The sequence below is a fragment of the Diadema antillarum genome, unplaced genomic scaffold, assembly GCF_040938485.1.
Source record: "Diadema antillarum isolate AM-2024a unplaced genomic scaffold, OU_Dant_1.0 scf00000199, whole genome shotgun sequence".
Taxonomy (NCBI): domain Eukaryota; kingdom Metazoa; phylum Echinodermata; class Echinoidea; order Diadematoida; family Diadematidae; genus Diadema; species Diadema antillarum.
In genome coordinates, this window is record NW_027271088.1 from 1,378,580 (window position 1) to 1,447,509 (window position 68,930).

General features: G+C 38.3%; 1 protein-coding gene across 1 annotated transcript; it reads left to right on the forward strand.

Annotated features, from left to right (window-relative positions):
* The first annotated feature begins 33,068 nt into the window (after positions 1-33,068).
* On the forward strand, positions 33,069-57,539 carry LOC139723769 (protein SAND-like). Its single transcript, XM_071634979.1, has 13 exons — positions 33,069-33,138; positions 38,262-38,457; positions 40,143-40,365; positions 42,258-42,336; positions 43,015-43,101; positions 44,562-44,655; positions 46,429-46,546; positions 48,065-48,286; positions 50,635-50,846; positions 52,761-52,939; positions 54,311-54,413; positions 56,760-56,855; positions 57,078-57,539. Exons 1-13 carry the CDS (start codon positions 33,077-33,079, stop codon positions 57,120-57,122), a joined length of 1,716 nt encoding a protein of 571 aa, XP_071491080.1. The 5' UTR covers positions 33,069-33,076; the 3' UTR covers positions 57,123-57,539.
* Positions 57,540-68,930: the final 11,391 nt, after the last annotated feature.

Consider the following 68,930-nt stretch of genomic DNA (forward strand, 5'->3'; position numbering starts at 1 on the left):
CTATTTCGGTCAAATAAATTGTGAAATATTTAGGGGAAATTATTGCAGGTATCATTGACTATAAACTGGCTAAATCTTTAATCGTGAGCAAGTGCACTGAAGCGTGCCCTTATCGGTAAAGTTCGACTACAGTCGAAATTCTTCGGCTGTGTAAAGCGGGTGCTACATATCCAGCTGCACACAGGTCGTCTGAGATTCTCGAATGCGTCCGAATCGGACCAACCTTTGCAATACACTGTCGCCACATGCTACCGGCTCTTTACTCAATGACGATTTATTGAGAAATAAGCAGCCTTCCGTCGTGCGGCGCGGACAAACTGTTGTTACGGTTTACAGGCATTATTTACCATTTGCAGTTGAAACAAAAACCCATCTTTAGTGCTTCAAAATAGTTGTAAAAGCTGAGTTAGGGATAGAAACAACCAATGTAAAAATTTGAATAAGGATAATTAATGTTAAGTATCGTTAGATATTCAAAATGTGAACAATAGTTATAATAAGAATGATTCTAGACTAAACCGTCTATACACTTATGGTTAAGTGGGAAATATAGTGATATCTCCTTATATTTCAGGCTTTATTACGATTTTTTTTTATATAAGCCATGACAGGATGTTTTGTGATACAACTGACATACCCATATGTATCAAATATGATATCTCGAACATTTTTTTATCACTGCTCCCAATGGTAAACAGTACCTTTAACCGCGCACGAAGCACGATTTTATGCCCATTTCGCAGTGCTGAATATGTGCAAATGCCTGTATGATTTCACCCAAGGCAATATACAAAATTGTACACTTACTTCTTTGCGTAGTTCAAGCAGATTTGAAAATATGGCTGTTTCACCAATTGGACTGCATGATTGTTAAGCTTACGTATTAAAGCTTACAAATGGTTTCAACACTCTACAATTTCTTGTCCTTTGATCGGCAAAAAACATAGGTCCTACATTTATTCTTTCACTTCATTGGTGTGCCACACAGCAGAATGGAGGTTGGGTTTCCTACATGGTGATACGCGGTGAGAATGAACAAGTAGATTTGGGCATTCTAATACATTAAGATTGCACAGCCACTCTTACGTTAGCTGCCCTTGCGAATGGGACTCATCTTGCTTGTATTGCGATTAGCAAAAAACAAACAAACAAACAAACAAAACAACCCCCCCAAAAAAAAAAAAAAAAACACCCCTGTATTTTATTGAAAAGAATACGATTTTGTATAACTGAAAAAAAAACCTGCTCTTGTATTTTACAAGTCCATTATTCAGAGTAAATTCGATTATTGCAGCGTTGTATGGGGTAATCTGCGAAAAACGGATTCTGAAAAGTTGCAAATTGTTAAAAATAGAATTTTGAAAACTGTCCTTTTGGTTAAACCAAGGTACTCGACCTCAGCAATCTACAATCGTTTGTCATTAAATACTTTGGAAGAACGAAGATATAAACAATTACTACATGTTATGTATGAAATTTCTAATGGAATGCTTCTAGAATATAGTATTGCAATATTTTGAAGAACATACATTGTATAACAAATTATTTTTTGACAAACAGTATGACGAAATTTTTATTGTGTAAGGTAAAAACGGAAGTTGGAAAAAGAACTCTATCCTTTAGAGGAGTCCAGAGTTGAAATCAGTTAGCTTATGACTTGAAAAGTAAGCTCTCTCTGTCCAGTTTCAAACGAGCTCTTGATATATCTCTGCTGCAGCCTAAGCAACTGCCCAGGATTATTTCTCTCTCCTTTTTTTTTTTCTCTGTTTCTATTTGATATTGTTGAAATAACATGTTACCGTAGGCTTTTGCTCTGTTTTCCTTTTTTGTACCTATTTTAATCATTGTTAATGTTTCGTTGTTTTTGTTGTTACTTGACACTTGTTCCTTTATGCAGTTTGTATGTATTTCTGCTATTTTTATGTTGCTCACGGATTTGCAGAACAGCTTTGTTGAAGCAAATTGCGGTGACTGAATAAAGTAAACTAAAATTGAAACTGAAAAACTATACAACCCATTTCAGATCATTGTGAAATACCCAAAGAAATGGATAAACATAACTTCGAACATTCGCTTGAAAAAAAAAATATGCAGCCTTCCATGCGCGTTTAGCACTGAGGAATTGCAACACAATGTTACGTTCATCGTGAGTATTTCAAAACGTACTACAATTGGTCTATGCCGCACGGAGGAGTGGCTTTACAGTTCCTCGATTCGTGATTGGTTAAAACTTGACAACCATTAGCCCATGCTGCGCAAAACAATGAGTGTATGGTTTCTCGCATCCTGATGGTTAATCACCTACACCTGATCGATCACGCATGAATGGATTTATGGTTATTGACATTAAATGGCACTTCCGCTCGCACAAGACATAGTGACAACCATTCTTGGACTGTACAGTTGCACAGCTTTTCATAGTTACCTAGTGGTATATGCTGTACATGTTTCCCGCGTTCTGGTTGGTTGAAACTTTACATGCATTCCATTTCTGCATATTCTAGAATTGTGGCATAGTTGCATGATTATGTTGATAGCATCAATGGCCCTCCATAATATTCTCACACTCTCCGACAACACGTCAACCAAATTCCCTTCAGCTCATCAGATTGAGAGGAGTGGTGTCGGATCATTTCCATACTGTTTAAAATACATGCAAATGTTAAGTTATTGATGTGTGCCTTCGTACTTATTGTGACAGTCATTGAGTATTATGATAAAAGCGTATGTCCCATTCAAGTAAAGTTTGAGAGTAGTGACAATTCTATCAATAACCCCATATTCATTATAGCGCATAGTACTACATGTATTACACAGTTCACAAGTAAGCATAGATTTTCATGTTTCAATGCCACATTGTGAATCAGAATATATATAATGTACTGTCGAACCTTAACTCTCCTGTTTGCTGATGTCATAAGACCCATGAATACGACAGAGTAAAGAAAGGGATGACGTTTCACTGATGATGAAAGAAATGCATAGCCACATGATGTTTCAAATTCCTATTTCTGTTTATGTAACAGTACTGATACCATAAGATTGCCATGTTTCGTTCATATCACTTTCTTTCTTTGTGCATACATTTTTATCCCTTTTTCTCTCTTCAGTTAGATGTCCTTTCATTGAACCATAACTGAAACGTTGCTGTTCATGTAAATTACTGCCTGGAGTACCATTCATGACACGGTTTCTGAAGCTTCGATGTCGCTTGGGACTTTCCAGTACAGGAGTTAATCGTTCCCGAGAGACCCATCCAGGAAGCCATGATGAAAGACTGAAATCGCCAATCTTAGATCCAGTCATCTGCTTTGGATTTGTTTGTCTTTGTTTTCTTGCTACGTTTCCTCTCTATTTTTCAATGGGGGCGGGGTCCGTATACATACGTTTCTAAAAGTTAATTACAAATCCGTACGTTGGTGGTATTACTTTAGGTTCAACCTTTTTTTTAAATATCTCCTATTTCCCCCTTTTTTCTCAGCCAAAGTTTATAATCTAATTATTTCCTCTTGTCCTACTCCCGTGGTACATCTCCAGGATCATGCGAAGTGTCTTCCATTTCACATGGCATTGGGAATTACCTTGATGTATATGTTCCCCTTTTCTGTCACTTTCAAAATCCTCGTGTCTCTGTCTGGTAGAGAGTACATCCATCCTAGTGGGTTTATTGTTACCTTCCGCTTCTAATGCACTCGGATTATTAGTGTATTTTTTGCATCTGAAGTGTGTCGCATTAGATTAGAAAATAACAGTGGCAAATGTTTCAAAAAGCGCATGAATATGATAATCAAAGGAAACTTGTTTTGACATTAAGACAGAAAAGGATTATGAGGCAATTGTTATTACCTCTCGTTTTTAAATATTTTATAGTAATTCACACATTATCTTAACAAGTCACTTCGCCTATTGAAAAAGAAAAGATGAATGGGCGGAGCTTAGTTTTGACGGTGGCACCAAAGCAAATCATGGATGTACGAAAAAAAAATCTTACTGTAAGAGAAAGAGAGAAAAAAGAAAGAAAAGAGCAATTGTCTCTGTTTCGTACGGGTGAGTGTGCAAGTGAGTTTGTAACTAGCTTGCAAGAAATGAGAATAATTATGTGACATGAAACAAAGTGAGGGTGTCTACGGCCCTTTTCATAGATGAAATGGGTGTTGTTGTTTTATTTTGATTTGTAGAGTGGATGGACATTGATAAAGAGATGATAAGTGTGATAAAAAAAGAAAGAGAAGAGTCCTAAGGTTTTCACCTATCAGATGTAACTATCTGTCGGTAGGACCTACCTTGTATACGACGTTTTTTCTTCATTGTTTCCTTGAACGAAATGAGTAAAGCATACGATTTGATTATTTCAGTAAGGAATTCCAAAATATTGTGGTTTTCGAGAGTGTAGTCATTCTAGTATAACAGGTAAAATGAGAGTGTGTACATTTGTATTTTACTAATTCAAGATGAAATATCTTACAAACTAACACGAGAAGTTGACTGTCAAAGTACATTTTCACAACAGTGTGAAGAATATGAAAAACTTCTACGGTCGTTTTTTGAAGGGGGAGAACAGGGGATAAATAATATACAGTGTATAACGAAACTAACGAAACATGGGAAAGAATGACAGAATAGATGGTGACCTTTCTTCAAGCACAAAAATTTGGTATGTATCTGAATATGAATTTATGAGTATGAATATGAATATGAATATGAATGTGAATATGAATATGACTATGAATATGAATATGTACCCCAAATAATTATGTCCAATCCAGCTAAGATTTTATAGAATCCATTTACACAGAGGTCAATAAGATACTGGCCACAGTTACTATAATTCAAGTTATATCAAAAACACAACTGACCATGAATATATTTAACAAACATACCATTAGATAGAACTGTTAAACACCAGTTATCTATATACCACTACAAATATATAATTATCATTTTTGTAAGCTATCATCAAATTACAATACCCCTCCCATGTTTTCTTTATTATATCAAATTTATTGTCATTGTTGAAGGGGATGGCGATAATACTCAATCTTTGATAAGTGGTCTGTCCTGATTGTCATTGATTGACTGTTCTGATTATTCCATTTCTAATGGCAAACTACAATTTCGCGAAACAGAACAAAAGGGTGTCAAACTCTGTCCAGTTTTCACATTAGATAGTAGAGCGTTCTATAGTGATGCCCAATTTAAGTTTAAAGAAAGGTTCTTGATTTCTTGAGTCATAAACTACACACACTGTGTAATAGCCAGTATCTGCTGTAGCCATAGGGGTATGTCCGAGTTTCCTTGCTACCGCAACAATAAGAACAACAACAACAACAACAACAACAACAACAACAAATTTCTATGGTTTCAGCATGTCGGTGCCTCAACTTTATAGGAAAGTGTATAACATTAAAAAGAAACATCATTGTGTATCTCCCAGTAATAATTCATGTGAGAGCAACTAATCAGCTTTTCCTTGATTTTTTTTTCTTTCTTTAATAAAATCATACGTATGTATGCTATTTGAATATGTGTGTCTTGGTCATTGTATCATGTGAAGGGCAAAGTAAGCTTGAGTCGCATCCTTGTAATCAATATATTATAAAAGTCATCAATGTATGATAGACATAAATAGGAGTGAATAACTGGCATTCTTATACAGTCGATGAATGTGTTCCATGTGTGCAGTTATGGAGTGTTTCATCGTGTCAGGGATGATTATTCAGGTAAATCCCTGAAATGCATATGTGATTACACATACCTGGCGAATATACAGCCAGTGATTGCATGATTCACTTCCCCAAGTTTTAATACAACTATTCCCACTTACTCCACTTGAGATCACGGGCGAATTCAAATCAGGTTACTATAGCTCCCCGCCCGCTAGCTCTAAGTGTCTGCTGTTTTAACTACCTCCTTCACTAAGCCCAATATATGGTAACGCCATGACGTCAATGCCGTGAAAATTAATTAAACCACCATTATCGAGGTAGGCTAATAGTGGAGAAAATTACTGCTGTGGTTTCTTCATTCAGGCAGCCACATTATATTGAACTCACACTGAACAAAAACACTCCCAATGTCCGGTCAGTTTGAAGTGACTGACATAATGAAATCAGCATAGTGTCTAGTCACTACTTTAACATGAGTTTTACAGGAGTCACATTCTGATGAAGTCAATGGTCTCCATCCTCCTCTCACCCCCCCCCCCCCCCCATCAACAATGAATTTTAATTGTGGCATTATACACACGTGATATGGGCGTATAATGTGCATGTGAATCTAGCTCACATGAAGAGCATGTCTGTATGATTACTTTGTTGACTTTCCAAAATGAGGGTTAAATTCACAGTCGGAACAGTCAACATGCGTGATATATAATGAACAAAACTTCAATTTTCTTAGTGGACCGTGATCCTGGTGTGGGTTAAACTATAAAGGTGCACGATAAATCTTAAATATAAATAAAGCAAAGAGGAAAAAAATGTCCTGTGTCCTGAAGAGCTTTGATAAGAAAAAAGAAGATAATAAAATCTCTCCAGGCTAGTCAATTTATTTACGTATGTCTATGTCGAGATAATAATCTAGGCCTACTTATTCGCCCGAAGAAACGCCAAAGCAATCTAGATTCATTGGAGAACATGAGACTTTGCGACTCCTTTTTTCCATCTTAGCTGGATTCGTGAGAAGATGATGTCCTTGATCAGTCATATTACAGCAACTCCATTTGGTATGTATTTATCTATTTAGCCCACATTTATTCATTATGTGGGTCGAAGTTATTGTAAAATGAATGATCACATGCACTGAGTGCAACATAATCTCTAAAACTAGGTGTATAATATATAGCGCCACTGTCGTGATTGCAAGATTAGCGAGAAATGACATCTGTACTATGAATTATACATGAATATACAAGCCAGATTATTCCAGGAGTATTTATCCATGTAAAAGAAGTTGGCTATTTTCAGGAAAACTTTAAACTTCGCACTTCATTCAAGTTCTAACTTGTATGATTTGGTTCATAGGTAAGATTTGTTTGTGTGTGTGTGTGTGTGTGTGTGTGTGTCCGTGGTTTCAGTTTATTGCTGCTGAGTTTTGATAACTAAGCAGGCAATTCAAAGAAGGATTATAGGATGCAAAGTTAATTTATCTTTGTAACAGGGACATAGAAAAAAAAACCACACATATATTTTTCAAAGTAAGTTGATCTGAGATTACGAACGAATGATACCAAAACTGTATTGATTGAGGTATGCTGAGAGTTAGTTTTCTTGCTTCTAGTCCAGTCTGTTTATCTTCTAAGTCTTCGTCTCCGTCACCATCATCTTGTACTGATTTGGGGGTAAAAGTATCAAAACGCTACTTGGTTTGTTCAAGCTCTTCCCTTCTGAAGTATAACAAAATGAATTATGTGATTTTGACAATCATGAGCCCCGAGGCTGTACCGATTTGGAATATCAAGGAGTGTCAGAATACATGCAGCATAAAAAATAGGAAGAAGAGAGAGAGGGGGGGGGGGAGAACCCTTGTTACTGTTTGCCACGAGTATATGGTAACAATATTTACTATTGATTTTCTAATGGTTGCCAACATCCGTGTGCAAATAGTGCAACGATCGTGCATTCCTTATTGCTGCATGCATTGCGACACATCCTCTGGCAATCCAAAGGGGGTCACTATACCTGTATATTTAAGCATCGACGCACACAAATGGACATGAATTTATTCGGGAGAAAAAAAAGGGGAAACATACGAAAAATGCGTGTATTATGCAACGCTTTCATGCACATGAGTTGGAGATGTATGAGACCTCACTCAAGCTCGGACCCACAGTTTTCAGCTCCTACTTCAGCTTATGTCAACACAACCTGTCATAGCTGATGTAAGATCCTGATGTAAGTCGTGTCGACGTGGTCAGTCTGACTGAGCTTGGTAGAGAGAGCCACGATGAAATCAGCCAAAGAAGGAATGATTAAGCAAATGACAATTACCAAGCATTTGTAATAAATACAAACATGTTTGAAGGCCTGTATAGATGAGGAAGTGATTAAGTTGAGACGAGCTATCAATAACGTATAATGAAAATTATCCCTGTAGTTTGCCATCAAGTTGCCCTTGATGTAGCAAATGGATTTTGCTAATTTTACTGACTACAAAGGATAGAAGCCAGGATAAAAGAAGAACACTCAACGTACCTATGGGGAAATTGTTTAGTCTCATTAGGACAGCTTCATTTGCATGCGTGGCACCTTCCATTCGTTTTCAGTTGACAAACAGAGTAACAAAATAGCCGCAACATATATGTTTTTTTTATTATTATTATCACTGTCCGGCAGTTTGCCATTCACACAGATTAACTGAAGAAGTCTGGTTGACCTCATCAGCATTAAAGGAAATACACCAGTAAGAGAAAACATTGAAAGACGGAGAAAAAAATGCAATTTATCTGGATTAACTTATTGGAGGTTTTTGGTCATCGTGTCATTAACATGCAGTATCAAAAAAAAAAAATACGTGTAAGTATATCATCTGTCTCTGCCTCTGCAAATACGAAACTGATACCTTATATATCAGAAAATAGAAGTCTTCCATATGGAAAGTATGAGTAAATTACTATTTCGGAGCCGCAAGATTAGTATCCAATATAGCGACCAGAGAGATTGACATTTGCCCAGCAAAATTAACAACAATGAAAAGAAAACCGTTCATAGGTTTTGCAATATGATTGCTTTCCGTGTCTCTTACAACTGCTACGCAAACGCGAGCATTGTCCTCTTTTATAACATACGATGCCTTGATTACGAGAGGGCATAACATACATGATTTAAATCGAGTATTGCATAGATCATCAATGATAAACACGATAAATAATGGGAAATGTGATAAACACATGTTTTAAAGAAGACAACTTCACTTTCAGTTTGTTTTGTGTCTTCACTCGTACACATTACATCATTATGGCAAAATCAATTATTTTTCACATCAAAATACATACGAGAGTACTCCACAGATGTAAATAATTACGTGTACGTACATAATTCATCGTATATAAAGGTACAGACTACAGGTGGAGGAGACAGTTTTCGACAACCAATTCGATTTACAATTGGATTACGGTCTATGGGCAATATGATTTGTCACAGTTTATCCTTGTTTCTGCCTGAAGGAACAAAATATCACATACACACAGATATAGATTACGTGAATTCCTGGTATTTCAATACCATTTTGATTGAGGAGGACAACGCAAGGGAAATATAACAAGACAGAAACGAAGCTAAAGGGGCAAATAAGTGGATATAACCTGAATAGGAAAAAGTTGAGAGAAGAGAATGATATTATCTAGTGTTAAGGAGTTTGGAGCTACATTAAAAAAAAAAAAAAACTATACCTAAGAATTTGTATCTAAAAATGACAATTTTACGCACTCTCAAGACATTTTGTACTTGCTTCTTTGTGTCGACTTTCATTTTCATACTGTTGTTTCATTTCGTTCATTAACGCGACCAAAGCAAAATACACTCAATATTAAAGTTATCATCGTTTTAAGATACATCATCAAGCAGAGGCTACATTACGGTCTTCCTCTGCCATAGATGCTCTTGAAAACAATAGCAGTTAATCTTCGACACTGTATTTCATCGTAGTGTATGTCCGTCAGCATTATCATTACACCCCCTCTACCCCTCTCATGGGTATCCATGGTAATGAATATGGGTAAATCATTGTTGATAGTTGTCGTGGTAAATCGCATTCTTACACCGTGGGGATTATTGATAGGACTTTTCCAGGACCGGCAAACTTTAACTGTCTGCAATATGTTTTTATTCATTTGTTTGTGCAAGTTGTCTGAGTTTTGGGGTTTTCCCTTCTGCTGTAAAAACCGTTGCATGAATATTCGTCCTGGAAATAGTTACGACTTCGTTGAAAATCAGGATTCACTTTTAGAAACCTAATAGTGTATAGATAATTTTCAACTTCAAATCTTTTAACGAATGTGTTTATAATTTTGTACACAGGTGCGCTTAAAGGAGAACCTGAAAGCTTTTTGATTAGTATCTCCATGAAAATTTATAACGAAAGTGTACTCTCAGCAAATCATTTAATATTGAATCAATCGACATGAATAATGAATAAGTGCGTCATTAACCGCATACTTTATCTTACAATATGCTTTACAATTCGTTGATGTTATCGAACATCTCATATTGTAACATTGTTTGGGCAACTGCAAAAAGTCACATTGACAGTATATTGCTTCTACAAAAGAAAGCTATACGTATATGCACCAATTATTCAGGTTATCGGGACCATTCAGTTCCTTTGTTCGCAGAATTAAAAACACTAAAGGTAAATGATATATATATATTTTTTTTTTCAAAATTCACTCTTTATGTTTCGTTGGTATAACGATCAGTTGCCATCTTCTTTTTTTTTGTCATTATTTCAGTTAAACAAGGACATACATTCTTATCCCACCAGGCAATCTGATAAATTTCATTTAGATTTCATTTACAAAATCCTAAAATGGTGATGGCTCTGAAATCTGTCAGACACACTGGACCCAATGATTTGCAACTACCTTCCTTCTGAAATTCGAACTTTAAAGTCTATGTACTCTTTTAAGAAAGATGTAAAGACAATGCTGCTCTCTGGATATATGATCTTATAATAGCTGCGTTCAGACGGGGGCAGTTTTGGTCGGAGTAACTTCGGAGGAAGGGTCGGAGGAAGTTTGGTCGGAGGAAGGTCGGAGGAAAGGTCGGAGTAGTGCCCGTCTGGACAAGGTCGTGGTAACTTCCTCCGGTCGGAGGAACTTACCACGACCCCTTCCTCCGACCAAGATACTCCTGAGTTGTTGTTTTTTTGTTGTTTTTTTTCATGAGTATCTCGCTACCACAACTATCCGGTAAGAGTAAATTGCCCGTGCGGACAAGCCCTCGGAGTATCTGTGACCTTACAAACCTTACAGGACCTAGGTAAAACTTCCGGAGTCAAATGCGAGTACACGTGCGCGTGCAGTACAATTCCAGCCTAGTCGATCGCGACGGAGAAGCTAGCGCTCAGAAATCTTCATCAACAAGAATGGAGAAGATAAATGCCGCTGGTAAAAAAACAAAACAAAACAAAACAAAAGCCAATGGTGTGGCGTGACGTGCGCGGCGCTACCACTTCCGGAAGTTACACCGACCCTCTTCTTCCAGTCTGGTACAGTCCGCCTCTGGCGTATTATCGTACCTTGTGCTTGTCAAGTGCTGGGTGTACAGTGTGCAGGTAAAAATCCTCTACAAAAATTTCTATGTGCAGCTAAAAAACAAGATGAGAGCTCATCGGAGCTTTACAAGTTGCACCTCCTTCTTGAAGCTCTCCAAGGAGGTGCAGCTAATGGTGGAAGGTGGTAGGGAATTCCACAGACGAATAGCATCTGGATAGAACGTGGACTGAAACAAGTGAGTTCTGGCAAATGGAACTTGAAGCTTATATGGGTTTCCGCGTGTTCACCTCCACGGTGATCCCCACGAAGGCCGTGGAAATTGGTCGGAGTTTCTTCCCACGACCGTCGTGTGGACACAGGGTCGTGGTAAGATAAGCATAAATTTGAAGTCTAATTGCTGCGCCATAAAATTTTACTCCGACTAGATATACGTTTGAACATGGCTAATGTCATTGTAATTGTATTGTATATGAAATCCCCTCGTGGAAATATCGCCGTTCTGAATTTATTGCGTAATGTTATGTAATCGACCATGACCTGTAACTGTTCACCTGTACCTCGGTGAGAAAATACTTTGCCATGCTTTCCTATTCTGTGATCCAGGTGATCTAACTTTGTGTAAACTTTAGCGAAAGCAGACAGACCTCTCCCTTCCTTTCTCCTTTCTTCTAGCCTATCTCTATGCAAGTCATCCCTTTCTCCTATTTTCCTATATGCAAGCCATGTTCAGACGTATTTCTAGTCGGAGTAAAAATTTATGGCACGGCAATTAGAATTCAAATTAATGCATATCTTACCGCGACCCTTGTGTCCACACGACGGTCGTGGGAAGAAACTCCGACCAATTTATGTGCGAGGGTCGGTGTAACTTCCGGAAGTGGTACCGCCGCGCTCGTCGACCATGCGATTGTTTTTTACCAGTGGCATTTGTCTTCTCCATTCTTGTTGATGGAAATTTCTGCACGAGCGCTAGCTTCTTCGTCGCGATCGACTAGGTTAGAATTGCACTCAGGCGCACGTGTAGTCGCAAAATGTCAACATTGCGATTCGACCCAGGAAGTTTTACCTCGGTCGTAAGGCATGTAAGTTCATAGATACTCCGAGGGCTTGTCCGCACGGGCAATTTACTCCGACCGTCTAGTCGTGGTAGCGAGATACTCCTGAGAAAACTCAGGAGTATCTCGTTCGGAGAAAGAGGTCGTGCGAAGTTCCTCCGATCGGAGGAAGTTACCACAACATTGTTCAGACGGGCACTACTCTGACCTATCCTCCAAAGTTACTCCGACCAAGCTTCCCCCGACCCTTCCTCTGAAGTTACTCCGACCAAAACTGCCTCCGTCTGAACACAGCTGTTATGTATTATGTACGTGGGCTGCATCCAAATCAAGCAATGCTTAAGCTGTAGCCCTTCTGTATTATTAATTGCATCGCTGATATGTTTTGTTGTACATTGTAAAGGCTAGCGGCAATGAAGGAACTGTATTGCTGTATATTCTTAAGGCAATGAAGAAACTTACTTGGTTAACAATTAAATATCTTATGTATATATGTATGACACCAGCAATGTATAAAATACATGTGTATGTATCTGCATGAGCAATGATATAATGCAAGAACCAATAAATCAAATCAAATCAAATCAAACCAACAATGGTGGCCGAAGAAAAAAAAATCATTTTTTTTTTCATTTTTTCCATTTTTTTCCAATTTATTTGTGTGTGTACTTTTTCCCGCAAGTTATTTTGTTGTCTATCAGTAATGATGATATGCCTCGAAGGCCAACGCCATTATCATAGGAAAGACAGTATACAGAAGGTAAATCATTCAAGGAATAAGCGCATTCTATGTCTAGATATGGCATTGTATGCACTATTATTTTATTTTCTAGCACCCTTTTTGGATGCTTAAAAATCTTCCCTACGTTTTTATCTACATGTAAGCAGCCAGTAAGTATTGCATCTGATGAAATGAACAGACAAAAACAGTATTTATATTAAACAATGAATTATATACTACTGTCTGCTTGTAAATGAAAATTTTCATATTACTTTAATGCAAGTTTCAAAAGTTGTTTGAAAACTGCGTTCAATTCAATTACGTTCAATTCAATTCAATTCAATATTATACTTTGTTTCCATCAAACAAAAGGTGATATATGATGCAAAGTATAGGGGCCTATTATATTCCTTCGTTAGACTGTGATCTCACACCAATTCTTCTTGTGTAATAATGAACTTTATTTTGTATATTGACTTCGCGGAGATACGCATTTTTCCATTCACTTTAACTCCAGATTTTCTCCTCACTGATGGGCTTGATATAAAGGAGTAGCTAAGGAGAAGATTTAGTTGACAATCTGAGATCATACAGGGTGAAAAACAGAGAAGGAATAGCATGGAATAGTAGGAAAAACACAATTACCGACAATCTCTATACTGTGGTACATAGATGAAGATCATGAAGAAGAAACGTGCCGCTTTGAGAATGCAAACCGCGACTAATGGATAAACAACCGTCTTGAATGTCCCACTGAAGCATGACTCTGGTGTGCGTGCACACAACTATTTTAAACGCCTTTTGTGTGTGTGTGTCCCAGTGGTCTTGCACTTCTGTAAATTACAAAACTCTACATATTATTTCCTTGAGTTCGCGCTAAATTTAACGAAACTTGCAGTCTTTTCCTTTTACAGGATATTGCCTAGATAATAAATTCTCACGGAATTTACAATTATGTTCAAAATCCACCGCAATGGCAAAAGAAAGAAGATATACATTCATTTTCATTTCACACATGCATGTTCACATGCATGTTTTTTTTTTATTTTCATTTCCAATCAATATACACATCGTAAGGTAATACATTCCATTGTACGCTTGCGATCGTTCTACTACAGGAGCGCATAGAGACGCAAATCAATAGCAGTGATTATTATGCACTATAATAACACCGTATCATAATAATTCCAATTATTCTACCCACGCGCATTTCACAAATCCTCACTAAACCTTCTTCTGAAGATCTCTTCTAAGTGATACTCTGATAATGCCAATAAATCGATAATTATAGCAGAGTTTCATTGTGTTTGATGCTATGTATACACCTTGCTTCGGTATTTACGTGTATGTACTCGTCTCAACATACGCGACATAAAACGCTTCAATCAATGCAGTTATCAAACGCTGCTGGTACAAAATGTCAATGGCATTCTCTTTCACCATCACATGAGGATAAGAAGTGAGATTAGAAATTTCTACGGCATTCCCCAAGTTGGTTCGAGATCTATATGAGTGTGACAATTTCAAAATCTGTGTGGAAGACATTGATATAGGAATTTATCATGTCAATTTTTTCAGTTGTTTCGAAGGGCTAATATATTTGTTTTTAATACATTTAATTTCAATCTCAATTCACTTCAATTTATTTCCAACAACGAAGAGTAATAGAATTATACAAAGTACTGTCACGTCAAATCATATTCACTTTATACTGACAGAATACGACAGTTGTGTTCAAATCATCAAGTTCTTCTTGGACACTGATGAAATCAATTTTTTTCTGTATCCTGTTCTCTTCTAAGCTTATGGATTCTTTTGTGGTATTCTTATATCGAATAGTCGATTTTTACGCTGTTAAAATTCCACATACCTTTGAGTTATTTCCTCACAAGAAAGACAAACACCACATTTGTATTATTACTCATTGAATAAATTGAGAATCACACTTTCACCTGCGACAAAACACTTAACGTACAACACACATGAGGAAGAGCGTTAACTATTAATGTCATATGAAATTCTGTTGGGCAGTAACAATGAGAAGTAGAGCTGGGTTTTTTTTTTTACAATGATCATGCAGACTGTAAGTGTAAGTCTTAATATATATATGTTTTGCCATGAAGTTATGATCATTAGCACTTTTACATTGCACTATAGATCGGGTTAATATATACCTCAAGATGTAGCATCAATATCAATGGTGTTTTTTACTTTGTACTTACCAGCTGCTTGGTGCTGTTGTATGGCGATACAAAACAGAAACACGTAAACATGAGAGATTGACACGAACACGAGCAGTCTGAGTAGATAAGTAGTTTCCATGTCCATGCCCGAGTACAAGTCCTTATATTTAGAAGACGAGTCGGGTTTATCTACTCATGCCAACCGTCCTCGCGAGCTAACTGGAATTCAACAACTTGCTAACTAAGATTCCCCATCAAAGGACTTGAACCCGGTCCGGATTCGGTGCAGTTTCATCTTTCGTTCGCACGCCACCGTCGTTTGCATGTTCAGTCCTCATTCCGAAGCAGGACGAAATCTATGCGATATCAGTGTCGCGAAACCAGCATCGTCTCGCCAATGTGACGGAACGTGTGTCAACAGATTACTGGTTCGGCGTTGGGGGCGTGAGATGATAATAGCAAAATTGCCATTGCATAAGCATTTAGTTTGTTGACGGTTCCCTTCTGTTTCTTTGCACACACACACACACACACACACACACACACACACACACACACACAAAGAAAATAAGCAATCGAAAGGAAAATTCTCGGAATTTACACTTTAAAGGAAAATAAGGTCTTCGAGGAGCTACACACATCAGAGTATCATAAATTGGCACTGCCGTCGTGGAACAAGTATCTCAAATTCTCTAAAATCACTTCTTAAGATTATCAATCGACAGACACAGCGGAGAATATCACGTCCTGCGGCCAAATAATCCGTACAGTGTTAAAGGGCAGAGTTCAGTTCAGTGCAATGCATTTAATTCCGTGCGTATTGTCCATGATACAAAAAAAAAAACCCGAAAGAAATACAGCAATCGTCGAAGGCAGAAAAAAAAAAAACATATCGTAAATGCATGGTTCATAAACGAATTCAATGATAAATTCAAAGATAAACATCAAGATAGGGCCTATAGTCAAGTTATGTAGATATCCCTGAGGTCATCTCTTTTCTAAGCAACTATCATATAAAATAAAACAGATCGCTCATTTATCTTGACTATTGTCTGGCTAACTGTATTTCTCTTGTAATAAAACAAATCTAAAGCCTGTCGCAGCTATGGGATGACAGGAAAAGCAAAGTTACCAGACGAGATGACCGCCCTATTAAATGCTTAATGAAAGTACATTTATAAAGGATAATCTACGGGGAAAAGGAAAAAAAGAAAGAAAAACATGAAGGTGCTGTATGTACAGGATATGGGAATGGGGTTACTTATGGCCTCAATAAACTGAAACAGCAAGTGGATCAATGAAATCCGATTTCAAGATGATTCGGTAGACGTTGATTTTCCGATTTGCCTGTAAGACCTAGTACTGGACAGTACATTGTAGTATGGCCACGGTCTGTAGCTCTGTGCATCTATGAGTTTGTACAGGTATGTGCTGTGTACGTCATTGTGTCTCTGTGTGTATAAGAATACACTTTTTTCACTCGAAATGTTCATGCCAACCTTACCGGCATCAGATCATCGCACGTCATCGAGGAAAGGTTTCACAGAAGTGTAGTGGTTGAGAAAGTAACAAGATCTCCTAGATATACAGTAGGAGAAGTGTGCATTCTTTTATTTTCCACTGTGCCCTGTGGTAGAGCACATGCTTGTGCTCGCTTGCTTTGGCGTGGACGACCAGAGAATCATCCACAAACCACTCATCATAATAATGTAAGAGTTCTGAGCACTGATTTACAGCAGATGGTTGAATATTGAATGTTCAGTTGTACGAGAGCAGCCACTCCTTCCTCCCCCCCCCCCCACTCCCCGACGCGCGCACACTCTCTCACACACACACACACACACACACACACACACACACACACACACACACACACACCTATACTCACGTCATGGGTCTTCACCAAGCATTGAAACCAGCAATGCGTTTATTATCAATTTTCTCAGAAATGCATAAACAATTCTAATTATTAATGAGTGTATTTCTCATTCATCCAAAAGGCAATGTCCAGTATTTTTTTCCATTTCTTTAAAGTGCTGCATTTCAATTAATTTCATTGTTTCACGGGTATTCATGTATAATCCTAAATAAGACGGCAGCATACCTTTATTTTGCATTTATTTTGATTTGTGTAATGATTGAAGTTGGGATGTGTGTATGTATGCATGTCTTCGTCATCAAAGTATGCCTCTATATCCGTCGTGTCAAAATTTCAGCTCTGCATTAAACGTTTTGGTGGGTTTTTTTTTTTTTTGGTTGTTGTTTTTACCAGCTATCAACCATTTCTCACTCATCGCTTGACCAGCTTCATTGTTTTACTAAGTGCTATTTGACACTGGTGATACGTCTTGTAACCCAAGCAGTATAGAAGAATTGTTGAAATTCAAATCAGCGCACTTCGATCTTGTTGTCCTCCTATATATAACGTCATGAAATTCCTTGTACACAGGCTTCCTACGGGAGGAGCGGCCAGATCACCCCTTTTTCAATCGTCATCACAATTCTAGGACACCCTTGTATTGTGTTGCAATGATAATAAATGAATCAATACAATCGACTTTGCGCGTGGCCCATTAACTTTGACACAACCGGGCAGGCAGGGGCGGATGGGGGTGTCTTTGTCGTGGAGAAAGGTTTTTTGCCAGTATGACCTGAAAAGTAATCGAAGTGGTATCGGTATCTCTCCGTTTAAAGGGGAAATCCAGTCCAATTATGAGTTAGTCTGATAGGAAAGAGTAAAATATTTCGAGCGCAACGGTATAGATTTGATCGAAATCGGATGAAAAATAAGAAAGTTATGACATTTTGAAGTTTCGCTATTTTGGGAGGAAACCGTTCTTGAGCAGTCAATATGAATATGCAAATGGTAAAGTGAGCATGGCATTCCCTCACAACTTACCATAGTTATAGTTTGTACATTAAATTTAGAAATTTCCTGTTTTTCATTTAAATGCAATGATGCCCGAGGCTCAAATCCTCATATAGCTAACTGATCACTATTCTGAAGTTATTCAACCAGGAATAACATCATGTTTCAGACTTCAATGACAGAAACATTGCATTTTCGTCATATTTTTTTTTTGTGTGTGTATACATTGTACACGATCAGTGCAAATTTTGAGGGCACGACATGGTTCGCTCACTCCTTTGCATATTCATACCCACTGTACAAGAATTGTTTTGGAGAAATTATAAAAACTTCAAAATTTCATATAACTTTCCAATGTTTCATCCGATTTCAGTCTTCTTATATTTGGACTGGATTTCTTCTTTAAGCACTTTTCTCATTTGTTTTTTTTTCCGGTTGTACTGAGGATTCAGCTTTATTTCTGTGAGGGTTTTTGATCGTCTTTTTTTTTCCGAGACAAACCTGTCATTGCATGAATTCTTTCAAAATCTAAAAAAGAAAAATTATTGCTCATGTTTTACTCAAAGATTACTGCATGTATGGTACATTGAATTTTCGCCAAAGTTCTTCCACACAATAATGCTTGACGTCTACCTCAATCAACATTTTGGCAGTAGATTTCGGTTACTTTGTCGTTTATTCAATATATCATTCATTCATTTCAACATTACGCGGTTATGCATTCACTTGATTTTGAGGAATACTCAAGCGCTGAACACTTCTTGCCGTTCAATTTTGTAAGTGAGGTATATTTGACAATATTTAAGGTAAACATGGTCCTATACGTGCAAACGACTTCCTCTCCCTGGTACATAGGCCGTACGAATGGGAACACGCATTATACACGCACGCTATCACGCCAAACATAACAAACACCCACACCCACATCCACACAGTCACGCATACACACGCAAGCAAACACGCACGCACACTCACATGCTGGCAAACACGTTGACTCAGTAAACACTCGGGGTACTTTTTTTCATGGAGCTACAAACATGGAGCTACAACCGTACGATCGTTTGTAGCTCCATGTTTTTTTAACGATTTGACTATTACACAGATACATACACATGCACATATTATGTACAACACGACATGTCTCTACTTCTAGCACCTTCATCTAAAGACGTAAATGAACTCCTTTTTTACAAGATCGAAATACATACAGGGCTATATTTGAGGGGAACATTAATTTGTAAAGAGCTTTTGTTGTCTATATGGATTGCTCCAAAGAAGCCACACAAGAAACTCGAATTCAACATGTCCTTCCAATCGCCATGACAATACGTACACCAGTTGCGTGATAATTGATTGTAAATATCAAGCAATTTGGATGACTTGTGTTAAATGAGTGCGATGCTGAGGCAGACAATGCTGCATGGAGCCATATTGACATATTGATTGAGACATTTTAATGATATCGTCGTGAACACGAAGCTAGGAGAACACGAATCATAACAGAGGATATGAGTTTCGATAAGACGCAACACGTGAAACAATAGTGTGCTCGGAGAAGAAAAAACGCTGAAACTTATTTATGAACATCGATCGGTTTGGTCAGCTCGCGGGGGATTCCTCGTCATTAAACGATGACGTCATCATCTGGCACCACATGGCGACAGAGCAATAAATGCCCTACAATATACTCGTACAAGAATTGTCGTCGGTTTGTTTGTTTGTTTGTTTGTTTGTTCATTTCCATTTGAGAAGATGGCTGGATAGCCCATATCCAGCTAGTTAAGCTGGTCTTCCGTAGGGTCCAGTTAGGTGTGAGGTATTGTGCACCTCACATGAAAGGGACATTGCAGACAATTCCAGGTGGTACATAAATTGAAAGTGCCATGTACATATTTGTGGAATTTATTCTGACCCTTATTGAGGAGAAAACCCAATACCCTGAAATCCCAAAGTATAATATACACTGAACAAGGATGAAGAGATAGAGGCTCACAAATTCCAGTAATATGTGGCAAGGTAATTCCATAGAAATACCACTTACTAATACCAAGTTCACTTGTGTACAGAGCGTATAAAAAAGGGTAATCCAACTTTGGAGGGCTACTATTTCTTAATTATCTGCTATGAGGAGCACAATGTTGGTTGTGAGAGCACAATGTTGATTGTTGGTTGTGAGGAAAAGAGACTCTTCCTCTTTCCATTGATACCAAATTGTGTTGACGTGCATTACAGAGCACATTGTCGTGCATTACAGAGCACATGAACTTTAAAGACAACAATGACAATTTGCACTTTTTCCAAGTTTGCATGTTATCGTGAAGAAACAATGCATGTCCCACTGCATGGATGAGATCTGTCAATGAAAGTTGCAAAATAGGCCAGCCTTTACGCATGCGGGTTTGCGTTTGGGATTTGTGTTTAGGGTTTGTGTTTAGGTTTTCTCCTGACATTTTATGGTACATATCTAACCTTTAACATGGCCTTTTGTCCGATAACTTGGCGCTCCCACAGAGGCCAACCCACACAATCGATTTTTCTCTGTTCAACTTTCAGTGACAAACCGTGTCTTGAATATGAAGAGAGTAAAATGGATGATTGTTAATGATTTCGCCTCGATGGGAAGGACCAAGTTGTCGACAAAGTGGCCAAGTTGAAGGTTATGAACCATAAAAGTTAGAAGAAACCCTAAAACACGAATCTGCAGTCGTGCAGGCTGGCCTGATGATTTGACCACTTTCATTGACAGATGTCACCCATGCAGTGAGACATGCATTGTTCCTTCGCAATAACACTCAAACTTGGAAAAAAAAAGTGCAATTTGTCATTGTTGTCTTTAAAGCTCATGTGTTCAGTCATGCATGACGGTTGTCAACATAATTAGGTATCAATGGAAAGAGGAAGAGTTCCTCTTTCCTTACAACCAGCATTGCGCTCTCCATGGCTGACATGTAAATAGTATCCCTCCAAAGTTGGATTACCTTTTTTTATACTCACTGTATAGAATTTGTGCTTGGTTTCTTTTCTGTTGTTGTGCTTCCTTGAGTACCCAATTGTACACCATTATGTGAAGCTGCCATAATTGTGTCTTATGTCATTATCCTTGTCCATTGTGATTCTTGTATGAATTTTGAAAACTTTCTATTTCCTCATCCCAATCACTACAAGTTCTGGAACTCTTTACCCAGTATATAGATAATATATAGATGTTCGAAAGCGAAGGTCTTAAATCATCCGGAGATGGCAGCTCCATTTACGGCAAGGTGGAAGAATAAGATAATAAGCCCCGTTTTAACAGAGCCTTTCAAACTATAGAGTTACCGCGGCAACGTCCGGGTAACGTCAGGGTAATCTTTTTTTTTTTTTTTTTCACACTGCCTGTTAAAACTGTCCCCGCAAAATGTTGTTCGGACGTTGTCGCGGTAAATTTTGCCAAATTCCACCCTGGCATTACCCTGACATTACCGCGACACCACCCTGGCAACCCTTCTATTAGAACGCAACTGCGGTAACATTCCTCTGATACATTCAACCCGGATACGCAACATTGCAGACGAAGGAATGATTGACACACCATACGACAATCACGTGCATGGATTGTAACCCCTATAATCTCATGTACTAGTAGTTGAGATCAGTGATTGTATGTGAACAATCTAAAAATAGCGCTGGGCGGTAGGTGTGGCAGTCGGTAGGTGTGGCAGTCGCATCAGTGGCACACTCCCTTCGTGGAAACCTTATCGGGTAAGGTTTTCTGTGTATGTGTGTGTGTGTTTTTTTTTTAAAACAATACCCCTCGCATTCTGCGATTTTATTGGAATTTAAGAGGAATTTTATTCTCCGGATGTTGTCATGACGTTTCTGCGGTAATGACTCGGTCACAAATACCATTAAGAACTGCTACGAACGCCGTACGAACGACTTTTAGACAATTTCGTAAGATCTTCTTAAGAAGGCCGTACGAAACCAGCGTTCGTAGACCGTTTGTAGACCGTTCGTAAGCCCGTAGCCTAGTCGATGGTCTTGTCAGAGATATTTTTTTTTAACTTCGTACGAAACCCTCTCCTCGGAAGGCGGCCGTACGAACGTCGTACGAACATCGTAAGAACTACGCAAGATTTTGTAGGGTCGAGAGACAATTCTAGAAGCCTTAAATTCTTACGATGATTGTAAGAACGGCATAAGTCGATCATAGAGGGCTCTTACGTCTTTCGTAAGAATGCCTTACGAACGGATTTGTACGGCGTTCTTTCGAACAAAATAATCTTCGAGTTTGTAAGGCGTTCGTAGGGGACTCGTAAGGCGTAGGTACACATTTTGTGCAACTGTTGAGTTTTACTTTTAGGTGATATAGAGCCAAACGCGCGAAGTTCAAATCCTCACTCTGTTCGAGGTGTTCGACAAGAAAGCATCTCTGTTAAATATGGGACCAAAAGGGAAGGCAATCAAAGGGAAAGAGGGGAAGGTAAAGAAAAGAAAGGAGGGAGATGAGGAGGAAGCAGCGAGAGGGGGAGATCTTCTTCCTCCTCCTCCTCCTCCTCCTCCTCCTCCTCTATTTGTAGATGCAGCTGCAGTTGTAGTCTCCTTGGCACTACTGCCATCTTGAAGTATAAAACTTTCAACTGTTACAGAATTTTCGACGGAGCGTCTTTTTAACAACCCGACAAAATATACAAAAAAAAAATCGTAAAATCTTCTTACGAATGACTTGAGAGTGCCGTGAGTTGCACATACGACCATCTTATGACAAAAATAAATCATAAGATGGCCGAAAGTCTGACGAAAGAGTAACTCAAGGCATTCTTATGAAAAACGTACGAATGCTAGGGCCATTGTATAACTGAAAATCATTTCGTTTCTCTGGAAGGTCTCAAGTTGTTCTTGCGAATTAAACAGCAATCGTACGAAATTCGTAAGAAGGCCGTACGAATCTGTGCCCCATCTACGAATCTCTACGAACTCCAAAATTCGTACGAACAGTGACATTCGTACGAATGCATCGTTCGTACGAACCTTTGTGACCGTAGCTTCAGATGTGTTAAAACAGGCTTTCATCTGATTTTTTTTTATTTATTTGTTTTCAGCCAGCTTTGTCTATCTCAGCTTTGTCAAGAGAGATGGACATGAGTAAATATGATCTCCCTTTTATAGCCATAATTTATACATAGACATTATTATTATGCACAGACACTAATCATATAGACATACGAATACATAAAGATCATAAAATTATGAACAAAGTTAGCAAATCAGAACCGAACAGTACTTAAGCGCGCCTCGTATTTAAATGCATATTGCGACAAATAGCTCAAAATCACGGGTATTTTGTAAAGTCATATACGAGAGTGAATCAAGAGCGAATGGAAAGGGATTTTTTTTATTCAGTGTGGTCCCTGTTTATATCCCGATGGTGTCAGTGGTGTGTGAAAAACGTAGGCGGGAATTTGTAAAGCAAGCCTCGAGACGTGACCGGTTATCCTGGCACATAACGTACTTGTGGGGGAAGGGCTGGGCGTAGAGGGTCAGTCTTATAGACATTGAGACATTTTGGATGAAGCGTTTCGAGTTCATTACACCGGAGGGATTCTTATGGACGGATTCGATCCCGACAATTATTCAGAGATCCTTGATGTTGATGGTGTGGTCTTGGAAAGTCGAAGAGTGTACGGGAGTGTTCTGCTTTTTCCCTTAATTTCTGAACTATTGCTGGAGAATAATGTGCTGAGTGTGTGTGGTTTTATTTGTTTGTGTGTTTGTTTGTTTGTTTTTTTGTCTTGCCTACTGTTTTAAAGATCCTTCTTACGTTTGGGATTTGCAGTTGATGTGAGAAGTTAACGGGAAGTTTTTGATATTCTGCTGAGCTTTTGATTTTGTTGGTCTAAGTGGCATCGTGTATGATGCATCTAGTTGATGAGCATTCAACAAAGTCAGACATTTCTATCATTAATTTATGTATATGTATGCATATATAATATATACGTGCATATACATTAATGTATTATCATTGTACTAAGAGAGAGAGAGAGATAGAGAGAGAAAGGAGGGAGAGGAATAGATAAGTTAGTGTTCATAAACAGGATGGATGCATTTACTGTTTTTCCTATATAGTGATGTCAGTGGGACTCATGCAAGCTGATAGCTTTCTCTTTATCCCGTCTTCTTATCATACCACTAAGACGAACCGCATACATAACAAAAACCAAGTAAAGACGAGGTAAATCTTTGTAATCGCTCAAGCTGAGCTGCGCACTATACCTCACACTATTGTCCTACCCCAGCTTATTCAAGATACAGACGAAAATTTTCCCGTATTTTTGTTGTCATCATGATTACGAATTCATTAAGATCCTAACCCAGGTGATTTAAAATTTTGAATCCTCAAGTCATTGGTCTGGTTTCAATGAGGTTCACTCTTTGTATAGTTCACTATGCTCGTTTGTCGTAATAATTCATGCATGGATATCCATGCGGCCGTAATTTGAACTTTCCTTTCTTTACACTCACCGTGACCTGTCGGATCTTCTTTATGTCTCAACCTTTCCAGTCTCGCCCATTTTCGAAGCTTTCAATACTACAGGCCAAATATTTTTTACCAGTTCAAAAATGCCAGGCTAGATTGAAAAATATTCTGTATGTATGTATGTATGTATGTATATATATATATATATATATATATATTGCACAGAGTCAGTCAAAGTTGTCAACAGCAGTTGATAATAATAATGTCGTCCACGCATTCCGAATGAACATCGAATATTTGCTGTCTTCCACACTAAAATAATGCCAAAATTTAGTACAGTGAACCCCCAAAAATATTTGAAGAGAAAGTGTTTTTTTTATGGGGGAAGAAAAGCTCATGAAAATCAAAGAATGACAGAAAGAGATACAAAGTGATGGAATAAAAGCCTGACATATATAATTGTAGTATATAATTATATATATATATATATATATATATATATATATATATATATACATACATATATATATATATATATATGTGTGTATATAATATGTCAACACGAAGACTTGATTATTAAGTCACTGATGATAAGTTATCACAGTATAGGGCTAGAATTGTATCTTATCCATCCGTGCATCATCTTGAATTTAAGTCATGTGCTCAACATTATTATGCATAACTTGCCGAACTTCATGTTGATTTTACATTGATCGAACAGCGTATTTAAAGAATGCAATTAGAGTATAAGTGCTAGCAATTTAGAATTTATGGTTGCACAACCATGCTCTGTAGCGAAATTTATGAATAAAACGTGATACCATTTTATTCAGTTATTCATTCAAGAACACATCATGTCATGATTATGCCACGTACTTTAATACCCAAGCAGATAGATTAACGTTGAAATTGGAAGGATCAAAATGTATAGAGAGAATAACTTATGTCTGTATAATATGCTCTATACTTCGCTGGTTCATACTTTTGCATTAAATTTTGTCATTCATAAGACCACTACTACCTACTTCTTCTGCTGTTTAATCACGTTTGACAGTCGTGAATGTTGGAATCCTAAAGCAAATTTGAGTAGAACGGTACATAACGATGGTATGATCGTCACTACAATCACTTCAAGAACGCTATTTATCAATTTTATCTGAAGTTACCAGAATTAAACCGCAACTTGCATAATATATTGATCAAAGTTGTATCATTTTCCTGAACGTATAAAAATGATAAAAGAAATGTGTGTTCGAAAGAAAGATGTACAGAATTGATATTCAGACGACTGTGCAATGTGTATAACAGGATCTGTACAACTGAATGCATTGTTTGTATATTTTTGTCTATTTGTTTGTTTGCTTGCTTCTTAAAGTCGTTTTTAAGTTATCAGATAACAAAAGCTGTGAAATGCTTGTAGGCCTATTTCGTCAAGGAATGGCTCCTCCTAATTGAGCATGATAATATGATTCAAGCGTGTTCTTCTATGTCACATGCCATATACACTATAGCAATAAAATGGCGCCTTCACTGACGCCATAATGTTCTCTTTGCCAAAGCCTTTATCCGCTTACTTCCCATTATCTACAGGCGATTATAGTTTATGGACATGTCAAGTCCTACAGCTTCGTGTGGATGCCTCGTGTACTTTTGGTACAGACTTTAGATATTCCAATATATATTCTGGTTATTTATTCAAATATCAAGGGAGACACTAATTTTCGTTGAAAATCGTCATTGCAAATAAAGCAGTAGGCTGATAAGACAGCATCCATATCACAGCCACATAAAAATCTCCTGATATGATATATGGCGACTTTATCTCCTTGTTCATCTTAACGTCAGATCCCACAGGAAGTTTCGTGACCCAGATCATTTCGATAGCAACCCTTCTTGAAATACATATCAACCGCTGTAAACCACACTTTACCTACGTGGGAAATCTAAACTTTCTTCATAAGATGACCAAACAGCTACAGATCTTTCTTCCTCCGAAACGATTAACACACTTCCTTTCCGGAAGAAAAACAGCAACACATACGACGTTGGCATTTAGGGGAAGGAGGATGAAATTAGTGATAGGAATATGCTGCTGCAGCGAGGACAGTACTGTATTTACAAAGCTTCGAGAAATAAAGTTTAGTCAGTTTTCTGAACAGAAATTCACCAAAAAAATAAATGAATACATAAATAACCAAGGAAGATACCAGACTAAATGAACAACAGATTCTTGCGAAATCCGAGGTCATCAAGCGGAGAGCGAAAAAAAAATCTAATCGTGCTTGATCTAACTCTTATGAATTATATCATAGATCATAATATTTCTCGTGTTTGTCGTCGGAAAAGTTGTCATGGCAATTCCTGTAGGATTAAGGTTTACCATCCATCAAGACTGAGTGAACCTTGGATTATGATCTCTGAACGGGAAGGTGAGATTTTCTTGTATTTCTTTATTTCACTCTATATTCCCCTTGCGATAGATGTGTATGAAATATATGTAGTAACTTTATTGGGGTTATTCTACACGTATTGCGTTCTTAAACCTATTTCACCAGTGGCTGCAACTAGGCTACATCGGCCTGAAAACCTACTCGACAGCCCATGTGAGTGAGGAGTTTCAAAATTTGCATATTGGGGATTTCACAGATCCCGCCTGCAGGAAATTGCGGTCTCCAATCCACCGTCATGTTTTTGGGTGTTGTTATCTCTCCTTCTCTCTCCCTCTCTTCCCTCCATCTCTCCCTCTCCCTCCCTCTTTTTCCCTCTTTCTCCATAGGTCCAACAATCCGATCAATTCTGTTCTCAGGTTATCGCTTCAATTTGACTGCTTCGAATTTCGGTAAATCTAGATCGGGTCATATAAACTTAAAAATGCTTATTCGCAGTCTTATGAGGCATCAGGGAACAACAAGAAGAAAGACTACTTGTCATCAGTCATTTCTATTTACACTTCTCGTTTTCCCTTTCTCTCTCTCCCTCTCTCTCTCTCTCTCTCTCTCTCTCACACACACTTACACCATCACCATCATCATTGGCAAACATGTCAAGCTTTTATTCATTTTTAATTGAAGTACATAAGTGTCACTGCTCTTGGCACTGATAATTTGGGTTATGCACTTTCTTTTATGTTTATATCATGACGTATACTCTAGAGGACAGTGAACACCTAAGTCCCCCCCCCCCCCCCCCATCTCTCTTTTCGCTCTTTTGTCATCCCTCTGTTGTTCTCCTTCTATTTGTTTGGCTCTTACTTTCCATCTTCGGTTCCCCTATTTTGCACCCTCCATGAGGGAAAATCCCATTTTGACCGTTTTGTTTATCGTACAAACTTGACGTTATAAAAAGTACATGAGACTCTCGCTGTCAATAATCTTCCATTTTTTTTTCACATGTTCTCTCTTAAGTTGAAGGTACCTCACTTCAGAGTAACAAAGCATTTTGCTTTCGAACTCACTCGAAGGATTGTTTGTCGACCAAATAAAGGGCATCGTGCAAGGATTATCTTGACCGAATGCATAATCCATCAGAAATGTTATCGAGTTGCATAATGTATGGGAACAATTGACGTCACAGACTGTACAAAGCCCTTTGCGACTTTCTCACGAGACCCCGGGTGCGGGAGTTGGTCGTGAATCTTTTCCCCTTTGTTATCCACACTGTAACAACGCGAGTTTTCATAGGGTGAAAACTTATGTGAAGAACGCCCTAGACTTAATCACGAATATATGAATTACTGAAAAGCGAGAATGTAATTTGGTTGAACAAAAAAATGTACCCGGTGCATAACCAGCATTAGAGGTCGAGATAACGTGCAGCTTTTCTGACTTAGGGTTGACTTGGTTAATAGCCAATTAGCAAAATGGGCCACGAATATAATTATCTATAGATAAAGCTCCTTGCACAAGATCCATTCTTACTGCCTTGGGTAAGGATATAGTGACTGGTTTCAGAATTCTGAGGTTGAAATGAATACACTATAATCAGCTCTGTCAAGTGCATAGAATGTACCCACCGATGTTACTGGGGCCCATCTCTCAAATCTTTGCATGTAGTAAAACATGAAAAAAAGAAATCAGAAAATCCAAGTCAGACAGGCAATGGATTTCCGCTTCTGGATAGCTTCTATTGACAGCAAATACCTCTAATCTGGAAATCTACGAGGGCGGGTCCCTCGTGAATTTCAATCCTATAGGTCTTTCTTCCATAATTTTTCAATATGATTATAATCATAGGTTTAAACACACACACACATACACACACACACACACACACACACACACACACACACACACACATATATATATATATATATATATATATATATATATATATATATGTATATATATATATTGTCTCAACTATATATTATTATATATATATATATATATATATATATATATATGTGTGTGTGTGTGTGTGTGTGTGTGTGTGTGTGTGTGTGTGTGTGTGTCAAGGATCACTCCAAAATTTTCGAGTGATCCCTGAGGTATTATTATACGATTATTGTAATTTTAGAGTGACCTCAGAGAGTGAGAGTGAAAGGGAGTGCATGAATTTTGAGTGAAAATGTTTATTTTCACTCAAAATTCACTCCAATTTCACTCTAAATTCACTCTTTTCCGTTATTCACTCCTTCAAGATAACGAACATCACCCGTTCAGATGTATCCATGTGTGCGTGGGGTTTGAACATGTTATGTGCGTTTTTGTGTCTGTTACGACTTCTTTTCTGGGGCACTATACTCCAAAAGCACGTGCTTTCCTATAAGTTCCCCACACGCTATTTTGGGTCCAAATGAATAGCAGCTAATGATGATAATCTCATTGAATATAAATATCGCATTGATTACTTGTGTTGTCTGCCTATTTCCATTAAAAGAAAAGGCCTATCCCCTGAGAACTGAACATGTAAATTCCAACAGAAAAATGCATGCAGGTTGTAAGTCGTTACAGTAATGTAAAATAAGGGAAAGGAATTATTAATCAGTATGTAATTAATTATGAATCTGCTTATATTTATTTTTGTTCGTTTTGTTTTATTTTTGCATTTTTCATCATTTCAATACAAAATAATCTCATCAGTAATATTTTCCAGCATTACGGACAAGAGATACAGTTAAAACATAACTTGCAAATCTATTATCAACTATGATAATCGACACCAGATAAGAACAGAATGTTTATAAGGACGAGAAAAATGCTGCAGACCACATATCGTAGGCGTGTGCTTGAAATGATAGTGGCCTGAGAAAGAGGTACAGTGGAAAAAAAAAAGAATCGCAAAAAGAGCAGGAGTGTTGTGGCTGAAGGTGTGCAAGGTACGTCGTGCTGTGTGCATTAATGGACTTCACAATCATAACTAAGAAAAAAAAAAGGATTCCGAAATAATTGCATTAAGATTTATATGAAATATCTAATATCAAATTCCGATGTCAGACACGGTATCAATTCAATCAGTATAATTATCTACACAATCTTCTAACATAAAGGCCTAATAATGTGTTCTTTAATATTCTTTATGTATTTTTTTTATTTTATTATATTATGACGGAATGTGTCTGTGACGACTTCTTTTCTCAGGACCTAATTCCCACAAGCATACATTGTGCTTTTCGTTAGATTCCCCCATTTATTTTGAGTCCAATTTACTCTCATAGATTATAATTTGGCATTGATTACTAATTTTTGTGTCTCCTACTATCATTAATTTGAGATTAACAAAAAGGCTACTTTCTGAAGAACTTCATTGTTAGCTCCAATAGAATGGAAAACAGAAGGGTTGTCGTAATATATGACATAAGGGAGATGAATCATTAATCAGTGTAAAATTATGCACCTACTCTCGACTCAGTTTCTTAATGCCTCGAGTATTGTTGTTATGTAAAAATGCCTACGTAAATGCAGTTGCTTCTACATGTATGTACGGGTACTATTGCAGTAACCATGCAGTTAATGACCAATCCGATCTCTGAACTCCCAAACCTGCAACTACAGGCCTATAATTATTGAAGCATCTATACTCGTTAATTTAAACTGATTATTGGACTACAATAAAATTCTTTATTATGCTCATAATTCATGTTTGAACGCAAAAGTATGAGACACGTATAAAATTGCCAAATTGTAGCATTTCAAAGTTTTCCATGTGAATGCATCTTGGGTAATTTAAATACGGAGATGACTCGTACTAGATGTCTTCCTTTCTTTCTCCGTGCACACTTTGCTTGCACACATAATGTTTCTTGCTTCAATAATTTGTTCCATGTTCACTTTAAAAAAAAAAATCCGATAAGCTACATGCTGTCATGTCCTCTTCCTACCCCCTTAATTCCTTTCAGTCTCGTCTAAGCCTACATGCACATCTTAAAGAGACTAAGTTGCCATTATCATAATCAACAGCGCTGTTAAGAATGTAATCATTAATACCATTTATACATCTGAGTATTAGTAAGAAACGTGACTGTGAGCAATAATCAGGTAGATATGACTCACAATCACGATCATAGCAGTGAAGTTTGCTCCGATACGTTATACAGTTCAAAACCTCTATCATAAACTGACAATTTACACAATATTTTTTTTTTATAAAAACGCAAACAGAAAAACATCACTTCGGTGATCCCTCGCATTTATCCCCAAGTTGAATTATCCTTGGAGGGCTTATGCCAGGTTCAAGTGTGTATGTGTGTGTCACACACAAACATACTGCTATAGCTGACCATCCGAGCAATGAGAATTTAGGGTTTCTGGGACGAACACTGAACTAGGGCTTTCTATAGCTCAGTCGGTAGAGCACAGGGCTATTGCATCAGGCGGTCTCGGGTTCGAATCCCGATGGTCAATCCCATTTTCTTTGCTCAATTTTCTACTAATGAATATTTTTTTTCGATTCAATTCACTTGTTATTGATAATTTAAAAAAAACAGAAATAGGCCTATGTACAGTGTAAAAATGTGTCGATGAGTTCACAGAGAAAGCCGCAAGGCTCAGGAGACATACCGTACCAGTGATTCCCTTGTTACACAACAGTTGAGCAACAAAATAGTCATTTACCAGTAAATGTCATTTAATTTGCATCTACTATAAGTGCAGTATAGATAAAGCTTTCTAATAAATGAGACCAAGATTATATGAAATTCATGATAAAATGATTCAGTTATTATTCTTTGGATCTAAAAATAGCTGTGGCTGCCATAGTCCTACAGTCCTTGCGGTCTGTATTCCGTTAGTATATACAGTATGTCCCAAAAAAAAAAATTACAACCGGATTTTTGCATTGATAACTTCCCATATATTATTATGATTAAACTGTCTGCATACTGTTTCAGGGTCCTAAAATATAACATTTTAGCTATATTTTGCAGAAGAATCCATTCAGCTTTGTTAAGTGGTCACAGTGAAATGTGGATATAAGCAGGTCATGAGTCTGATTCTTCCCAGTTTAGCACTTGGATGCTCTTGGAACTGCATATTCATGTGTGAACGCAATGGACAGAACTTGGAGGGAACGGATTCCTGACATGCTCTGCAAAAATCCTAATTTCTCTTTGACCGCTGAAGCAAATCGAATGGGGTTTTCTGTAAAACGTGGATAGGCCTCATAAGTTATAGTTTCACAACCTGAAAGTATATTTGGATTAATTATCTATTTTCAAAGTTCTTGGTGCGGAGGGTGCTGTTGTATTTTTTTTCTGGGACATACTGTATTAATATTTGGTATGCATGTTTGATTTCTATAGGCGTTTCAGTTCTGTGAGGTCTTACTTTACCAAAACAAGATTGGGTAAGAATTCACGTACAATTGCACCTGAAAATCAGGAGACCTTCTCACAGGTGTTTACTCGTATAGGCACCTAGCTACTCGCCAAAGAGATTTTTTTCTCACTTTTCATTAAGCGGCTCCTTTTTAGTAGCACACTACATACATTGTATCTTTAATCACAAACGTAGATGGGGTAGGTACCTACGGCTTAAAGGGATGGCACAGTATTGGTGGAGATGAGATTTGGGCTTTTAACTTTTTGCGAGATACCAAGAAAACACTTATGATATAGTATCACACAGAGCATACCATTTTAAGAGGAAGTCAAAGTTTATTTGATGAAAATCGGATTTGGAATGACTGAAACATCCAAAAATAAAGTAAAACAAAGCGATCGTGATAAAGTGTGGGTCCCACACTTAATTAGAATTGCTCTTTTTTGGATATCTCAGCCATTTCAAAACCAATTTTCATCAAATAAAAGTTGAATTCCTCATAGAACTACATGCTCTTTCATATTTCATAAGAGGTTTCTCATTATCTCACCAAAAAAAAATGTTAGAAACCTGAAATTAGGTCTCAATCAAAATTGTACGATCCCTTTAAATATTACACAGGGATCGGCGAAAAAAAAGAAAAAGAAAAGAAAAAGGAGATTTGGGTGCCAATCACAGAACTCTGTGTGGTGCCAATCAGCGGTGCCATATGCAAGGAAACTGCTGGGTAACTACACTACTAAAGCCCACACACACCTACATTCATCTCTAACGTTATGCATGATAATGCATGCAAGGCACGAATCACAACATGTAAAAAGAATGGCTGAGGCGGCTGTAGAAGAAGAGCCCGTGGTTTTCCAAGGGGAAGAACCAGGCGCAAGGTACATTCACTTTTCTCATATGACCTCTTGCAAGTTGAGTACAGTACATGCGATCTGATTTTTAAGACTTCGGGGAAAAAATACAGCATATTACGCAAGACACATGTCATTAGGTTGTGGTAAAGATGGAAATGGAAGAACGGAGTTAATGCATACAAAATGCTTTACATTGTAGTCCCAGTCGTTGCTTTTCATGTTGCGCAATATCTGCGCTTCAACTAGTTCTCTGCCTGCCTGCCTGCTTGGCGCGTGCTTCTCCCTCCCACTCTCTATTTCCTTTATCTGATCATTGTGAATAAGAACAGTGGTGAACATAGGCGCCGGAAGTGTGGGGGGGGGGGCGGCCCCCGCCCCCCCCCCATCCAAAAAGTGGGGGGGCAAAACGCATTTTTGCCCCCCCAAAAAAGCCCCCTCCAAAAAAAAAAAATAAATAAATAAATAAATAGATAAAAAATAGATGAAATAAGATAGATATGTATATAAATGAATAAACGCGAAAAAACATAGCTACAAACAGCAGTTTTTGGACTGTAAAATGTCAAAATTTCTAAGCTCGCTCGCTCCGCTCGCTCGCATTCAATCGCTATGCCATTCTCTTGATGTTGCTGCCAGTAATTGCCGGCAGTTGTGCCTGGGCTGCCCCCCCCCCCCCCCCCTTAATTTCCAAAGCGAAAAAAAAAAAAAAAAAATAGCTACAAACGGCAGTTTTGGGGACTGTAAAATGTCAAAATTAATCGTCAAATTTATTCGTTTATGCCCTTTTCCTAACGTTGCAGCCAGTAATTGCCAGCAGTTTGTGCCCGATGCGCCCCCATTAATTTCCAAAGCGAAAGATATAGCGACAAACGCCAGTTTTTGGGACTGTAGAATGTCAAAATATTCAAGCTCGCTCGCTTCGCTCGCTCGCATTGAATGGTTTATGCCATTCTCCTAATGTTGCCGCCAGTGATTGCCAGCAGTTGCGCCCGATGCCCCCCCATAATTTCCAAAAGTGAAAGATATAGCTACAAAACGGCAGTTTTTGGGACTGTAAAAATTTTACAATTTTCAAGCTCTCTCGCTCCGCTCGCTCGCATTTTATTGTTAAATGCAATTCTCCTGATGCTGCTGACAGTATATAATTTGTCGTTTCACACCGTCATTCCATAATCCATGTAAGGAAAACTTACAGTGTTGCTCAATGACTGCATTGTTGAATGTACCAACATTCCGTAATGTATTGTAGTCCCATTTTATAAAATGGGTTCAAGAATGTAGCCAATAGGAAGCGCTGAAATGAGGACCACACCTCCTTCCTTTACTTCAGTACAATGGCACTGCCTGTAATCCTATGGTAGATTGCCGATCGTCTGTGCGCGCGGCGGGCTCCTTTGATGAATTGCATGCATACGCGCTGTCAATCCTGTAAACAACTTCTAGTTTGGCCGGCCGGCCTGTCTTCCCTTGTGCATAACATGGTGTGGCGTACGTACGTATACTCTACTATACGTACACTTTGTACAGTACAGTAGACCAAGCGTTATGGGGACCGGAACGCGTACATGGAGGTCACCTTGAAGAGCAAAATCCAACGATTTAGCAGGTTAATTCTCACGCCGTTTTTCAGAGTATGTTGTCTAGTAGGCCTATATGAGGAGGTCCTATATCAAGTCTTTAAGGTAAAGGGTGCATATTCTATTGTAAAATAAGTAAGTTTCCATGCGGGAAACTTAAGTGTCCGGAAACCCAACCCCCCATTATACTTATACTGTTTGTGCGGGGACCTTCCGCGAGTGCGACGTGCGTAAATGTTTGGGACGAACATCTTCGGACGTCCTTTGACCCACAAAGGTACGTGAAAAAACGCTGAAAAAATGATGTTAGTTTTCGAAAATTTCGACCCATTTTATAAAACAAATGATGCACAGGATTATTTTCGTGGCATTAGTGGAGGCGTAGCTCACTCTTGGGTATTTACAATGTAGTGCAACTTGCACTCGGCTTCGCCTCGTGCATGTTTTCCACAATTGTAAATACCCTCGAGTGCACCACGCCTACACTAACACACTCTATCCTGTGCATCATTTGTATAATAGCGCACGCACACACGGCACAAGCATACACGCCGTCAAAATTACTTTTCCCACAAGGTGCCCACCCCCTATGTTTCGACCCACCGTACGCCACTTTACATATATATATATATTATATATAATATATATATTATATATACACACACACACATACACACATATATGTGTGTGTGTGCGTGTGTGTGTATATGTATATTGTGTAACATATGTATGGTCTATCGTGAGCCCCCTCCAATATTTGCCCCCCCAATCCAAAACTGCTTCCGGCGCGCCTGGTGGTGAACGAAATGGATTTAGCACATTCGGGCCTGTATCAGAACCTCAGTCTTGCTCTAATAAATACCCCGTTTATGTAACTGCTAGCGGGTTTCAGGGCCTCCTCGAGGAGGTGCAAAAGCCCACTCTGAAAAAGCAGGCTCTCGTCTCGTCATTTTATCTGCTGCTCGCTAAAAGCAGACCTTAGCAGGCCCAACCTTCTCCTCCCCTCTGATTTATGGTGCGTGCTTTTGAGTGAAAGTGTGCAAGTTGAAAGGCTTTCTGCAACAGGGATTGGTCGAGATGGCTGGTATCTGGGTTGTTTATGTAAGCAGGCGATGACCTTCAGCAATTACCTCCGGGTCGGCCAAAAAGCAGCTTCTCGAACCCCTTAAGGCCCTATGCGTTTATACTGCAGTCGAATCTTCTCGAGGCTGCTATCAGGCTATAGCCGCCTCTGAAACCTCCCCCTGTAGGTGGTTTCAGAACCTGACCTGATCACATCTCCTTTTCTGAATTTTGTCTGTTTATACTGAGCTCAAAGGCTGCTCGAGGCTGCTATAGGAGGCCTCAGAACCCCCTTTTTCCTTAGTATACTATAAACGGGATGAAATATCGCTTTGTTGCTGAATGTAAACACGACAGCCACATGGCACGGCACGCAGTGCGCTAGTTAGTGCAGCACCAGGGGTCGAGTGGCACTGGCACCGCACCGCAACCACCCCACCCAAAATCATGTATACAGGCAAAAATCAATGGCACTTATTGGCAGTTTGCATCGGTATATGATTTTGCTCCTTAATCTGCCCTTATTCTTAGCTTCAAGTGCCAATGCATTGGTCAAAGTGTACCAGATTGAAGAGGAAATCCACCCCAAAAATAATATGTTATATGTTATCGTAGGCCCCACTCACAAGCTGTGCTTCTTGGGGACTATGTTTGGTTTGGTTTTCAATAAATTGAATTGAATTGAATTGAATTGAATTGCATTGCATATTGATAAACTCTCAACAACAACAAAAAAGAGAGAAAAAAACAACACTACAGATTGTCCCCAAAATGACAAAAATCGAATAAAGAAATAAAGAAGATATGACATTTTGAAATTGCACTTTTCTTCAGGACATATTTCTTGACCAGTCCTTGTGAATATTCAAATGACAGAGTTGATAATGTCATGCCTCCATAGTTTTTTCCATGTTTTTTATTGGTCTATTATAATTTTGTAAAATTCAGAAAAATTGCCATGTATAGCTGGACTCTATACAGGAAGGAAAAGAATAATCCCATCCCATACCAAAATGTATCAGAGACAGAGTGTACATTTGTTCAATTTTTTAATTCATTTTGGCTGGCTTTAACCCTATTTTAACTGGGCTATTTGAGACCAAGTTTTTACTGGGGGGGGGGGGGGGGTTAATTTGACCCCCCCCCCCCAGATCTCGGCCGCCGATCGCGCGATCGCTGCAAAATTTTGCCTGAATATAGAGCCGGATGTCAATTACAAGATTGCATGATTATACAATAGAAAAATATTGATTTTCTATTTTGATTAATTAATTATGCAAATTTATGCATGAAATCATTCTTTCACCTATAACTCCGTTCAAAAGACTGAAGGATTGCTAAATTTTTGTGTCAGAGTTCCTCAAGACACATCATGCAATTTTCTTGCAAAAAAATAGCACAATCAAAATCAGTTTCTTTTGTTTTTTATTGTTTTGTTAATTTTTATGTATTTTATTGTTTTTTCGACTTTTTGTTTTGTAATGTATTTTTGCCAAAATTTGTTGCAGGCACTTTTCAAGCTTATCTACACTAGAATTGATTGATTTTAACGGTTAAAAATTGAAATAATCCAATTTATATCAATTTAACCAAAAAACACAATTTGCATTGGATTTGCACAAGATATCATGAATTTGAGCTGTTTTCGGGTTGACATGCAAATGCAAAACATTACGTAACTTCAGAACCGTGTACCTGGACGTCGCAAATATGTGGGAGACTTCAAAGAAAAAAGTCATGAAATGACGCAACAAAATCTTTGCGCGTTACGGAATGGAGGTGCAAAATGTCGAGGGTGACCCCCCCCCCCCCCCCCAATTAGAATAGGGTTAAGGCAAGTTTCATATTTATTTAGCTGAAATATGATATGTGATTTGATTTTTGTTCCGAGTCATTTGCTGGGTCTACAGTATATATGCAATGGTGGATATTTTTTTTTTTTGTAAAACATGATATATTCGCGGCATGAAATTTTCGCGAATTGAAGCCGACAGCCTTTTTCGTGGCACGAAATTTTCGCGAATTGCTACTGGCATTCAATGCATGTAATGTAGACAAAAGCTTTCGCGTGCATTTTAATTTCGCGAATTTTTGTGCTCGCGAAATTCGCGAAATTAAAATGCACGCAAAAATTCCTCGTTTTACAGTATAACTATTACTGCTAAGGGGTACAATGTAGTTTCATTATCTAAATTTGCACTCTGCATGCCCTCCATAGATCACTACATTGTATTGCTACGTCCATCTAACATCAGAAATGAAATATAACTTTTATGAAATCCTTATTACTAATTTGGAAGCAAATCTTTGTCCCCCAAAAAGAGAAAAGAATGCAAATGAAACAGGCATTTGCCTTACATTCCACCTACATTCATGATTTGATGTTTTAATATTTTAATTTTTTTTTTTTTTGTCAGTGCACAGTTTTCTCTTTAAAACACAGAACAGCTTGTGTTTGTTATGATGCCCTGTCTTTTTTTTTCTCTCTCTCTCTTTCTCTTATATCAGCCAACATCCGATTTTGGTTGCAGGAGATTCCTATGAGGAGTTGGACTATGACCTCAATGTGGAAGAAAATCAAGGAAGGAGGCGAGTGGTCAGTGGAACAATAGCGGAAATCGTGGAGAATGAGGTTGATGGCGGAGCAGAGCAACCAATCTTGGAGGAAGAAAACTTTCAGAATGAGGTCTTTGTGGCTGGTTCAGTGAGTAATAAACCTCGACAAAGCACAATGCAGATACTTTGCCCGACATTTGCATCAAAAGCCATAGTTACACTGGCAAAAGATCAAGACAGATATGCCAAGTTCAAGAAATTGTTATGAGTAAGACTCTCATGTCTTGGAGTCTAGGCGTGCGCATGTACGCGTGAGGGAGCGAAGCATCTGAGCAGGGGGAGGGTGTTGGAGAGGGGAGTCCCCCCTCTGGTAGGGAGCTTTTTCAATTTTTAGCTCTTAATGGTGCGATCTATTTTTTCCTTATTTTGAAAGATAAAAGGGAAATATATACTTCAATTGCAACTACAGGTGTATCACTTTAATCCTTTGAGCTACAGTATGTTCCGATGCGTGAGAAAAATGGGTGCCATGCGTGAGATTGTGAGACAGACCCTAAATGTGTGAGTCTCACGCAGTATGCAGGAGACTTGGTAGCTCTGTCAAGAAGTTAAACATTATGAAGTCTCCGTGATCTTTGGTCGTCTGTTCACACTTGCAGCCAAACTTCTTGATCTTTGGATCTATAAGTTTGGGTCACTAGTGCTTGTGCGCAAGAAGGAAGAAAGAGTGCATTGCCTGATGGCTAGTGATTGTGATGTAACAATGAACACCTGTACATCACAATGACCGCATGCTTCTGAGGCACAGCCCGCAAACAGGTGGTGGACTGGTCATGTGACAAACTTTGAAGAGTTTCAGTTTCTAGCATTCACACTGGCAAAAGATCAAGAAGTTTGGCAGGGGTGGGGGAAATATCCCTAGTTTTGAGTGGGAAGTATTGTGAGAAGTTTTATGGGAAGTTTGCGGTCACACTGACAAAAGATTGAGATATTAAAGATCACAATCTTAAACTTCTTGATTTTTGGCCAGTGTGACCGTTTTTTTTTTTTTAATTATTCCATTTCATATGCTCCCTTCAGTCTTGAAGATGATGCATGTGTGTGCATGTATGTGTGTGGGTGTAAGAAACAGTATGGGCTTGTAAGTGTACAATTGCCATGATGTCCAGTGTTCATTTACAGGGGTGTTTTTCCCCACAATTTTTATGGGGATGAAGTCAAAGTTGCACCGACGTCTGGTCCACATGTAAGTACAATTGTACATACATAGTGGTAAACTTGCAGTATAGGTTTTGGTGTTCTGTGCCCATGGATTTCATGTTGATATATGCAAATACCAAAAGGAAATATATGACTGATACTGTAGATAGATCAATAGATAGATAGATAGATAGATAGATAGATAGATAGATAGATAGATAGATAGATAGATAGATGGGTGAGAGAGTGAAAGATGTGCAGTTTAATGCTTTTTTGCTGCAAATGGACACAAATTACGCATCATCACACGTTTCACATTTGCAGGGCTGCTAACATTGGAAACTAGTTGAGAGTGAGACTCCCATCGGCCGATGCTATAATTTAGGAGTCAAAATGAGTGAGATCAATAGAAATGCATGCAAATGAAATAAAGTTTTAGAGTGAGAAAGGACCAAAATGAGTGAGAGTTGGCAGCCCTGCATTTGTCATCGGACAAAGACAAAGCAAAAAGAAATGGTGTTGTTAAAATTGTTCAAAGGAAACTTAGATAAGGAGGTGAAAAAAAAAACACAATTCTGATGAATTGTGCAGATAATGTACTCCTTTCCCCCTTTTTTATGGTTGTTTCTTCAGATTAATGCGAGTGAAGACCATGATGAGACTAGGGAGACAGACCTCAGTGATCGGGTCAATGACCTCTCCCTCAGTGTTGAGACGGAGGCGAGGATGGTGGAGAATGACCTCAATGCCCAGGTAGAGGCGACCGATCCATCGTCGGAGGAGGAGGAGATGAGGATACGCTCAGGTAGCATGGTTGATAGGGTCCAGCACGATGAGAGGCCACAACCGGCTGAAGGTACGTGGTGTCCATCACCATCATCATCATCTGTCATGGTTCCCTTTAAACAGTAGAATTGCAATACCACATAGCCATGTCATACAGCAGTGAGAGAAGATATTTCGCGAGTCTAAATTTTTGCAAATTGGGACTTCCCGACGATTTCGCAAGTGGTTAATATCGCGATTGTGACTACTGTACTGAACGGAGAAATATATACGTGTGTGTCACATTCATATTGGGATCAGAGTCATTATTTTCGCGTGTCTTTAATTTCGCGAATAGCACCCAACTCGTGAAATTCGCAAAAAATAAAACTGCGAAATATTCAGCGTATACAGTACCTTTGATTTTATACTCATGAAGCAATCCATGAGAAATACAGACGTATTTGTGTTGTGATACACAATGCTTGTACCCTCTGATTCTTGGTAACTATCGAAAGAGTTAAAGCCTCTGAATCACATGCAAAAAAAAGTTAGATAACCCGAAGACCTACCTAGCACTGGAGCTATGTAACTGCGCACTCATTCATTAGTAAAGTGATGTAGCTTGTGTAATATTCCTTTGCAAGTACTTCATGGTAACATTATGTTAGTAGTAGATACCAACCATGACATCATAAGAAGTGTTGTTTAATAGCTAGTTAGGAAGACTTTACTGGTAATATGTACATATTGTATACATGAAAGGTCTGGCCATTCATTCTTACATTTCTTCCATTTTAAGTCATGTAGAGAACACACTCTCTGAATATCTGGAATCTTGTGTAGTATGTGGTACTTGTAGTTAGGGGGGAAAGGAAGGAGTGAACATGGACAGATCATAAAATTGAAATCTTTGGAGGTTTCCGTGGCAGTGGAAAAATGGATGGTAGAAGGCCTCCTTAAACAGCAAGAAAATGCTTGCCAAAACATTGGGAGTGTGTAGGCCCTTTCCAGGGCAACATACCCAAGAAAGAATACATGGTGCATTATAGAGCCTTCTACCACTCAAATGGATCATGATTATCAACCTTATTACCTATGCCAAGGAAGGAGCTGATGACGTAAACAAAAGGTTTCTATATCATTGGGAAATTGCATGTATGGGTGGAAATGAGTTCCTGGCTTGGCTGAGGTCTGCGCTCTCCGAGTGCTTTTCTAGTTTCATATCATTGATCAAAACGAGGAATATCAAACATAAATATTTACATGTGTGCTGTAAAAATTAGATAAATTGATATGTGACCCGCTACAACAAAAGGATCCTAAAGTCGCTGACAGCTGAGCTGAGAAAATTGAGTTTGAAGTCACATCATCAAAATTGGTCAAAACAATAGGATTTCTGTTTTTGGCATAATTTTGTAGTCTAATGCTTTGTCTATCATGTGCCAAAATTTTGAAGCTAAATGATGAAAGGAAAGGCAAGAAATCAGCGTTTTTCTGAGCCATGATTTTCTGACTTTCAATGTAACAGAAACGTGTCCGCAGATTTGGATTTAGTGCTGCAGCTAGACTCCGCCCCTGACAACGAGGGAGTAATCCTATTGGTCAGTGCGTGGCATCCTAATTACTAATTGGTCGTGCGTAGACCGCTGATGCTAAGCTTGAATGAACATCTCGAAGGTTAGCTAGGAGCATACCTTCTATTGTCAATTGGTGAAAACTGTCTCGCCCCCTCCCCCCTTGGTCATGATAGCGTCGGAAGGAAAACTTTGAAGGCATGTTTTCTCGAAACTCTGATTTCCTCAACCACTTCACATGCGCTAATAAAATCAATGATATCTCCGCAACCGAGTACTTTTATGAGTTGTGCTATAAAGGGAATAATGTCATGCCATTTTCCGAAAGTTGTCCTCCCCGACTTTCGGATCCTTTTGTTGTAGCAGGTCACATATTTGAGGTAGTATTCATTTGATCTCCTGACAGATATGTTCAGCCTTGAATGGAAGGAGAAGAAGAAACATGTATTTGTCTTCAGCAATGCCGGAAAGCCGATCTATTCGAGGTAACGTAGAATAGCATGAAGAATATAGTCAACACGTGCTGACGGTATATTTTATCTCTTTCGCTGAATGTGCTTTTGAAGTGTGTGTAGGAAGTGAATAACACAGATTTGATTCTCTGGTAATATCACCTTGTTATTTCAAAGTTGAAAAGCTTCTTTTTTTTCCATCTGTCCTTGTTCCCTCAGAGAAATTCTGACTGATAGAAATGATGGCCCAACAATAGTGCATATTCTGATTTAATGTTGAAAGACATCAGAAAAGATCTATGTAGACTCAACAAAGTGCAAGTACTCAATTTCTGTACAATAACAGTGATGCTGTAATTCCAGTGATATGCTCTTGGAACTTTTTATTACAGATGACAGTGTGAACCTTGTCAAAGTCATCCCTATGCCATGCAATGCTACAAATTCACAGAATGTATAAAGCTCACCTGGATTGGAACATCAAAATACCAACTTCCTAAATAGGGACCATATCTTACAATTTGTTACAATTGTCTCAGATACCAAAGTACAGTATTGTCTGATTGCAAATAAAAATACTGATGACCTCAAATCATAGTTTAGGCAATGCCATGATGATTAGTATTTTGATCATTGTGCTTGCTAGGAGACAATGCTACAATGCATGTCATTGTCCAATATGAAGAATATTCTCTTAATTGCTTCTGACAGGTATGGCAAGGAGGACAAACTCAACCCCCTCATGGGAGTAATGCTCACCCTCGTCTCCTTTGTGCAAATAGAGAAGAACACTCTCAGGTACAAGCACACTTCTTATCTCAAGTTGTATTAAATAATAGTGGCCTCTTATAAAGCGCTGAAGTCATCAAAAATTACATTGCGCTCATGACGGTTTTTGAACCCAGGAGTTCATATCAGCATGAAAAAGTGGGGATATTCAACTGATGACAACATAAATTGTGATGGTGGCACACCTCAAACCATGCCACACCTTCTACAGTGACCTAGCCTTGAGGAACAGTGTAGCCAGAATGACCTGATGGCTCCAAATGAGAAGGCTCTGCGATGTGATGTGCCAAGTCGTGGACAGATATTTGATAACTGTGTAGATGTTGAATATGACGAGGAAGAAGACCCAAAAGTTGCAGGATTTAGTAGAGAGTATGCTGCTGTATTCGTTGGGAGACTAGACTCACAATGTACACGTACCTCTCAAATCATGTCATTAATTTATGTGACTTCTCATAGTCGATGGTTAATATTGTGTGTGATGTCCAGAAAAATGTTTTGTGATACTGCACACAAGATTTGATGATAGATGCTGAAAATTAGTCAGTATTGCATCTTTTGGGCCAAGCTGAACTTCATGGAGAGGTTTTGCATTTCTTCTGTAGCTCTGTGTGTCCATTTGTGTCATCAGAGCTAATATTATTTATTTCTCGTCTTCACTTTTCTCATAAACAAAGTTATTGTGTTGTAGCCTTCCAGTTTGGGAATTCAGAGGAAGAATGTATGCAGCAAGAGGAGGAAGAGATAAAGATATAATGAAGAGATATAATGATATAGATGTACTTAGTGCTGTTTGTCACAAAAATGTAGTGCATAACAACGACTGTGTCCAATTATGACTGTGATGTTTTCTGTTTGAAGAAGCGTCCATTTGGCTCTAGACCAGTTCGTAATTTCACTTTGCGCATGAGCAGAAAAGGGTCACTAGTACTAACAGGCATGTTGGTTTGTAAAGTCACTAAGCCAAGCTTCTGTGATTTAATGATTGTTCATGTGATCCTATTATAATAGCACTTTCCAGCACATCCACCAGACAGTAAGCCTGGTATGTGGCAGCAATAATAGAGAAAAAAATATCAATACATTCATTGGAAAACCCTGAAATTATACAGTATATATGCTTTCCCAGCTGATAACTGTCAGATTATTCTGGTCATCTGCTCAGCGCAATTTTGTTTTTTGTTTGAACATGAATTCCATAAATTGCTACAACTGTACTTGCTACGTTGGGCCACTTCATGCAGTATGCTTTTTTCCAGAACAAGTGAAGTGCCTAGCCAACTGAGAAAACGGAAAGGTCATTTGTACCAATGTGCACATGAGCTACAAATTGTAGTTACGAACTGGATTATACCACTGGTAGACAGTGAGGATTGTTTGTTTGTTTGATTGTTTTTGCTTTATTTTGGATGTAGTTGCTATGACTTTCACCCTGACATGAATTCCAACACATGCTTCTTTCTTCTCAGGTCATTTGTAGCCGGCAAACACCTGTTTGTATTTCTACAGAGGCCACCAATTATACTGGTGGCAGTATCAAAGACCAACGAAGTCCCACAACAGGTGTGGTATTATGTAACTAAACGCGCCATATATTCAGCGAGCCTATAAATTCTCGCTGGTGTCGCACATAATTTTTTACTCTGTCTGCAACACCTCCCTTTTAGAATCAAGTCAGGCCCATACTTATTTTGATAAGGGAAGTGTGTGCAAAGTATTTCTTTAGAAGTTTACACTGTAGAGCAGGCATCTTTCTGTATATCTGAATTGAAATTTTCACTTGAAACATCTCAGAGCTGTCAGCTCTCCCTGATGTGTCACAAGACGTACAATGTAGAATGAATGTAATGCATTAATTTTATTGAATGCCTCATCCAGTGTTTATATACTGTACTTCTTTAATGCCAAAGCAAAACATATTCTCAGAAATGCTGCATACATCAAAAGGGTCTACCAAGAAACCTGTCAGCCTGACATGATTTGTCAGGATATTAAGATATTTTGGAGTATTTTGAGATCAAAGATGTCAAATATGATCATAGTACACAATTTTTATTCCTGAAGTGCCCTCCCTATTCAGAAGTAGGTATCATGTTAAGTGATGATTGATTGTGCCCTGGCAATTGTATGTTCCATCAAGTTGCATACAATACGCTCAAGTGCAAAAGATCGGTGGATACTGCTGTGGCCCAATTTGTTGATTATTACCTCCGCCAAGGGAGGAGGTTATGTTTTCGTTACCGTTGGTTTTGTTTGTTTTGTTAGTTTATTCTTGTGCAAAATAACTCAAAAAGTTGTGCACGCATTTGGATGAAACTTGCAGGAGAAGGTTGAGAATGACACAAGTAATAGATGATCAAATTTTGGTAGTGATATGAGATTTTTGGGGAATTTATGAAGGATTTTTTAGTATTTGCAGGTAGGGTCAATGAACTTGGAGTTCAAGCTGCGCATGTTTTAGATTTTCATGCGCGCACTAAAGTGCGTGTGCTCCACTTTCTGGAGCGAGGCGCGCCGCGCAGCTGAGGGTTTATGACGTAACAAAGGCTTCTATATTGGGAAATCAGGCAATTTTTCAGCATGTATACCTATGGGTGGATATCGCTGATCTCTATGGAAGAGCCCAAAGAGCTTTTCACCAGGGGTGGAGAGGAGAAAAATCTCCTCGGTGGAAAGTAGGCTGCTTGGCGGAGGTCTGTGCTCTCAGAGTGATTTTCTAGTTGATAAATTTGTTATGAAAATGACGTTGCAACAAGGAAGAAGGAAAGCTCTGGATAGCAGTACTTTTGGCGAACCTCTTTGGCTGAATATGTCACATTTTCCTTGTCACCAAACTGAAATCATGTTATTACAGCATCAGTTCACACATTCTTATGCATGTTTGTACATCGTGGAGGCAAAATATTGGACAGTTTGTGGCCATATGAGAACTAAGTTTTCACTACACTTTAAGGGTGCCAGAGAGATTGTTTTTTTGTTGTCTGCCCCTCCTTCACCACCCCCCCCCCCCCCCAATGTCTTGGTATTGCAGGTTTTTCAAATGCAGTGAAATGAGGTGGCATTTCTTAATTCCATTTTCTACACTGGGTTTTTCAGATATAAATTAGCAGATGAACACAAACTATACAATTAGCTAGCAAAGAGTTCCCTGATTTGATCTGAAGAGTACATGTAAATGCGACTCTTTTCTCCTAACCATTTGTACCTCCTCACAATGATATATAATACCTTCCTGAAAATTATCTCTACTTGCAAATGAAGCCATTCAGTATTTCATTAAACCAACACATTCACAAAATCTGTACTTGACATTGTCTTCATATCTCCTTATTTCAGTTACTGATGCAGCTAACGTATTGCTACAACCATATACTCAGTGTACTGACCCATTCGCAGCTTTCAAGAGTCTTCGAGAAAAGAGACAACTACGATTTACGAAAGTTACTGGAGGCGAGTACAATATTAGCACTAGGTTCCACGTAATATGTGATGAAGAATCAGAGTTTCTTTTTTTTTTTCACCAAGTTGAGTGTGGTCATCCTTAATCAATACAAACAGGATGGATGAATAGCATTCTATGTGATGTCAGAGACAATAATATTAGTCTTCACTTAACCCGTTCCTTCCGCAATTCTCTGAGTGCCTTTAATGCTCCCAAACGAGATTCTTTTTGCCGCTGACAAAGAGGCAGACAGGTTGGTAATCCACCTGTGTGAAGGCAGTCAAGCTGGTACATTGTATCCCCCTTTCCACAGTCAACTACATGTGCAAGTGAACAATGGAAATATCGATCGGGAGCGAGGTATGAATAGAGCGTGCGCTGATGAGCTCACAGAATCATTTGTTCTACACAAAAACCAGATACCTGAATGAGGTGACTGGGGTCAGCGAACCCGAATATCTAACAGATCTCAGCCTTGATTGCTATGTACATGTTCATACGAGTTTACGGCGGAACAAGCAAAAAACTAACTCAGGAAAAGGTACATAATACTGTGAAACACGCCATTTTCAAACACAAAGAGAACAAATGCTGATAGAATAAACTCTGATCTTTTTATCAAACCCACTTTTCTGAGCATTAAAACACAAATAACATGAATTTAGGGCACTAAAGCAGGCACTCTTGTCTTCATTTTGGGAAACCAGGTTCCCGTATATCATTTGCTCCCACGAGAACCTGGTTTACCAGGTTCCCATAAGGAACGGGTTAAACCATATGGGCATCTCCAACTTTGGACTGTTGCTTTTTGTATCAGAGAGTTAGTTATGTTCCTTTTGAAGTTCCTTTTGAATATGAAGTGTATTTCAAGTCATAAAGTTTATACCCATGTCTACCTGTCCGTGTAGCATGTGTATGACATAAGAATGGTGGGGTGCAGCTGAGACAGTTTCTGTCAGCATGTGCACGTTAGAACAATAAACAGTGATGTACTATGATAAAGTGCATTCCCGTTATAACAAACACAGTTATAATGAAATTTTGCTGAAACAAAGTAAAAAACTCAGGACCCGACCAAAATCATTAGCTATACATCTTTATAGTACACTGTACTTGATTTGTTCAGCTGCAACAAAATTAGATTATAACAAAAGAAAATTGTCAGTCCTGAATATCTGTATCTAGATCTCCATATTTATACATGAACATTTATGATATTGAAGTACAGTGTAGTACAGGTATGCCTTTGGCACCATGCCATATATACTGTAAAATACGATATTTTCACGGCATAAACATTTTTTGCGAATGGGAGCCGACGGCCTTATTCGCAGCATGAAATTTTCGCAAGTTGCCTCTAACATTCAGTGCATACAGTGTAGACAAGATCTTTAGCATGCATTTTAATTTCGCGAAACTGGGATCTCGCCAAATTCGTGAAATTAAAATGCACACGAACATTCCTCGTTTTACAGTATCTCCAGGCATTGGTATGCATGTCTGTCTTTGTGTGTGTGTGTGTGCTCGCAGGTACGGAGACCTTCCTTGACAACCTCATCACGCTGATGGACACAGATCCCTGCTTCCTACTCACCGCCATTCGGTGTCTGCCCCTGGACAGTGCAATACGCGACATGATTGGCAGCGCAATGCACAGCGCCAAGGTCAAGGACCTCGTCTTCGCCATCCTCATCGCCGACAACCAGTTGGTCACGCTTGTGCGAATGAAGAAGTATATACTCCATCCGGCAGGTGGGATACCGCTTGATTTGACTTTCATGCAATTTGGTTGCCTATTTTGGTATCTCTTATGGAAGGATGTTGATTGTCAAGAGATAAATGCATGTTTGTGGCAGTGGAATACCTGGTCACTAGATATTGACATTGATTTTAATGACAGTGTTCTATTTCCTTGAGTTGGGGGGGGGGGGGGGAGGCCCACTTGACATGGTAACACCTGATATTGCTCTTTCCTCTGCAATTGCAATTTATTAAAACACATCTCTCAAATTGTGATTTTTGGTAGATTGGAAGACTGGTGATTGGTAAATTGAGGACTAGTTTGGGGTTTGTTAGCTTGGGGGAGCAAAATATATATGGCCAAATTGTTCACATTTTCATCTTTTTACTGAAAACGCATGGTCCAATTTTTCATCAAACTTGTCATTCATTATCATCAGAATTGGTGACAGAATTTATACAAATGGGCACCATGCCCCACCCCAGGAATCCCTGGGAACCTCAGAATATCCCCCCCCCAAAAAAAACAAAAAAACAAAAAAAAAAAAACAACAACAACAACAACATCAACAACAACAAAATTCTTTGACCAGAGCTACTCTGAGTAAATACATGAGGGAATGTTCTATCATGATTATTCATGGAATCCATGCCCCCTGGAGGCCCTCAAAGATGCCCCCCCCCCCCCCCCCCCCCGATTTACCTCAGATAATAATCTGCAAGAATGCAAGAGAGGTGAACTTGCTATACTCAGATGAGAGGAGTCATTGCTGTTGTAGAGGATTAACCCTATAAAAACTTGGCTTCGTGCACAGATTTGGCAGACAGTCTGGAAACTAACAGTCAATGAATAAAGAGCTAATCCCTCTCTTCCGTTTGATGGTATCACCTCAGCCTACCTCTCAAACTGAAGCACTTTCAAACTTACTTGAGCTAACTTTGTGTAATTATATCTAACAATAGGGGCACTAACCCTTATACCTTGCCTCATGCACAGATTGGCACAGACAGTCTGGAAACTGTCAGTAGATAAAGATTACATAGTCCCTCTGGTCCATAATTATACCAGCACTCCAACCATGGCCTTTGTGTTTGACTGAAGCATTGTGAGGCCTTAGTGAGTTTGCTCAGATTAAAAGCAAAATGTATGGGGATTAATCCATGATTCTCTGCTTTATGTACAGATTGGCACAGACAGTCTGGTGACTTAATAGAGGATAAAGAAATGCTAATCCCTCCCAGTACCTGGTCAGACAGTGGCCTTCCAGTTTAACCCATTGAGGACAAGTCCCGAGTATACTTGGCAGGTGTCTATAGGAAATGCGTCTTGTAGCAAAATCAGTTCGTCCTCAGCGGGTTAACTGAGGCATTCTTACATCTGAGAGAGCTAACTCATTGATGCTGTGTAACAGAGAATCACAACCAATGAACAAAAAGATCCACTTCATTTATTTCATCCCAAAGGGCAGTGTGCAAAAGTGTAATAGTAAGAATAATATTGCACAGATGGTAATGCACTAGGGCCCCATTTCATAAAAGGTTGATACGATAACAACTCTTGCTGGAATGGCAATTGTCATGGTAACGACAAGAATCCAGCTTCCTGATTGGCTGTTGCTATTGGAAGTTGCCATTCCAGCAAGAGTTGCCATCCTAACATCTTTTATGAAACGGGGCCAGATGGTTGACTGTACAAACTGTACTTTAAACAGAAACAAAAATCTTGGCACTGTATAGCCCAGGATTGAGCACAATAAGTCAATTTGAAGACATTGGTAGCAATTTGTACACATGCCCCAAAATTTAGATAAAGATTCTCTATAATGGACCAAAATAATTATGTCATTTGAGTTGACAGACTAATTTTTTTTTTTTTTATTGTCTTACCTGGAAGAGTGATCTTTTCTCTACCTACTGTCAAACTTCGATGACTTAAAGAAGAATGGAATCAAGATGCATGTGTATCAGAATTTTTCTTGACGTTATTTTTTTGAACAGGTACTGCTTTCACTGTGAAATAGAACATGTTTTAATTGACACTGCTGCACAGCACGACTGAGTGACCCTGACTTTTAAATCCTCTGTTCTCGCATTTCTAGGAAATTGCACCCCTACATGTACCTCTCTCTTATTTGAGAGAGGTAGGGGTTGAAGGCATGAAGATTGTAAAATTTAAACAAGTTATATGTCATTTTGAAGCTTAGAGCTTTTTCTTTTAAACTATGTAGAAGAGTGGAAATTCATTTTAGCCTACTCTTTGTGGGTTTTTGAGCCGGCTGGTCACATGTGTAGTTCGTGCGTTCAAGTTGCTCTCAAATTGATAACTTTCTTTTGCATCTCAATTTCATCTCTTATCTCAGATTTACATCTCATCTTGAATCTGCTGAATAAGTCTACCTCTTTCAAGAGTGCAGACTCGTGGTTGCCAATTTGCCTACCAAAGTTTGACAGCAGTGGTTTTCTTCACGCTCACATCTCCTACCTAGACAACAGTCCAGCCTGCTTAGTTCTGCTCACAGTAGATAAAATGGCATTTGCTGAAATGGCAAGCTGCAAAGAGAAGATACTAGAGGTGAGGCAAAATGCTGCTTATTTGTCTTCCAGTGAACAAATTAATGTACGGATCACTTTTCAAGTGTCTACTTTTACCAGTCTAGGAATTTGAGAGATAGAAAGGGTATACTTTTATCCTACTTGCATCCTACTGTAAAAGTGGAAATTTTCGCTCTAGTAATTAACTCTTTATGTGCCATGTCCGACTCAGTCGACGGCGTGCCAACTTCACATATTCTGCTCACACACACAAACCCTCCTAATCCGATCGATGAATCGCCAAATGCTGCAGTACAATGAAAGCATTTCTTGTGCTTCTATTTCTTTCACACATACATGCAGCTTGCATTTTATGTGGTGATTGATTATCAAACGGCGTTCTCTACTGGATTTGAGTGTAAATTGTAAGTTTCCGTCACTATTTTGTATGCAAAAGTCATGCCTTTACATTTGGATGTAGCTACTGGTCATGTGAAAGAAAAACAATCATAGATTTGTCATTCAATAATACATCAAAGGAAAGCTTGGTATTTACTCCACAACATTACTCACTATTTATGCAGCTCGATAGAAATCTGTAGAAATTACTTAGACTTGAAAAGCAGAATGTTATCTCAAAGCATGACTACGTCAGTGTCTCAGAATAATGTTGCACACAGGGGGTTTACACCACGGCGCATGAAGAGTTGATCCTGCTTGTAAGATTAAATTTGCATGGTTTCAATTCTGTGGAATTCTAGTGTTACATATAAGCAAGCAAAAATGTTTGTGTGCTTTTATTTTCATGCTAGTTTCTGGTCGGGCAAAATGCTGAAAAATTTCCACTTTTGTAGTATCCTGTTTGTTACCTACTGTCACAGTACATGTACTTGAACTGGGTGAAGTCAAGACTTTAATCTGATTAGAGTGTTGGGAATCTAAAGTCTTGATGGTTTTAGCTCTATTGTCATTCTGGTATTAAAAAGTCAGTGCTGATTCAGACCTCCAGAGGATGGCGAGAATTCATGTGGAACAAATAATGTAATGATCCCCTCAAAGTGGAGATGGTTAAAAAGTGCATTAACCCTATGCTAACTGGGCTATTTGAGACACAAGTTCTTTTCTGGCGGGGTGGGGGAGGGGGTCAATTTGACCCCCCCATCAGATCTCGGCTGCCGATGGCACAATTGCTGCGAAATTTTGCCTGAACGTAGAGCCGGATGTCAACAAAAAGATTGTATGATTATACAGTAGAAAAATATTGATTTTATATTTTTAGTTAATTAATTATGCAAATTTATGCATGAAATCATTTTTTTTTTCCTGTAACTCCATTAAAAGACTGACAAATTGCTATTTCTTGCTTCAGAATTCCTCAAGACACATCAAACACTTTTATTGCAAAAAAAATAGCATATAATTGAAATTGATTTCTTTTGTTTTTTATTCTTTGTTAACTTTTTATGTATTTTATTGTGTTTTTACCCTACAGCCAGTAAGTGTTTTATTGGGGGGTTTTGTCAAAATTTGTTACAGACACTTTAGAATTAATTTCAAGGTTAAAATAATTTCATTTATAGCAATTTAACAAAATAAAAAACAATTTGCATTGGATTTGCACACAATATCACAAATTTGAAATGTTTTCAGGCTGACATGCATGTACAAAACATTATGTAACTTCAGAACGGTGTACCCAGATGTAACAAATTTAGTCTCAAAATATGCAGGAGACTTTAAAGAAAAACGACATAAAATGGCCTGGCAAAATCTTGGCGCATTGCTAAATCATCACGTGAAATGTCGGGGGGGGGGGGGGGGGGGTCAATTTGACACCCCCCCCCCCTTTTAGATAGGGTTAAGCCTGTGAGAAATACATGTGAGCTATGAGAGAGTGGTAGAGAGTTCTCTCTCAGTGCTTTAAACTGTCACATCTTCCTCTACCATCATGCAGAGACTACAGAGGAATAACTGCTTGGTAGCCATAGAGCGCGCTGTTTCCAAGGGAAGCTTCAGATGTCAAGAGGTCGGCATCGGTGACCTTAGGCACTTCCTGTACAAATCGAGGAGCACGGCACAATACACAGCACCCGAGCTTGACACTCCTTATGACCAGCCTGAGGAGAGAGAAAGGTGTGTGTGCTGTGTAGGAGGTGCCAGCATTGTTCATGTACTATTCAGTCCAGGGGCCTGTTTCATAAAACTTGTCATCAGTGACAACTGTCACATTTCTATGACAAATTTGCTCTCAGCCAATCAGATGCAAGGATTTCAATAGCTTGTCACATCAATGACAACTTGTCACTGATGACAAGTTTTATGAAACGGGCCCCTAAACTGGAATGTTGTGTTTCTCAATGTAAGGTAGAAACGATATTGCCCGTTAAGTGTAGGGTGACGGTGTGTAGGTTTGATGTTATATCAGTATGTACAAATTGACTCTGCCATATAAGACACAGAGCCCTATTCTCTCAGTGAAATTTGATTTAAATATGATATTGACAACATTTCTTGAATGATAACTTGTGCATACTGCGTTAAAGTGAAATTTGCCAATAATGATGCCTATGGTGAGCCTAACACTTTATTATCTGATCATACATCACAAAGCTAACCAAGAGTTGTGGGCCCTGATTTTATGTGAAGACTCAAAAAAGGAAAAATGGGTCAGCCAAGTCAATCTAGGGTTTTCTATATGTTCCGAAAGAACAATTCTTTTTCTATGTAATTCAAAAGTTTTGAATCATGAAACATGTAGGAAATTGTAGGGTTTTGTTTTTTTGTTGTTTTGTTGTTTTTTGTTTTTTGTTTGTTGTTGTTGTTTTTTTAGTCATTCTAATCAAACACCTATATGTAGAATAGTGAGATTGGGTACTGGTATGTCTTGAAGCCTTTTCAAATTCTTAAAAACCATTTAGACATTGCTTGCTCTTGGAAGGATGGAGCTACTACAATTTAACATTGGTACCAGTCATGAATAAAATGTGTTGAATTGATAAGAACATTTTACAGGCTAATCTTATCATCCCTTCATTGTGATTGCTAAAGAATTTTACATCCTCTTTTTGTCCTATTCATTGCACAGATAACGGTTTGATGAGGATTAAGTGCTTGAATAGACCTTAACTTCAATGCCCCTTTTCTCAGCTAACACTTTTCCAGAATGTGTCTTTACCATTATTAAGATAATTAGGACAGTCTGTTTGTGGTGATTTATTGCTTAGAGTCTGCTCTATCAGAACCTGCCCCAAACTAAGATTCTGTGTCTGGTGAAAACTCTTTGGTGATTTTGGGATGCAGGGTCACATTTATGCTGATGCACAGTCCAGAAGCAATGGATGGACAGAATTACTAGAACTTTGATGTTTTCACATCTGACATGTACTGTGTTTAAGTTGGCCTCAATTTCTCTAGGACATATCAAATCGTAGTATGTATTGTGTCCTGGTTGTGATGGTAGCGGCAACAGGTGACAGATTTTTCTACGTTTGATTCCTGTTGCAGACTTTTGTCATTGTATCAATACACCCATCAACGTGTGCACAGCCCGTCCAGGCCTCTCAAAATCATGTTCACCGTTGGATCCAGGGAGGCTATCTTAGGATGGGTAAGAATAATCATTGCATATAGCCAGTCATTTTGATTTCATCTTCAAATAAGAATTGTACCATTTGTCAATAAAAAGGATTAGAGATATAAATGATCCCTCTTGAATCCCGTTTTGAACTCTTGAATTGATAAATCTCACAGCAATAACTGCCTAGGATATCAGGCTAATGATCTCTTTGTCGTTAAATAGTACCATACTGATTTCCATGAATAATCATTGTATACTCTCCAACAGTAAAGACGTACAACAGCACATTTGGAGTCCATCAGGCCATCACATTCCTGATAGCCAAGCCCTATCAGCCCTTGCATTCCCTCAGGGAATACTTGTTTGCCTCTATCAAGAATTTCCAACAAGTTGTAAATTTCAAAATCTTTTCATCAATGCACAGAAAAGATTTCTGTCAAGAGGGAACACGGGCATATTTCATTAAATAGAAAGTGTGGGGGGGGGGGGGGGGGAGAGGGGGAATTTGGAAGAGGGGACATGCATTATGTGTAAACAAAAAAAAAGTGAGGGACATAATATCGTCTTCTTCACACATGAAAGCAGTAGCATCCATGTGTAACTTGTCATTGAATGTCAGTAGGGAAGCCCTGTCATCTAGAATTGTATGGCATCCAGTGATTACATGACAGATCTTCATTCATTGATTGACACACTATGGTGTCTGCCTCAACATTTTTATGCCTCCGCCACAAAGTGGTGCCGGAGGCATTATGTTTTCGGGTTGTCCGTCCGTCCGTACGTCCGTACGTCCGCTTTCGTTTACGCGATAACTTGAGTAATATTTACTGGAATTTTGCCAAACTTGGACTAAGTATGAAGTATGATGGGGCAATTATTTGATTAGATTTTGGGTGAAATCGGCTAAAGGTCAAAGGTCAAAGGTCAAGGTCAAATCATGAAATTGTATCCGTTTACGCGATAACTCAAGACTGGATGGAGTAAATTTCACCAAACTTTGTTGGAGGATGATGTATGATGGGACAATTACTTGATTAGTTTTTCAGTGAAATCGGACAGAGGTCAAAGGTCAAAGATCAAGGTCAAATCCTAAAATTTATCTGTTTACGTGATAACTCAAAACTGGATGAAGCAGCTTTCACCAAACTTGGTCCAAGGATGATGTATGTTGGGACAATTAGTCGATATGATTTTAGTGACATTGGCTAGAGGTCAAAGGTCAAAAGGTCAAGGTGAAATGCTACAAATGTTGCAATTTCCCCCATATCTATGCAATGCCCAAAGGTATTTTCTTGAAATTTGGTGTAGACATGTACTACTGTGTAAAGATTCTCCAGAGAGAGTTTCATGCCGTAAGGTCAAAGGTCAAAAGGTCAAAGGTTAGGTGAAAATGTTGCAATGTCACTTTTCTCGCAAATGGTTCAATGTATCTTCGCGGAACTTGGTACATACGCATGTACTGACTGGCAGGGATTATCTAGGGAATTTAGGGGTCATGGGTCAATAGTCAGGGGTCAAAGGTCAAGGTCAACTCCTCAAAATTTTACTATTTCCCTCATATACTAGTGTATGCAATGCTTGCATTATTAGTTTCAAAACTTATTACATGCATTACCTAATGGAGATTCTCTTGGAAATTTCCAGCCAGAAGGTCAAAGGTCAAAGGTTAAGGGTTAAAGGCCAGGTTTCAATGCCCCCCCCCCAAAAAAAAAAAAAAAAAAAGATAAATAAATAAATAGATAAATAAAAAATCAATTTTGTACTGTCATTTCACTCTTTCTTCATACCTTGGAAATTACTCTAATTTGTACTGTCATTACACTCTTTCTTCATACCTTGGAAATTACTCAGTGCATAAACTTATAAAAAGGTCTGTCAGAATTCAAGTAAAAATTCTCAATTCCCCAAATATTTGTACCTGCACTGTTAGAAAATTAAAGCAAACCCAGTTCAAGACATTTCTGACAAACCTGTCATTTCAATATTTTGCCAGTTATGTAAAAGTATCATGGATCACACATTGTGAAGACATTGTACTATACGCCTATTGGGAGAATCATGCATTATGGCGGAGGCATCAGTCGCCATAGCGACATTTCTAGTTAATTAATCTTTCTTGTGACTGAATGACAGCCAATATTTTCATGATGAGAAATATGCAATTTTCTATTATATTGTAAGTGATTACATTTAATGATTGTAGTTGAGTCGATTTGAAATTTCAGCAAGGTTTTACTCAGCCATTTGCCATGTGTAGATGAAATTTGTAAATTATCAAATGATTGGACTATTAGAGACTACTTTCTATTTATCCCTGCATTTAAAGAATGACTCTAATCTGTACTGTTTGTGGTTCTTTGCATGTCTATACACCAGGTAACAGGAGGATTTGAGCTGTTTGCCATCTTTGGCCCCTTGACCACCAAGCAAGTGGCCATTCTTGCTGTCAACAAGCTGCTCAAATGGATCAAGGTGAATATGTAGTCAGATAAAGAGTAAAGAACAAAATGTCCCCATCCGTGGTCACACAATGTGTGAATTAAGAAATTACTATATGATCAATATCAAATATGATTTGAACATGCTCACTCCTGTGAAATTGTACAAATATTGCGTCCTTGTGAAATGCTTATTCCAAAAACTGGATGATTGATTCATTCTTTTTGGTCACCCTTCGTTTTATTGTGAAAACAGAAAGAAGAGACGAGACTTTTCATCCTGAATCCACCCGAGTATTGATGGAGACAAGAGATGAGAGACTGTTACATAGCCAGAAAAGTTTTACGCTGCTCGGAATCTATGCTGCACACGTCTGCATAAGACTGGAAGAGGCACCGTGGTGTCACCATGGGCACTGCTGTCATCTCAAGGTGGACTTTAATAGCTTGGATGATACAATAGCCCCACTTCTTCTGACAAGTGATGTCCCACCTTTACACCGGCTGCATTGGTTCTGCCAATGTTAGTGCATCACATCATTTGCAGCGCAGACATTTGTGTGTATGTTTGACAGATCAGCAAATTGGCTGGATGGTGGTGGTACTCGCTCACCAGGTGTGTAGTCGAAGTGTTGGTATACTCCAAACTCTTGAGATGTCGTATCACTGATTCTCGAGGATAACCCACAGTTTGTTGTAGTAGCAGTGGACTATGATGTGTTCTCGTATAGGGCTATGTAAAAGTGCCAGAGGGCAGCTGCTCCCCGCCCAGTGAACTGAACTGGGCTTGCGGACTGTGGGAAATATTACATGCAGCGATGGACAGAACTTGCCGTGGAGTGAGTGGACAGCCAGATCTTTCTCGATGCACCAAAGTCCACCACTGTCTCTTTTCTCATCGCTTCTGTGCTGCAGAGACATCCCGAGGCTCTGTATTTATTTTGCCTCTATTATCAGGGGTTGGCTAAAGGAAAATACTAAGATGTATGAGATTTAAACAAAAATTCCAAGAAATAGCAAATTTTGATGGTTACTTTGAGACTAGATATTAAGTATAAAGAGGCCCCAAAAATGGAATTCAAGTGATGATTATTTAGATATAGATTTCCCTCGTTAACAAAAAATATGCAATCCATTTAAACAAAGCACCATCTAAGCTTTACCTTTATGTCATTGTAACAGTGGACTACATGTATTAGAATGTAATGCAAAAATACTGTTTAAGTTTTTTTATGCCTCCGCCACGAAGTGGTGCCGGAGGCATTATGTTTTCGGTTTGTCCATCCATCCGTACGTCCATACGTCCGTACGTCCGTCCCCATTCGTTTACGCGATAACTTGAGAAATATTGACTGGAATTTTACCAAACTTGGTCCAAGTATAAAGTATGATGGGACAATTACTTGAATAGATTTTGGGTGAAATCAGCCAAAGGTCAAAGGTCAAAGATCAAGGTCAAATCCTAAAATTTATCTGTTTACGTGATAACTCAAAACTGGACAAAGCAGCTTTCACCAAACATGGTCCAAGGATGATGGATGATAGAGCAATTTGTTGAGGAGATTTTAGTGACATCGGCAAGAGGTCAAAGGTCAAAAGGTCAAGGGCAAATGCTAAAAATGTTGCTATTTCCCCCATATCTATGCAATGCCCAAAGGTATTTTATTGAAACTTGGTGTAGACATGTACTACTGCGTAAAGATTCTCCAGAGAGAGTTTCATGTCTTAAGGTCAGAGGTCAAAAGGTCAAAGATTAGGTGAAAATTTGGCAATTTTATTTTTCTCGCAAATGGTTCAATGTATCTTCACGGAACTTGGTACATATGCATGTACTGACTGGCAGGGATTATCTAGGGAATTTAGGGGTCATGGGTCAATAGTCAGGGGTCAAAGGTCAAGGTCAACTCCTCAAAATTTTAAGTTTCCCTCATATACTAGTATATGCAATGCTTGCATTTTTAGTTTTAAAACTTAATATATACATGTATTACCTAATGGAGATTCTCTGGGAAATTTCCAGCCAGAAGGTCAAAGGTCAAAGATTAAGGGTCAAAGGTCAGGTTTAAATGAAAAAAAAAAATCTATTTTGTACTGTGATTACACTCTTTCTTTATACCTTGAAAATTACTCAATGCATAAACTTATAACAGGGTCGGTCAGAAGTCAAGTAAAAATCATCAATTCCCAAAATATGTGTACCTGCACTCTTAGACAGTTATAGCAAACCCAGTTTGAGGAAAGTGAACATTCAAGACATTTCTGACAACCCTGTCATATCAATATTTTGCCAGTTATGTGAAACTGTCATCACACATTGTGAAGACATTGTACTATACAACTATTGGGAGAATCATGCATTGTGGCGGAGGCATCAGTCGCCATAGGGACATTTCTAGTTTTACTTTGTTATTTTTTGCTAAAGGAAAAGGCCAAGATTTATGGGGTGTAAAGAATTCTTTCAAGAGATATTTAACTTAAACAGTTATTCTGAGACTAGATACTAAACATAATTTGACAAAAACATTTAGATTCAAGTGAAAAGGATTCAAATGTAGATTTCCTTAAAAAAAAGAAAAATGCAGTTAAAGGAAAGAACAAGGATGTGATGCTAAAAACTTACTTTTGTGGAATACAGCTGTAGAAATGTTGCAAAATAAGTGAAATAGGTGTGTACTTTTGACTTTCAGTGCTGCATGCAAAACACAAACTAATGCTGACTGGTCATTTGCAGGCACTTCCCCCTCGACGTTTCGCTCTATGATTCTGTAATGCAAGAAGGCCTCGTCATGCGGTTTCTCGACTTTCTTGGTTACAGTCTTGCGCAACTTTTGAGACCAAATTTGCAATGTCCGCGCATACTTTTAGGAAGCCACGCCCATTTTTGTAACTGCATGTCACCCCAAATACATAAGAATTCAAATGATGTTTGGAAGTTTTTATGATGTCCAATTGTTGAATATGTTAAAACAGATTTACAAACTAAAAAGGGTAGACTTTAAATGCATTTAATTAGGCTGAAATAAGATCTTAGGGAGAGACGGAATCGCCCCTCTCTGGTTTTAACATAGCAAAATAAATACGGCCTGATTTGGGTTAAACATTTATGTTTCATGACTAAAGAAGCTTTTTCTGAAAGCAATTCCATGAGGATTTCCGACATAGCAGGAGTAAATGAGTTTGAGGAATAAAAGGGATCAGTCTTTTGGGGTGACTTTTTTGTCGCACCAATTTATGTTGCACCCTGCATTGCCATGCAGATGTAATACTTAAAGGGGATGGCTAGTAACTGATCAGTGGGAATCAGTGGGAATGCTGGGGGATGATTGTTCCAATCCTTGTTGGATTCATTTAAGAGTACATTATATATCTATTGTTATGTGAAAATTATTTGCTTCAGAATGGTTTCATATTCAAGTAATGTGCACTTTAATGTGGTTCCAGGTTAGCATGCCTGTACAGTGACGGGCGAACGTCAACAGGCCGTTATCGATCGCCCCGTCACTGTACAGGCATGCTAACCTGGAAACATTAATCTGCACATTACTTGAATATGAGACCATTCTGAAGCAAATAATTTTCACATAACAATAGCTGTATAATGTACTCTTAAATGAATCCCACAAGGATTGGAACAATCATCCCCCAGCATTCCCACTGATTCCCACTGATCAGTTACTAACCATCCCCTTTAATGCTGGCATAGCAATCAAACAGTCAACAATCTCCCAGTCAACAGAATGGAGACACATGAGTTTTTTTTTTTTCCCCGTTTGTTTTGACAGAGTGCCTAAGTGAAGTGTTTCTGATTTTCCCAAGGTATCATCCAGTCCCTAAAAAATACCCTTGTCACATCTCGGGACTCTTAGTTGAGTATGAAATGTTCATGCTGGATCCTTCTCAATATCATTATGGGATAAACGGTAGTTTTAACAGTGGTAGAACACAGGTCAATGACAGAATTATGTGGGCCGTGTTTGTAGAGTCATTGGGTCGTGCCCTGAATCGCTAAGTTTGTGATGAATCCACTAGAAGTGATTTGAGTCCCTTCATGTGATTGTCAAGGTGTACATACAGAAGAGAAAAAAACGAGAGTCGAGTCCTCGTCAGATTGTGGACGTTACATTGCAATATGTACAGACGATTATTAGGTTCACTAGTGAAGACAAAAAAGTGTGTGTTTGGTTTTTTTTGAAGATGTGTGAGGTGTACGGCTGTAGATTAAGATGAGAATACATCATTTGTACTGCCTCTAAAATAAATGCAATGTGTCTCTACCCCTGTCAGGGTTTGGATGAGTCTCATGTGATGAGCTACGACGATCTGAGACCAGTGCTCATCCACAGGTTTTAATTGGCGAACTCCGCCCTACCCCACCCCAAGCCCTCGCCCCTCAAGGAACTGGGGAAGCTCTTGCATGACAGGGCTATTGATAAGCAAAAGAAGCTCATAATTCATATTGTGAGAGATACAACTGGAAACTAGGTATGAAGAGATCTGATAGAACAAAATACCTGATATAACAAACTAATTTCCCTGGTCCCAAAGAATTCATTTCCTTTGTTTTGTATTGTTTATTGACTACTGATATCACAAAATATCTGATATAAAGAGTAAATTGTCTTGGTCTTAAGGAACTCGTTATACTGAGTTTCCACTGTAGTGATGAGTATACATTGATTTAAATGGATACACATTAGCAGGTGGATGGATGCACCGTTGATACAACAAACTAATTTCTGAATGATTTGACAAATGGCTCATTCAATTGCATTGATAAATGAGGGTTAAAATCCTGTCATGGATCCCTTTAAAGGAGACCTCCGGATGATTTTCAGACTTTCACATTTGAACAACTATAAATTAGTTAATATACTGAGTACAGAGTTTCAGAATTTATAGTGATTGGGTTGAGGAATAAGAATGTTTTCAAAATTTACAACAAATTGCAATGAACAAGGATGATGACATGGCAGCCTCACCATAAGAATGCAGGAGTTGGGGCTCAAGGAAACAGAACAAAAGAAGATGGCATGCACATATTTTGCACAGGTGAACTTGTTAAGCAAGTGGTATTGTAATGTGATTACACTGCTAAATTTCTGAAATGAGTGAGGCTCCTATGTCATCAACACTGTTCAGTGTAATTTGTTTAAGATTTTTCAGAGTATTGTTTCTCTGCTCAAGGACCACAATAAATTCCACAAATCTTATTACAGAGCTGTCAGTTTATGTACTACATGATGTGAAATTGTGAAAATCTGCCGGAATGCTCCTTTAATTATTTTTTACGAGGTATTTGATAAATTATGTAATTCATTGATGATAAAGAGTTAGAGTAGTGATATCATTTTGGGGTTTGCAGTCACTGCCCATCAACATTGAGTAAGGCTGAGGTTCTTAATCAAGCCAAAGTGAAGTTCACAACTAAGTCTCAATACAAGGTCTTACACTTGTGGTAGAGCTTTAATCAATGTAACATAAAGTGTCAATAATTTGTATCCATAGACTTTTAATACTGTTTCTAAGCAATACTACTGAAGTACACAAAAAAAAGAGAGAAAAAAGAAGGAAAAGCCAATTACGTATTACGTATGGATGAGTTTTTATCCCTTCTCAGTCCATCATATAATGGATGACTGTAATAATGACCTGGCCATGTTTGTATATATTGTTCACATATTTATGATTGACCATTCTTCAATTGCAGGCAGTCAATAATGATGTGTTTTAATTGGGAAATACAGTTTGTTTGGGGTTTCTTTATATGGCATATTTTCGTACATTATGGCAAAGATATTATGTTCTAGTGTTTCCAAACCTCATGTTGCTGTCATAATGTAATTGTCATTGTGCCAAGATGGTGTTTGAACCACAGCCCTTAATGTAAACTCACTGCTGTGGTAGAGTTTGGTGCATAGACCATCTCAGCATAAACTAAATTGGCAATTTCTGTTAAAGGAAACCAAAACCGAAAGAGCAATGTGGATTGGAGTGCAAGCAGCAACATTATTAGAACACATCAGTGAAAGTTTGAGGAAAATCAATTGATGCAAATGCTATGAATTTTTTAAATTTTTGTGTTCTAATGACTGGATAAGGAGACTACTTCAGTTTATGACATCATGTGTGGACAACAACATAAAGAAAATATAAAGAAAATTCAACATACTTTACTTCTCTACCTTAATGAAAGAGCACTTTACTTACCTCTTTTGGAAAGCAGGGGGAATGATATTGCCCTTAAATGTGAGTATCAAGTTGATGGAATGTATAATTTTCATGAAAAATGAATTTTTTTGTAATCCTTCTTTTATTTTTTTTAATATTGTCCACACATGACATCATGAACTCTAGTAGTCTCCTTATCCAGTCATTACAACCTCAAAACTTAGTTTAACATTCATAACTTTTGCATCGATTGTCCTATTTTCCTCAAACATTCACTGATGTACATGTATTCTACTATAATGTTGCTGCTTTCACTCAATTCACACTGCTCGTTGGGTTTTGGATTCCTTTAAGGAGTCAGATTTATTAACGTTATCAACTGTCAAACCTTCTTTCTTTTACTTTTTGTAATTGCACTTTGATTGTCTAGTTTGCAATTTTAAACCCTGAGAAAAGATAATGCTCAACATCTGAATACTTACATGTAATAGTCCAAGTGTGTGGGATTGCCACATTTTTTTTTTTTTTTGGGGGGGGGGGGAACGAGAGTGGGGAGGCTGTAGGTAATACTATGTTATTGAAAATATTGCTTTTAATGAAATTGACACCTCTTGGTTAGTTTTTAGCAGGTGTTCTTTCATTTTATTGTGAATTGCAAAGTGCTGTTGTATTAGTTTTTCACTTCAAGGACAAGTTCACCTTCATAAACATAAGGATTGAGAGAATGTAGCAATATTAGTAGAACACATCATTGAAAGTTTGAGGGAAATCGGACAATCCGTTCAAAAGTTATGAATTTTTGAAGTTTTTGTGCAGTAACCGCTGGATGAGAAGACTACTGCAGTGTGTGAATAATTTAGATGTCACATGCGTACAACAATATAAGGAAAATATAGAGAATTTCACAAAATTTCATCTTTTGAAAAAAGTACGCATTCCCCCGACTCGTTACCGACAAATGTTATGGGTAATATTATTCCTCCTGCCTTTAGAAAGAGGCAAGTCAAGTGTTCTTTTATTATGCGAAAAAAGTGAAAATATGTTGAATTTTCTTTTTACATTTTCTTCATACTGTTGTACGCATATGACTCACAAGCTGTAGTAGTCTCCTCATCCAGCGGTTCCAACACAAAAATTTTAAAAATTCATAACTTTTGCATCGATTGTCCAATATTCCTCAAACTTTCACTGATGTGTTCTACTAATATTGTTGCATTCTCTCAATCCTAATGATTATGAAGGTGAACTTGTCCTTTAAGTTGCACTTAAGATTGCCTGACTTGATCTCCACTTGCCCTCTTGTGTCGCGAGAAAAGAAATATCCATATCTGAAAGGTTTAACAAATTTTGTGTAAGATTTGAGTTTTGGTTTGGTGGTTTCTTCTGTGTGTGTTGTAGTTGTTTATGTTGCTGGTGTTTTTTCGCTGCTCCTTTTGTTTGTGTGTTTTTCTATTTAGCGCACATGTGAGGATCAAGAAGAATTCTGTCAACGATTAATAGGTGATATATCCAGGGCTATTTTTAAATATTTCTACTCCTGTTTAGAATTATGACTCTTGTAACTTGATGTGTTTATCATCAGATATTTGGGATGTGCCCCTCAGGTAAAACTTTGGAATGATGCAATTTTGTTGTCATTTGAGAAGAATAAATGACAAATCATGTACATGCACCATTTCATATGCATGGAAGTCAATACAGATAAAGAATATTATAATACCAGATATTATGCTCACACCTACAGATTTGACAGAGTGTGTTCTTTGTCTTTTGTGAATTATGCAGTCATAAAGGGGAAATCCTGTCCAAATATAAGTTAGCCTGATAAGAGAGAGTAAAATATTGTGAGATCAATGGTAGAGGTTTGATCAAAATTGGGTGGAAAATAAGGAATTTATGACATTTTGAAGTTTTGCTAATTTTTGAGGAAACAGTTCTTGAATATTACGGTCAATATGAATACAGTTGTATGCAAATGACTTAGTGAACATGTCATCCCCTCACAACTTGCCTTATATTTTGTACATAGATTTGTGAAATTTCCAGTTTTTCATTCAAACACAATTATGCCCAAGGCCCAAATCCTGATATATGTAACTGACATCACTATTCTAGAAGTTATGCAACCAGGAATAATATCATTTTTCAGACCTCAGTGACAGAAACATTGAATTTTTATCATTTTTTTAGATCAATGGAAATTTGTGAGGTTATGACATGGTCAGCTCACTCATTTGCATATTCATATCCACTGTACAAGAACTGTTTTTGCAGAAATTAGCAAAACTTCAAAATTTCATAACTTCCTTATTTTTCATCCAATTTCCGTCAAATTTTTACTGTTCAACTCTTAATTTACTCTTTTTTTTTATCAGACTAACTTATTGTTTGACTGGATTTTCCCCTTTAAAGTGTGTTTATGCCCCCGCTAATTGAAGCTGGAAGGAGGTATATTGGAGTGGTGTCTGACGGTCTGTTGCAAATGCTGGAGATCGAAACTTCTCAAGATTTCAAGCAATTCAAAGAAAATCTGGTACACTTGTTAGGCATAATGTAAAATTGCTCAACACACAAGTGTGTTGCCATGGCAACAGCGCCTCATGACCTCAAAATCAGATGAATGCTTGTAGACTGAACCAACTTCTCAAGTTCGTTTTAAAACGAAATTTTAAACACTTGTTATTTTCTATGTAAAGTCGTTCACACATTTATCAACGAATGCCCGCGGCTATGGTAACATCACATTATTTGTTCAAATGCAGCTGAAAGATTTGCGGATCGAAATACGAGTACACTTCAGCACTGGTATACTTGAGCTTCCAGCAACAGAACAAAATTTGAAATGCATGTAGAGCTCATTCAATTGTGAAGGAGACTGAAAGGCTTTGTATATTCTCCCAGTGGGACGCTCAGCGTCAGGGGCGAGAAAAGGGACAAAGAATGTCATCCTCGGGAGGAAAAATACAAACACACACAAACGCACACACACACACACACACACACACACACACACACACACACACACACACACACACAGAGGAGGGTAATTTTCTCACGATGTGTAGCCTACATGTAGCCTATACATGCCATGAAAGGGCGCGTTTAACCAAGTAGGGACTAGCCTAGTACCTCCTTGGTTTATAACTCAGAAAAGAGACGTTTTTTACATGTCTTTTATCGTTTTTCAGGACGACATTGTAAAGGCATCTTTGAGAGGATTACCTGTTTTTAACGTATAAAATCTCACATGCTGACATAGCTTCCTTTAAACGTCGATGGGGTGCTGTGGCAAAGTGGATAAGAATCGCTACTGCTAATTATTGGAGGACCAGAGTTTGATTCTCGCCCTGTGCTTTTTATGTCCTTGGACAAGGTGTTTTACACACCACGTCCCTTTCGACCCGGGTGTATCAAGGAGGTACTAGGCGAGCCTAGTACCTCCTTGGGTGTATAAATGGGTACCTGGCAATGCTAGGGTAATAATAGTGACAGAGCATTCTGGTAGGCTTAGCAGTGGCAACACGTAACTGAAGAGGCTATACCCGGGAAAGGAAAAAAAAAATTACTATCAGTATTGCGCCAAAAAAAATACGCGTAAAAAGGACACATTGCATTGTGAGTGGGAGAGAAACAAACCCAAACCAGCTGAATTCCAAAATAATCAGTTATAATACATGTAATAAATCTTGGCAAACCGTACAATAGATTTCCTCGGGCAGTGTCATTTCTACAATGATAGTTTAAGAGATTTCAGAGCGTAGAAAGCGTTCCACAACGGATCAGTGCATGATTTTAATAGGTCATAAACCTCACATCACTCAGTAATCGCCTAGGGTCGTCATTTACAGCCTTAACTAACTGTAGGCCTATTGATCTATGAAGTTCAAATGTTTAAAAAAAGCACCAGACAATAAATGTCGCATACAAGTGATATGATTATGGATAATAGTATATAAAATAAATCATGGAGATATAATGAACCTGGCATTCCACACATCTATACCTTTAAGGAGATGACCCACGTTCTTCGGTTGTGATCACAATTATATATCATTCAGTCAGACCATATCAATCGGGGCCTAGGGGCATATATGAAATGGGGTGTTTGGATCAAATTCTTCCAAAAACACCAAATCTGGCCCAGACTGGCGTCTCCTTGGGATGCCATATTGGGGAAATCCTAAATGACTGTTATCCACGTTAACCGTGGAACTGTAATAACAAAACTGAAAGGGCTTATATGATAAATATTTACCCCAAGGAGGGGTTTCGGGTGGTAGAGAATGTGAATAGGCCTATGATAATATAATTTCAAAAATGCAAGGTCAAGATCACCTGTCGAGGTCTCTATTTAGTTCAAGTTAGGGTCAAATCAGGCAATTTGGGACATTTTATAAAGCTGCTTATAGGGGCACTTTTGGAAATGATGCACATTGGGGTTTTTCAAAAAATGAATCTTGCAGTGTCGATATAAGTAAGATGAATACATAAATACGTGAAGTTATCCTTGCATAAATACATGAAGTTATCCGTGCATAATAAGGGATATGTAATCATCATCACCTCATCGTCTACAAATAACTGTAAACTACTTTGATTGTTATCAAACCGATTAACTTTATATATTTTGAACTATGTTTCAGTGGTAGCCGAAACAAATAAATTCATGTACATTAGAATATCGCGATCAATCAAATGTGTGTGGTAATGGCTATATACTTTATCATTCATGAATTCATCTACTAAGATCTCATACCACAAGAACATAAAAGAAAACAAAGTATAGTAAAGCAGATTTAGAGATAGGGGAGGGAGTTGACATAATAAACCAGCAGAGCTTTTATGAGATGAATACACTGTACTTTCCATTGACTTATTGTGTGTCGCATTTATACAAGGGTAAACATTTCCCCGTAGAGACGTGTGCTAAATTAAAAAAACAAACAAACTGTAAGATAGCTTGGAGAAAACCTGAAAATGGGAGGTATAGGCCTACCCTTTCATCCATCGAATTTCCAAGGGGGGGGGGTTCAGCTCGAACTCTGTCCAAGGGTTCTCAAAGCCAAATTACGAGTTCTTTTCACTCAATGAAAATACATGTACATATTATTTTCTGTACATGCACCCTATCAAATATGCTGCATTAGGCCCTTTACATTCCATGAGAAAATCTTTCATCTTCCAATCAAAATGCAGTTTGTAGAAGAATTCATACTCAATGTCTGCAATTATTCAATTTTTGCCAAACGGCATTCTGATTTTTTTTTTCTTCATTTATTGTAGTATCTTTTGTATGATTTTGTGATGCGATCAGACCACGGAAACGATGTTCCATTATATTAGGTGTGAGCTCTATACGAGCGACACACAGGAGCACCCACCACCCTCCCCCCAAAACACACACACACACACACACACACACACACACACACACACACACACACACACACACACATACACGCACACACACACCCTATCCGAGGCGGAAAGGACAATATGCGTGTCCCCTATTACAGAATTCTATTAAGCAATAGATAAATGAATGAAATGAAATGAAATAAAATTATACAAATCAATAACGAAATACAATATATTTTCTGACTTGTAAGCCTTTCACCCCGGTAAATCATATATATATATATATATATCTTATTATTATTATTTTTTTTATTATTATCATTATTTTTTATCATTCATATCATTATTATTCCCTTTCTTCTTCTTCTCTTCTTCTCTTCTTCTTCTTCTTCTTCTTTTAACGTCTTCATGCGGCTCTTACGACTTCAAAGGGGGGTGTAAAAATTTTATTTTGATTAGATTTCAATTCTATTTTGTTTGCGGAATTCTGACACCCCAATTTGAAAACACGCACACACTCACACATCTCCTGTTAAGGTATTCTGATAGCTCACCTGAGATGGGGGTAGTTTACCGGGTGTGT

Bases quoted from the DNA above. Each gene is read 5' to 3' on its own strand.
- LOC139723769 (XM_071634979.1), top strand. From the start codon at position 33,077: ATGGCTGAGGCGGCTGTAGAAGAAGAGCCCGTGGTTTTCCAAGGGGAA. The intron at 38,458-40,142 runs GTGAGTAATAAA...TTGTTTCTTCAG, and splicing joins AGGTCTTTGTGGCTGGTTCA to ATTAATGCGAGTGAAGACCA. The intron at 43,102-44,561 runs GTACAAGCACAC...CTTTCTTCTCAG, and splicing joins ATAGAGAAGAACACTCTCAG to GTCATTTGTAGCCGGCAAAC.